Here is a 70,776-nt window from a genome sequence, read left to right as displayed (position 1 = left end):
TGATGTGCCTGCCATGCAGGGCTGCGCACATGTCACTTTGCTGTGATTTACGCTCTAGTATAGCCTGTGGTTATACCTGCAGAGACAGGTCGCCCTCCTCAGGGTAGGATCCTCTCTCTGCTCAGCTGCATGGGCCTGTAGGCTCCATTGAAATATCTGACCAAGATGGGCTCAGGTGCTCTAAATGCACATATGTGGTTCCATTTCAGGTGGCCAAGGGGCCTCCTTGCCTCTATGGCCACCAGCTGATGCTTGGGAAGGATGTGCATCTCTCGGTCTTGTTCCAAGAGAACTTGCAGACCCTTGCATGTGCCTTGGATCATCCCTGGCACCTCAGGCATCACAACGTGTCATTATCCGAGCAGCTGACTCCTACCTTCTATCTCTACTGATTAGGGACAAGGGTTTCATAAGGGACGTCCATGCAAATATCTCTTTCACACTCGCCTATACTTAGACAAAAGTAATCCCATGTCCTGTGGGTCTCTGGTGTGCATAGGAGGGACATGAATGCCCCTCTAGTCTGAAAGCTTCTGGAATGTCATGGCTCCTGTCTGCACCCTATCGTGGTCAGTCCTGCTCTGCAGGACTTGATTTGGCCTCAGAAGAGAGTGTGTGCAGACAGAAGATGAGCCATGGCAGAGCGTGTGGGCTCACACCAGGGTAGAAGCTAGGTCAGATGGAATGAGACGATAAGCTCAAGCTGCTCCTTTCCGCCTTCAGGCAGGAGGTGACACACCTAGGGGTGCTCCTGAGAGTGACACAAGAGAGGGAACACTGGGAGCTGCAGAGCTTGGCACCTACCATCTGCTTTGGGTCTGGGAGACCTGGCAGGTGGTGCCGCTGGCTGAGGCCCCTGAGAGACCCCCCAGCCCCACTAGCAGCCCTGAGTCCCCTTCCACAATGACAGGAGCTTCTGGAGCGTCCTGGCTCCCATCTGCATCACATTGCTGCCCTGGCCCAGCTCTGCTGCCCTGCACGTGGCCCCTGTGCAGGCACCGTCCAGCACCCGGTGTGAGCAGAGGCAGGGAAACATCTGCTCAGCAGGGTTCCCATGAGAGCCTTCAGTGCCCCTTCCCCTAGCACTGCCTGCCCAGCGGCCTCCCACCAGCCCCCAGCCCCTGTGCACTCCTGCTCCTGTCCCCCTGGGCTGGGCAGAAGGCCGTGCTGAGAGCTCTGCTGGGCTCTGGGCCCACAGAGAGTCCAGGCAGGGTGGCCATTCCCCCCACACAGGTGCTGGGCCCGGCAGGCACACGGAGCTGGGCACATCCAAACAGGAGCCCTCCCGGGACCATGGGGAATGGGCAGTGCTGGGAATGGCTGCTGCGAGGGGCTGGGGCAGGGGCTGGGAGTTGTTTCTCATGCCAGTTTCTCCTCTCTCTTCCCTCCCCAAAAAATAGTAGTGTGGGCTCGATGTTTGTTCCGACACACCCTGCTTGAAGGTCCCCATGGCAGGAGGATGGTCTACTGGCCCAGTAGACAGCTCCAGCATCATCTCTGAATTCTCCCTGCCAGCCCTGCAGAGGAGCCAGGGGAGGGCTCGTCCTCCCAGGGCTTACAGCTGCACACACAGTCCTCCACCTCGGCATGGACCTTCTTGGAATGTGACCTCTGGAGCAATGGGCAGCAGGCAGAGTGCGGGAGATTGTCTCAAGGACGTGTGCTGGGGGTAGGTCCTCAGAGACAGCAGCAAACTGATGTGTCTCCTGGGTCATGCTTCCTTCAGTACAGGTCTCTGAAAGGGGTCTTAGCCTTATATTTGGTGCCATCCTTCAGGAGGGTTGATGCCCCTATGAGCTAAGAGGATGGACAGCATTGATCCTTCTTCATCTGCTTCCCAGGCCATGGGGTGGGCCAGCACAGCAGGGTTGTCTGGCTCTCATACCCACACCCTGAGTATTGTCTTGGAGCTTGCTGTAGTGCACCAGTATTGTCTTGGAGTCCATGTCAGCATTTTTCTCTCTAAGACCCCTTCACATTCAGTTCCACTTCCTTGTCATTTCAGACAATCCCTCCTCTGATTCTGTTGCCTGTTCCCACCATTCCCTTCCCTGTTCTCCCAGCAAGACCCTGAGCTCACGGTGCTGCTTCCCGGAGCAAAGGGGCAGTTGAGCACACAGGGATCAGGAAGTGTCTCCATGGTTGCTGTTCTGCTCCTGGAGGGAAGCAGACTCAACCAAAGGGGGTTTGTGGCCACGATTCCCCCCAGGAGTCTGAGGATGTGTCAGGTGCTGGGAGGAACTACGGACATTTCTGAGGGTACTGGCTTGTGTCCAGGTGCACCTCTAGATCCTGAGGTCTGCCTTGCCCCCAAAAACCTGGGTTTAGTGTGTTACCTTTAGGTGCCTCCACCTTGGAGGACCTCTCCCCTTGTGAGGCTCCACTCACTGCTCTCCTGGCATCTCCAGCTTCCCTTCCAGAAACACAGGAATCTGACACTGTGCTTTAACATGTGGTGCAACTCTGGCCATGTAAATGCAGCACCACTCAACCTCTACACTATTCCTGGACACTGATAAGTGCTTCCCAAATCCACCCCTTGATCTCTGTAGAGATCATTACAAGATGATGAGTTTTTGATGCTGAACCCATGGAGCAAGCTGCTCAGCAGGCCCTTCTGGTATGCAGTTTCTTGGGCGTGTTATTGACACCAGCTTTGAAGAAAATCCAGCCTTCAGGAAGTGCACTGGACAGAACCTTTTCTATTATATAGGAGTCACTGAGGGAGCCTGTCCTGATACAGCATTCGACAGAATTTAATGGACTAGGTGAGCAGTCTCAGACTAAATATCACGAATCCAAGAACTTGTGTAGCAACATGATAACAATTATTACTACTAATGAAAGACACAATAAAAATAACACGACGAAACAGTACTCAATCTGGTTGGGATAGAGAAAGAGTCATTTGTGGAGAGATGTGGCAATTTTACCACTGCTGAAAAATGTCCATGAAATCACTTTCCTTAAGGCATCCTTGAGCTCCTTGTTCCTCATGCTGTAGATGAGGGGGTTCAGGGCTGGAGGCACCATCGAGTACAGAACAGCCAGCACCAGGTCTAGAGTTGGAGAGGAGATGGAGGGGGGCTTCAGGTAGGCAAAAAATGCAGTGCTAACAAACAAGGAGACCACGGCCAGGTGCGGGAGGCACATGGAAAAGGCTTTGTGCCGGCCCTGCTCAGAGGGGATCCTCAGCACAGCTCTGAAGATCTGCACGTAGGACACCACAATGAAAGTGAAACACCCGAAGCCTAAACAAACACTAACCACCAGAAGCCCAGCCTCTCTGAGGTAGGAGTGTGAGCAGGAGAGCTTGAGGATCTGGGGGATCTCACAGAAGAACTGCTCCACCACATTGCTTTTGCAGTAGGGTAGGGAAAATGTGTTCCCAGTTTGCAGGAGAGCATTGAGAAAGCCACTGGTCCAGGCAGCTGCTGTCATTCTGACACAAGCTCTGCTGTCCAGGAGGGTCCCGTAGTGCAAGGGTCTGCAGATGGCAACGTAGCGGTCATAGGCCATGACTGTGAGGAGACAATACTCCGCTGACATGAAAATAGTAAAACTTAAGACCTGGCCAACACATCCCCAGTAGGAAATGGCTACGGTGTCCATCAGGGAATTGTGCATGGATTTGGGGAGAGTGGTGGAGATGGATCCAAGGTCGAGGAGGGAGAGGTTGAGGAGGAAGAAGTACATGGGGGTGTGGAGATGGTGGTCGCAGGCTACGGCTGTGATGATGAGGCCGTTGGCCAGGAGGGCAGCCAGGTAGATGGCCAGGAAGAGCGAGAAGTGCAAGAGCTGCAGCTCCCGTGTGTCTGCGAATGGCAGGAGGAGGAACTCGTTGAGGGAGCTGCTGTTGGACATTTGTTCCTTTGCAGCATAGGGGCAATATCTGAGGAAGAAAAGACATGGACAATCAGGAGGACACTCTTAAAAGGAAAATAAACAAATTAATGAAGTTTTTTTATCTATCTATTTGTCTCATTCCCAGATCTCTGAAGCTCATGCCTCTTCTAGCTAGAGGATGTTATTACTCTAAAAAGAGAGCAGCCCCTGCTGAGAGCAGAGTCTGGTTTCAGAGTGCCCATCTCTGACCTTCTCACCCTTTCTACATGCCCCTGAGGGAGGTCTCCACACTCCCCTTCTAGCAAACAACACACAAGAGCCTTTTCTGCTGCCCATTTACAGCCTCCCACCATCACTTCCATACTGTCAGTATTTCTATGGGTTCCCCATGGGTCGCTGAGATACCACAGATATGCCATGAGACAGCAGAGGCTTTCTGGAGGGCAGGTGGCAGCCTGCAGGACACCACAGGGTAACAGCCAAATGATTGTCAGGATTTAAGATGGACTTTCCTTAAGGGACAGTCAACTCATTTCCCTGTACTGCATTTCCTGGAGCTCCACAGGACAGAATGGGGCTGTGGAGACCTCACTCCTTTGGAAATCCTTCTTTTCCACTACTTGTAGCTTTGGTGCCTGAACTGCAGCTGAATACTCCCAACCACAGAAAGCAGAGAGCAAGAACAGGAGCAGCATGGACAGGAAAAGAATTAAGGAACAACACCATGACCCTGTTGCCAAGGGAGGCAAGGAGAGGGACAGAGAAGCATTCTGGAAAACCTTCACTTTACCTGCAGGGTATGGCACCTTGCAGAGGAGGACACTGCAGCACTGCCCCTCTCAGCCCCTTGGTGGGGAGGCACCAAAGAGATGCCCCTCTCCTCTGCCACAGCTCTGGCTGCAGAGTTCAGCCCGAGTCCCATGCCCTGCAGTTCCTTCTCCTTCCCTGCCCATCTCTGCTGCCTGGAGCTGTCCCTGCTGGCAGCTCTTTCTCTGTCCCAGTGTCTTGTCCCTGTCACTGCTCAAAGATCCCATGTCACCCTCTGGGTGCTCAGTTCTGCCCTACAGAAACCTCTGGCAATGTCCAGGGCCAGCTCTGTGTTTGCAGGTTGGAATGGAGCAGGTCACACAAAGTCCTAGGATGCTGCAAAGAAGATGCTGATGCTGCCTTTAGGCTAAAGTGGGGATGAAGCAGCTCACTGATGTTTATCACAGACCTATTGATCTCTCAGAGTGAAGGTTTACAACTCCCAGCTCATTGCCAAAACAGAAAACTTGTTCCTTCATTCTCCCTGTCAAAATTAGGAAAGTGAAAATGCAGAGACCTGAAGGAAAGCTCCTTCTCCTTCAAGCAGCTCTTCTCTTGCTTTTCCTCTTGAAAGGACCCCTCAGACATGTCCTGCGCATGTGCTGGAGCTGTGAGCAGAACCTGACCCCTGCAGCACCTCTCAAAGGCAGAAAGAACCTGCCCTGCCAGGGATCTCTTCCCACCCAAAGCTTCTCCCCACAGCACCACAGGGAGCTCCCTGGAGAGGCTGTGTGCTGAACCTCACAGGTGGCAGAGTCACTGCCCTGGGCAAACAGCACCATGAGGTACAGGGACACTGCTCTGAATCACAGCCCCAGGCAGACCTTGGTGCACTCCCTGCCTTCACAGCCCTACAGCCCTGTGTTCAAGTGGCATAGCCAAGAGAAGCATACCCTGATCCTCTGACCATGTGTCAGGGAATCCCTGCTCTGAAGCATCTCCTCCTCCTGCTATGTCCTGCTTACTCCAGGAGAGAGACCATTAAAAATCCTCTGAGCAATGGTTTGGCTGGGATGCAGACACCCCCTCCAGGAACCTCAGCAGCATTGCCCTGCAGACAGAGACTCACTGTTTCAAGGGCTGTGAAGATTTCCCCCACAATGAACTCTGCTCCCACTTCACGCTGCTGTTCACCTCTCGCTGCCTTCTCTCCTCTGCTGTCCGCAGCAGCAGGCAGTGCCCGCAGCCCTGCTGCTCTTGGCACAGGAGCTGCTCCTGCACTCGGCTGTCTCTGGGCAGTGCTGCCAGGCTGCCACGAGCTGCCTCCGTCCCAGGAGCCTGGCCCCGCTCAGGAGCAGAGGAACAGCTGAACTCACCAATTTCTCTGTCCCTCGTGCCCCCTCCTCCTGGGAAAAGTGCACTGTAGTCAACTAAAATAATCACCTGTTGTCCTTTGCTAACAAGTGGAGAGAGAGAGATTCTAATATTGCAATTTATTTCATCAGAGAATGAAGATCTATCAAAATTGGAAATGTCTCACTTTGCAAGGCTCATTTCACATCCCTTAACTAGACAGGAGACTGAGGAGTGAACAAGTGGGGAGGTCATTGACACAGGGTGTAGGTGCTGATTCAGAAATATCAATATCTGGGCTGTACCTGCTTAGATGTAAGTCAGAAGTCGTATTCAGATCCCTCCTGTAAACTCCACAAATACAGAAATGGTGGGATTGCCCTTGCCAAAACTGAAGTGAGCAGAGCACAGAGATCTGCCCACGAGGTCCTTGTCAAAGCTCCACCACAATCACTGGAGATGCACGGTGAGGGTCAGCAGTTCCCACAGAAACCCCTGGTGACAGCAGAAGAGACTGAGGAGGTGCAAGGCATGTGTCAGTGCCTGCTTGCTCTGATGGAGCTACTAGGAGACCTGCATCACCCTAGAGCACGAGTTGGGGAATTGGCCGTCTTGGCCATCTGAAATGACCCCAGATGCCAACTACGACAGCAGCAACACTCCCCATGAAGCTGAGGTATGGGAAGATTGCAGGATTAACCAACAGCTCTTGTAATTCAATGCAGAGTCTTGATTTGACGTCACAGAAAAGCGCTGGCGGGGCCTTGTCTGATGCCTGGGGTGTCCAGCACAACCACACGTCTCTAGCAGATACAGCAGAGCACCCACATGAAAACCATGTCCCCTTGGAGTGATTGCTGGGCAAGTGCCCCAGGGCATCCTGCGTTTCTGTCCTGTACCCAAACACAGACATTCCAGCACTGGCTGTAGGGAAAGCCTATCCCGTCTACATCCAGGGTGCTGCATAAATGGGAGGCACCCTGGACCTGCCATGTCTCTGCTCCAGTCCCTGCACTCTCAAACCCTTCTAGCTCTCCTCCCCTGAACTCCTCTTCATCCCATCACATGACATGAACAGGCAATGGGCTAATAAGGACCTCCGGGTGGCTGCATCAAAGGCTGTCAAGGCCCATGGACATCTTCGGTGGCACCTTGTTCTTCCTGAACCAGTGTCAGGCACAGGAGAGAGTGCCCATTGGGCTGCTTTGTGTGAGAGGAAATGCCCATGGCCAGGAATACGTGTCCCCTCGCTGGAGAAGCTCCAGCCTGGCTATCTTGGCCCAGGTCTCCTTCCCTACCATTCTCGTGCTCTCTGTGCAGGTCCCATCCCTGCTGCCGCCCACCTCTCCCTCCAGCCCCACCGCTCACCTCCCTCGTGCGCTCCTGCGCTCCAGGGATCCCGTCCATGGATGAGGAACAGCCGTTCACCTGCTGCTCCTTCTCCAACTCCATCTCCAGGACTCGCTCTGGGGACAGCCCTGCACAGCCAGAGTGTTTCCAGCCTGTCCTCTACACAGACAGACACGTCCACACAGTCCATGTCACAGCCCTGTCCTCTGATCAGATGCTCACACTGAGGGGACCTCACAGGCCCTTGGCTGGGGCTGGTTCTGCTGCTGGACAATCCCGCATGGGGCAGCAGTGACCTCACAATGTGCCCTGGAACCTTCAGCTGGCTCTGGCCTATCAGCAGCAGGGACAGAGGGTGACGTCACAAGAAACCTCAGCAACCCAGAGCCTCTTGATGACGTCAAGTCTACAGAGAAGGATGTGACCTCGCAGTCACCCTCAGAGCCACATCCCTGCTTTTGGGCTATCAAGGACTGGCCCAGCAGTGACCTCACTACCAATATCCAGGCCATGGCCCTGCTGCTGGCCTATCAGGGACTGGTACAGCAGTGACCTCACTAACAAACATCCAGGCCATTTCCCTGCTGCTGGTCTACCAGGTCCTGAGGCAGAAAGGCCAACACAACCAACATCCAAACCATGGGCCTTTTCTGCCTTGTCACCACCGGACACTGAGGTAACATCACAACAGCCTGTGGGAGCTAAGAGCCCCCTCTGGACTATCCAGAGCAATAAGTGTCCTCAGAGTCAGAATTTGGGGCTATCAGGTGCTCAGGCAGAAAGGACCTCCGAGTACAAAGGGCAGCCATGGCCCTGCTGCTGGCATGTCATGTTCTCACACAGAAGGGACCCTGTCATTGGTCCCAGGGACATGGGCAAGGTTGTTCTCCAGGGTGTGCTTGCTCCTGCAGTGCTTCCCCAGGAGAGGGTCTAGGAAAGAGCAGTGCCCTGGTCCCAGACACAAGTCACCACCTGTGGAGGTCAGCCTAAGGTCAGTAGCAAAGAATGTCCCCTCAGCAGATGGGGGGCTGAGCAGGAGAGGCGGGAGCTGCAGCCACCTGGCCAGCACATGATCAAGGAACTCACTGGACAGCCTCACGTGTGATCAGCGTGTGATCATCTGGTTGGTGGGTCGGTTGGGTTTGGGGCTTAACGTGCTGCCAGGCAGGGCGGGGGCTGTCTCTGGGGTCAGAAGCTCTATAAATTGTGTTTAAATAAAGGTCTTTGGTTTCACAACACCAAAAACCATGGTTGCTTCAGACACTGCAAATGGCATCCGAAGCTGGGGCGAGAACACAGGGGAAGCTCACAAAGCCCGAACCAGGCAGTGTAACCCAGCTGAACCAGGAACGGAGCAGGAAGAACTCCAGTGTGCACCCATCGCCTAATTAGAGGACAGCAGCCTGGGAACCACGGGAGGCGGAATGTCTCAAGGGCAGAAACACAGCCTGGATGCACTGCAGCACATGGTGCACGAAGAGAACCGACAGGTTTCTGGGAAGGATTTAGTCACTCTACTAGAGTGGATTCGGGAGAAGGTACCTACTTTCCCGAAGGAAGGCACACTCCAGCGAGAGGTGTAGGAAGAACTCGGAAAGGGCCTTAAGGAGGCGATGGCGGATGGTGATACAGCCGTAGTAAAACATGTGAGCACCTGTGGCAGATCATGGTCGCCTTAAAAACGGCCTGGGATCTTCAGGGGGACAAAAGCAATCAGCCACGTGCAGCAGCACCATCAGCACCACCGTATAGGGGGGTGGCTGATCCTCCCTGCGACCATACGTTCGACCCAGGCCCCATGGACCCGGAGAAGGAACCTGATTTACACCCTTAGACCCACATAACGAGGTTACAAAAGGGGACCGAGGGTTGATTCGCTGGGAAATGTTTAGCAGAGAGGCAATTCAGCGGGGGAACTTAGAAATATTAACAGCTATGCCAGTCGTGTATGCGTTGGTGGTGCATTTGACTGAGAAAAATCAAATCCTACCTTAAAAGGGAGAAGCAGGGAAGTGTTTTCAATGTGGAGAGAATGGCCATCTCAAGAAAAACTGCCCCAAAGGCCGGGAGGCGGAGGCAAGCCAGCTCCAGCTCGCTTATTCACGTGCCGTATGGGTCATTGACAGATCCACTTCGAGTGCTGGAATGGATCATTTTACCTCATGGACAGTCAAAAAGAAATTATCACCGCAACAGAAGAATATGCACAGTTAATTCAGAAAGCAACAATGCGCTTAAGAATATTAAACAGCAGCGATCCAAGGTTCATTTATCTTCCTGCAACCAAGGAAAATTTGCAATGATTATTAGCAGAACATTTAATCATGCAGATGGCTTTAGCAGACTTTGCAGGACAGATGAACATTCACTATCCCCTGCACAGGTTGTGGTCAGAACTTCCTAACATTCCCTTATTAGCAAGGTCTCTTTGGCAGCAAACTCCCCTTTCAGGTATTACTGTCTTCACAGATGGATCAGGACAAACTAAAAAGGCTGCCATTGCCTGGAAAACGTCAGCGGACGCAGAGCGGCAAACTGAGGTTCAAGTACCAGGCTCCACACAGCTGGTGGAGCTGGTAGCTGCAACCATGGCTTTTTAAAAATTCACAACTCTAAATCTTAATGTTGGAACAGATTCCTTAAATGTCGAAGGCCTGGTGAAGCGCTTGGAGGGAGCTACGCTTTGAGAGGTTGCCAATCCTTTGCTGATGGCCCAATTGTGAAATTTATGGACTTTGTTAAATCGCTGAGCCAATCACTGCTTTATTACTCACGCATGGTCACATACTGGGGAGAAAAGTTGGGATGTGTGTAAGCACTGGTTAAGATGTTTTGCGGTCATGGATGTTCCAAAAATGATAAAAACAGACAACGGGCCTGTGTATGGTGCTATGCAAACCCAGGACTTCCTTAAACAATGGAGCGTTCAACATATCTTCAATATTCCTCATTCTCCTATTGGGCAGGCAGTTATTGAACACTCGCACCAGACCCTAAATAATATGTTCATTAAACAGAGAGGGGGAGCTCAGAGAGATGGCCGCCAAGAAAGATCGGATAAAGCTTTATATGTATTTAATTTTTTAAATCGTAATATAGCAGGTGAGAGCTGAGTTACTCAACACTTTGGCCAACGGTCAGAAAATTTACAGCCAAGATCCCAAGTTACCATAAAAGATCTAGTTACAGGGAAGTGGGAAGGTCCAAAAGACTTAGTAACTTGGGGAAGGGGTTATGCTTGTGTTTTGACACACGGGAAACTAAGATGTGTCCCTTCACGATGTGTATGGCCCTGGCTTTCCTCAGCAGCTGTGCAGCCTTTGTCCCAGACTGGGTCAAACAGCCAAGAAACATATGGGTAACGTTAGCCATGTCAACAACAGACAATCCCTTTCAAACATGTTTAATAGGAGTATTTTCTTGGTTAAGACAGTTTGGGCTTTGGAAGACGCAAATTTTAAAGTTTTTGATTATTAAGTTAATTGTATTTTGCTTGTTGTTAATTGTCTACCTTGTATGTTATCATGTGTGCAATGGTTAAGTGACTGATGAACCCATCAAGTGATGACCGCTCAAATAAAAACTAAATAAGGAAGGGGGAGATGTGGAGGTCAGCCTAAGGTCAGCAGCAAAGAATGTCTTGTGGGCAGGTGGGGGGTTGAGCAGGAAAGGCAGGAGCTGCAGCCCCATGGCCAGCGCGTGATCAAGAAGCTCCTTGGACGGCCTCGTGCATGACCAGTGCATGATCATCTGGTTCATTGGTTTGTCGGGTTTCTGGGCTCCACGTGCTGCCAGGCAGGATGGAGGCTGTCTCTGGGGTCAGGAGCGCTATAAGTTGCGTTTAACTTAAAGGTCTTTGGTTTCACAACACCGAAGTCTGTGAATCCTTCATACGCTGCAAATTTTCCATTGTCCATCTTTTCCCTGCTGTCTCCCATGCAATTAATGTGGCCTTCCAAGAAAATCCTGCTGCTCTGTGCCCTCCACAAAGTATTTGTGCACAGCATGAAGATCTCTCCTGGCCTTCTCTGGTCTAGGCTGAACAAACATCCCTCTTCCCAGCCTCTCCTTACCTGCCCCATGCTCCAGCCCCTGACCAACTTGTTGTCCCTGTGCTGAACTCCCTTCCATTTGTTTGTTTCCTTGCAGAACTGGAGAGCCCAAATGGGATCTGGTATAGAGGCACGGTGTCCACTGTGCCAAAAAGAGCGATAGAACACGCATGTGGCCCCACTGTCCGTGCTTTCCCAAATAAAAATCCGTGAGGGTGGCCAAACTATGGCACAGGGATCCAAAAGGCCTCCCCTTGCTGACCACTAAGGCACTGAGATGAGATGTGGGTGCCTTTGGCTACCACCAGGACATACCCCTGGGAGTCTCTATGGCAACGACCAGGGCTTTGTGATGGGGGTGGCATCATGTCCCCAAGGCCATTGTGATGGGGCAGTGCCCATGGCAACCAAGGCTGTGTTGGGCCAGAGCACCACCTTCAGGGTCGCACTCTGAGGAGAGCAGCTCCAGCAGAAGGGTCAAGGTTGGGTTCGGGATGGTTTTGGTTTAGTTTTATTTTATTAACCCTCTTGCTGGCTTCTTCCTTGCCTGCTCCACCTCTCCCTTTTCCTCTCCCCTTTATCCTTCTCTGTGCTTTTTCCTCGCCTGCTCCACCTCTTCCTTTAGCTATCCCCCATTGCCTCCTCCTTGCTTCTTCCTCTCCTGCTCCACCTCTTCCTTCAACTCTCACCCTAGCCCCTTTCTGTGCTTCTTCCTCACCTCCTCCACCTCTCCCCTTTCCTCCCAGTTTGGTATCATCTGCAAACTTGCTGAGGGAGCCCTCTGTCCCCTCGTCCAAGTCATTGATGAACAAGTTGAACAGCACTGGGCACAGTACGGACCCCTGGGGGACACCACTGGCCTCAGGCCTCCAACTAGACTTGACCCATTTATCACAACCCTCTGGGCTCTGCCATTCAGCCAGCCCTCAATTCACCCCATTGTCCACTCATCCAGCCTGCACTTCCTGAGCTGCCCTATGAGGATGTCACAGGAGATGGTGTCAATCTATGTGAGGAAAGGAGCTTCCTTCGCGAAAGGAAGAGGTGAAGTGGGTGAGGAAGAAGCACAGAGGAGGGAAAGGGGAAGAGCTAAAGGAAGAGGTGGAGGGGGAGAGGAAGAAGCACAAAAGCGAGAAAGGGTTCAAGGCAAAAGGAGATGGGAGGTGGGTGAGGTATATGCACAGAGGTGGGAAAGGCAGAGAGGAAAGGGGAGAGGTGAAGGGAGTGAGGAAGAAGCACAGAAAGGGGCTAGGGTGAGAGTTAAAGGAAGAGGTGGAGCAGGAGAGGAAGAAGCAAGGAGGAGGCAATGGGGGATAGCTAAAGGAAGAGGTGGAGCAGGAGAGGAAGAAGCACAGAGAAGGGTAAAGGGGAGAGGAAAAGGGAGAGGTGGAGCAGGCAAGGAAGAGAGTTAATTAAAAAAAAAAACTAAACTAAAACTATCCCCAAGCCAACCCTAATCCTAACCACAACCCTAAACCTAAACCCTGGTCTTAACCCAAACCCTAACCATAACCCTGACCCTAAATATTAATATAGTCCTAAACTTCTAAGCCTGACCCTAAAGTACAAATAAGCAGTACACACCAGCACAGAGCAGCAGAAGCCAGCTCACACCGATGCACAGCAGTACACACAGGCAAAGACCAGTGCACACCAGCACGCACAGCACACACCAGTAGCGACCAGCACACGCCTGTACAGACTGGTGTACATCAGCACACACCGGTACACATCACTGCAAACCCATGAACTCCAGCAGACACCAGTACAGACCAATGAACACCAGAGCACGCCAGCACACACCAGCACTGACTGGTGAACACCAGCACACCCCAGCACACACCAAGACACACCAGTGCACACCAGTACAGAGCAGTAGATGCCAGCACACCAGTGTGTATACTGGTGTGTGCTGATGTGCACCGGTCTGTATCTGTGTGCACTGCAGTGCACTGCTGTGTGCTGGTGTGTATTAGCAAGCACTGGTACTTCTGCTGTATGCTGGTGTGTACTGGTCTCTGCTGCTGTGTGCTGTTGTGTGCTGTAGTGCACGGGTGTGTAGCTGTCTGCACGGCTGTTTATTAGTGTGCACGCTGGAGTACACTGGTCTTTTCTGGTGTGTGCTGGTGCGTAATGGTGTCCACTGCTGTGTAATGATCTATACTGGTGTGTACTGGTGTGCACTGGTGTGCACTCCTCTATACTGGTGTGTAGGGCTATGTGCTGGCATCTGCTTATGTGTAGTGGTGTGTGGTGCTCTGTATAGGTGTGCACTGGTGTCTGCTGGCCTGTAGTGGTGTGTAATGGAGTGTGCTGATGTGCACTCGTGTGTACTGGTGAGCAAGGATGTGTACTGATATGCAGCGGTGTGTGCTGGTGTGTAATGGTGTGTGCTGGTGTGCACTGGAGTGTAATGGTGTGTGCTGGTGTGTAATTGTCCGCACTGGTGTGCGATGGTCTGTACTGATGTGCACTGCTTTGTGCTGGCCAGTATGGGGAGTGGGGTATTGAGCTGCCAGAGGGACCTGCTGCCCACGCAGTACGTGGGGAGCGCTGGTGTGTGCTGGTGTACACACGTGTGTGCTGCCGTGTATGGATGTGTACTCGTTTGCGCTGGTATGTGGTGGTGTACACACGTGTGTGCTGCTGTGTATGGATGTGTGCTGGTTTGCGCTGGTATGTAGTGGTGTGCAGTTTTGTGTGCTAGTGTGTACTGCTATGTATTGGTGTGAGCTAGTGTGAGCGGATGTTCACTGCTCTACTACTCTGTAATTGTCTGTCCTGGTGTGATGTGTTGTTCAGTGGTGTGTACTGCTTTGTACTGGTATGCATTGGTGCGTACTGGTGTGTGCTGGTGTCTACTGGTGTTCACTGGTGTGAACTCATGTGTAACGGCATGTACCGGTCTGTACTGTTGTGTAGTGGTGTACTCTGGTGTGCACTGCTGAGCACCGGTGTGTACTGGTGTCTAATGGTCTTTACCAGTATGCACTGGTGTTCACTGCTGTGCTCTGGTGTGTGCTGGTGTGTGCTGGTATGTATTAGTGTTCGCTGCTGTCTAACGGCCTTAACTGGTGTGTGCTGGTGTGTACTGGTGTGTTCTGGAGTGTTTTGGTGTGTGCTGGTCAGTATTGGTGTGTACTACACTGTACTCTTGTGCACTGGTGTCCGCTCGTGTTTGCTGGCATGCACAGGTGTGTGCAGGCGTCTCTACCGGTGTGCGCTGGTGTGTGCTTGTGTCCTGGGGTCTACAGCGTGTACACTGTTATGTGCTGGCGTGCGCTGCAGCACTGGTTTGTGCTGGTTTGTGCTGGTGTGTGGTGGTGTGTACTGCTGTGCACTGGTGTGTGTACTGGTTACACTAATGTTCAGCTTGTTCATCAATGACTTGGATGAGGGGACAGAGGGCAGCCCCAGAAAGTTTGCAGATGACACCAAACTTGGGTGGAGTGGCCAACTCTCCTGGGGGCTGTGCTGCCATTCAGAGGGACCTAGGGAGGTTGGAGAATGGGCAGAGAGGAACCTTAGGAGGTTAAACAAGGGCAAGGACTGGATCCAGCCGCACCCAGACTCCTCTCAGAAGGAGTTTGGAAAGCAAGGGGGTCCAATCTGAACCTCGCGACCCAACGGGAGGGTGTCCTTGATGTCCTGTGTGTGTCTTGAACCTCCATGCAGTAGCTAATAAGTGACCTTGCCATAGAATCTCATGAAACCATTGTCATTACCAATAAAACCAATTCCTATTTCTTTCTCATGAGTGAAATGTATTGTGTCACTCACCCACACCACCACTCATTCCGTGACAGCCTGGTAAAGGGGAATCCCACCTGCCATGTATTTGTGCAGTTCATGAGTTAGCTGAATCCTTCTCCAAACCTGGCACTTCTGAACAGACATGTGGAGCCCCAATAAGCCATCTGAATAAGTCATCTGAATCATATATGCACCATGTATCAACAAGCTCCCTTCTTATCCCTGTCTGGGTGTCCTGCCTAGTTAAGAGATGTGAATCAGGACTTCCCGTGGGACATTTCTAACTTTGGTAGATAATCATTATCTGATGAAATAAATTGCAACATTGGAATCTGTATCCTTGTAGTCTTTAGAGAAGGAAAACAGGTTACTCTATTTGACAGAACATATCCCAGAAGGAGGAATCCCAAGGGATAGAGTAATTCATGAATTCAGCTGGGCTGCAGCTCATGGCAACCTGTCAGCACTGCCCAGAGACAGCCGAGTGCAGGAGCAGCTCCTGTGCCAAGAGCAGCAGGGCTGCGGGCACTGCCTGCTGCTGCGGACAGCAGAGGAGAGAGGACAGAGAGGTGAAAGGCAGCATGGAGTGGGAGGACAGAGGAGAGCTCATGGTGGGAGCAATCTGTGACACGGTAAGTCTCTGTCTGCAGGGTAATGCTGCTGAGGTTTCTGGAGGGGTCTGCAGCACCCCTCCAGCTGATGACTTTCTTTTTTGAGGATTGTTCTCCCTGCTTCTACTTTGCATACGAGGAGATGCTTCAGAACAGAAATTCCCTGTCCCAGCATCACAAGGTCAGGGCATCATGGCTACTTCTTCTGGAGCTGGTTCAAGACAGTGAAGGCAATGTGGGCACACAGGTTCTTCAGAGCACTGTTCTTCAGAGCAGTGTCCATGCGCCCCAGGGTGCTGTGTGCCCGGGGCAGTGATTCTGTGAGGATCAGCACTCAGCCTGCCAGGGCGCTGCAGGGAGAAGCTCTGGGTGGGAGGAGAGATCCCCCCCGGGCAGGTTCATTCTCCTGCTGAGAGGCTGCTGTGTGGGGTCAGGGCTGCTCACAGCTCAGCCTCACCCACACAACATATCTGGAAGGGGCTTTTCAAGAGGACACTCTTGGGAAGCTTCTATGAAAGGGAAGGGAATATCCAGAGGCTAGGATTTTGTTTTGTATCCTTGACAAGGCAGCAAATGAATGGGACATTTTAGGTTTAGATGCCTGAAGGAGAGTTCTCCAGTGCTGCTCTGAGGGATCAATAGGTCTGCGAGGACCCCAGAATATTCCTTCAACTGCCTTTTCACCTGTGGGCAGCAGCAATATCCCCTTTGCAGCTCTCCTCATTCTCATTGTGCTTAGTCTCACTCTGCTCTCACGGGGAAGGGCTCCAGGGCATTTCTGACCTCCTCTGCAGTCAGATTTCCAGAACAGCAGAGCTGCCTCTCTCTTGCCATGTGCCCATTTCCCATTGCAAGGCACAGGGTCTGAGAACCACTGTCCTGGAAGTCCACACTGTCTGGGAGGTGCAACCTGGGGACGGTGCCGCTCTGTCTCTCTGTCCTCCCTTGGCAGCAGTCACAGTGTTTCTCCTCCTTTCCCTGCCTCTCCTTTCTGCTCTTGTCCTGGCAGTCAGCTGGGGCTTCAGCTACAAATTCAGATACTCACCCTGAGGTCTTGCCATGGAGGTGTCTGAAGAGGGGCAATGTGCCCAGGGTGCTGGGCAGTGTCATTGGAGGGGCTGCAAAGGGGTTGACTCTCCCTTTAGGAGACCCTGTGACTGTCAGGACACGTGACTGTCTCTGTTGTCCTGCTGGGGTTGTGAGGTGCCCTCCAGGGCAGGATTCAGTGCACAGAGTCCTTGCCATGTCAGTAGCAGTGTCCTGTTCTCTCTATCACATATCCATCTTGAACTTAGAGGGAGAACAGAGTTAAATGAGTGCGAAGAAGAAATTACTGAGAGTCGGGACAGAGTAGAGAAGGATTTCTATGAAAAATGGAAAGGTAATTTCAGAGAAAATTCTTCTAAGCTATTATTGTCTTTTCTTGCCTACACAGTTTTCCTGAGCCCAATAGAAGAAATGTCCAACAGCAGCTCATTCAACGAGTTCCTGCTCCTGCCATTCTCAGACACGTGGGAGCTGCAGCTCTTGCACTTCTCGCTCTTCCTGGCCATCTACCTGGCTGCCCTCCTGGCCAATGGCCTCATCATCACAGCCGTAGCCTGCGACCACCGCCTCCACACCCCCATGTACTTCTTCCTCCTCAACCTCTCCCTCCTCGACCTTGGATCCATCTCCACCATTCTCCCCAAATCCATGGCCAGTTCCCTATGGGGCACCAGGACCATTTCCCAATTGGGATGTGCTGCACAGACCTTATTTTTTTCGTTTTTCATATCAGCAGAGTGTTCCCTTCTCACAGTCATGGCCTATGACCGCTACTTTGCCATCTGCAGACCCCTGCACTACGGGACCCTCCTGGACAGCAGAGCTTGTGTCAGAATGGCAGCAGCTGCCTGGGCCAGTGGTTTCCTCAATGCTCTCCTGCACACTGCGAACACATTTTCCCTGCCCCGCTGCCAAGGCAATGTGGTGGAGCAGTTCTTCTGTGAGATCCCCCAGATCCTCAAGCTCTCCTGCTCAGACTCCTACCTCAGGGAAGTTGGTATTGTTGTGGTTAGTGTCTGTTTAGCCTTTGGGTGTTTCAATTTCATTGTGGTGTCCTACGTGCAGATCTTCACTGCTGTGTTGAGGATCCCATCAGAGCAGGGCCAGCACAAAGCCTTTTCCATGTGCCTCCCGCACGTGGTCGTGGTCTCCCTGTTTCTCGGCACATGTGCATTTGCCTACCTGAAGCCCCCCTCCATCTCCTCGCCATCTCTGGATCTGGTGCTGGCTGTTCTGTACTCGGTGGTGCCTCCAGCAGTGAACCCCCTCATCTACAGCATGAGGAACAAGGAGCTCAAGGATGCCATTAGGAAAGTGATTTCATGGACCTTTTCAAGCAGTGGTAATTTTTCCACATCTCTCCATAAATGACTCTTTCTGTATCCCGTAACTAGATTGAGCATTTTTTCTTCATGTTATTTTTATTATGACTTTTAGTAGTGATAATAATTGTTATTGTGTTACTGTACAACTACTTGTATTCATTCCCCTTTTTACGGTGCCTCCTCTGTCTCACCTGATACCCTAATTTGTGTTGAATGCTGGACAAGGACTGGCTCCCTAACAGTATCTCTGTAATAAAGTAATTTCTATCAGTACAGTGCGTGAAAGCTGGGCTTTTCCTCCAAAGCTGGTGTCAAGAATAGGCCCAAGGACTTGCACCCCTCAAGGGCCTGCTGCACAGGATTCTCCATGGGTTCAGCAACACAGAGCTCAGAATCATGTAATGATCTTTCAGAGACCAAGGGCTGGTTTGGGAATTCACCTATCAGAGTCCAAGGATAGTGGAGAGGCTGAATGGTCATGGATTTACACATGCACAGCTCTCCTACGTATTAAGGCACAGTGTCAGATGGCTGTTCTCATGGAGGGGAAGCTGGCAGTGTCAGGAGAGCACAGAGATCCTCCTGGGACAGCATATGCCTGGGATGGACTGTGAGTAGAGCCTCATAAAGGGAGAGGTCCTCAAAGATGGAGTTTCTTAGAGGTAAAGCACTGGGTATTCGCAGGCAAAAGAGGACTCTGCAGTCTCAGGAGAAGCAGTGAGGACTCAACTGCCAGGAAGAAGGGACAACGGAGAGCCCTCTGGGTCACCATCTATCAAATACCAGGGGCAGGATGTATAGGCACAACTGGACACAACGAGCACCCTTGGAAATGCTCTGCAGTCCAGGTGCCCTGGACTGTGCAGTCATCTGCCGTCCCCCGAAGGGATTAGAGGTCGTGATACCCATTTGGTTGGGTCTGACTCCTACCCCTGGTCACAGGGGCAGTGAAATGTTACCCTTAGCCACTTTCTCTCCCCTTTCCCCCCTCCACATCCTTCCCAGCTCTGGGCCTCCGGCACTGAACCCCCTTGTCTACAGCATGAGGAACAAGGAGCTCAAGGAGGCACTGAGGAAACTTCCTCAATGGGTGCAATGTCAGTGCCAAAAACTGTCCTGTGTGCAGTCACTTGTCATTCCCATGTACTTGACATGAAACATGTGCTCTTCATTTATTTCTTTCTCAATGTTTACTCTTACCTTCCTGATAAAATAATAAAAAATTATTATTTAAAATACAATACAGCACTACAGCAGGAACAAAAGGCGGACTAGGGAAAATATGAGCCTGCTGCTAAATGGGTCAAGAGCCCTGGTGAGAGAGGACACAGAAAAGGCCACCTTTGCCTCAGGCTTTAGTGCTAAGAGTGACCCTCAGGAATCCTAGGCCCTGGAGACCATGGAGAAATGGGGAAAGGAAGAGTTTCCCTTGCTGGAGGAGGATCTGAGTAGGGCTCACTTCAGCAAACTGGACACCCACAAAACCATGGGCTTTGAGGGCACTCTCTTGCACTGTTCAGTGCCCATGTCTGACAGAGCTCCATGAACTGGAAGAAATCGAGTCCCTCCAGTTACACTGCTTGTACCTCTGGTCCTTGGCAAGCAACCTTCACACATCAGAGACTCTCTGATAACCCTCTAATAGATGCAAAAACGGGCTCACATTGGAATACTGCATTTATGGCACTGCTTCTCACACTGCTTTCATGCCTCCTGATGGTTAGCTTGCTTCCCTTTACCCCTTCTCTGTTTGTCACACTGCACCATTGCATGTGTCACGATCACATCTCAAAGTGCACAAGTGGCAGTTTCTCCTCTGGTGTTAGTCCTGTGTTTCACACCTCACACAACTTCACCTGCCACCTGCATGGTCAAAGTGACAACTGGGAATAGAAGAAGCTGAGCGCAAGGAAGGACCTTGCTCTACCTTCCTTGGTCTTGTTACAGGCATTGCCTAGTTCAGGCTGGGCTGCTTTTTCTTGGAGAGCAGCAAGAGAAGAGGCATCTTTCCCTTCTTTCAAAAGTCATCAGGCAATAATTTGCATCCTGCTTGTAACACACACTTGCTGCTCAGGGCCATAAGGGTCAGGGGCTTGGGGCATGCAAAGGATCACGATGAGAAAGAAGAGCACCGGCACAGCTCTGGGGCAGATGGGGCAACGGGAAAAAACAGACGCCACTGGAAAGAATGGTCTTATTTCACTATTAATATTAAGTCAGTACAGAATGATACATTTAACAAAATAAGCTTACTACACACTGGTTTTAGCAACAGACAAAATAAGCAAGGTAATGCCCCTAACCATTACTATATGAGAAAGAGAATAGTGATTAAAAGATACATCACCAATTGCGTAAATATGTTACTGTCATCCAGATCCGCGCTCACTGTTGTGGCGAGGATTTGGAGAACCTTCCCGGCAACTGGGAGGTGTAACGTGGTGCATCCACGGCCTCGGATGGGAGGGTTCCCTTCAAGGTCAAAAGCAGCCACACGAGAGCTTAAAAAAGCTATGGTTTAATAAGCCTCCATGCAAGCTGGCATGAGCAATTCTACAGGTGAGTGTTGTGTACTGCAAAGGCTGTGCCGTGTTCATCTCTAAGTCAACCCCGACTCGGGCCTGTCATTCGGGCCCTGGCACTTCAGTTCCTCATGTTCCACTCTGTTGTGACACACCAGGTTATATTCGTCCCCACATTGTGGGGCTGCCAAGAGATTTCCTTGGTAGTGAGAAGCAGCATGAAAAGAGGAAACGGGACCAAAATACCGCTTGGGAAGCTCAGATTGGGCAATACGATGAAGAAATATCACTTGAAGGATAGTGCAGTGGTGCTACAGGGCACCCAGAGCGAGTCTGTCACCACCCATGGCTTTGTGTTTCAAGAAACAGCCACTGAGGATGGAAAAGCTCTCAATGAAGGGAAGGAGAACTTGCTGGGGAAGCAGATCGGGTGTCCATAGTCTGCAGGGACACAGGAGCAGGTCTAGGATGACCCATGGTAGAGATGGCCAAGGGCGCTGCCAAGGCCCCAACAGAATGGAGGTCTTTATCCTCTTGTCTATGGCTGTTGTGTCTGTCACCGAGGCCTACCAGGAATCATCAGGACTTCTTTACCCTCTTTATCCTTTTGGGGACCCTGGGAGGTGTCGTGTGTTTGTCCTGCACTCAGCATTGCAGACCCTCACCCAAACACTGATGCCAGGGAGGATGTGGGCAACACATGGAGGAAAGGATCTCCCTTCCCAGGGTTTCTCTGCCTGTGCTTGGCCAATGTGTGTTGACAAAATACATCAAGAGTGTACTCAGCATCAGAGCCACCTCATTTTTTCTATCTAACTCTTACCAATGATTATGTTTTTTAGCTTTAATCAGCCCCTGGTGAGTTGTTGCAGTTAATGGCCTCAGTGGGATTCATTAATGCTCTACAAAACTTCAGGGTTTCCTTCTGACTTTGACTTCTTCAGGGATTTCTTCAATCTCCTTTCAATAGCTGCAATTCATGGACTCAGCTCCAAGTACTGCATGGAGCTCATTAAAAAGCAAAAAGCCCTGATACACCAGAACTCTCCCTGCTATTTCCTTCAAATGTCCATGGCTAATTGGAGAGTTTTGGGGATGGTAGCTGAAAGCTGAAGACAACAATCATATACAAGTATTTCATCTTTTTAAAGTTTTCTGTTATTATTCTAAAGAATAGGTGACAGCACACCATCCCATTCATAGCCCTCCAGAGTGACTCCTAATGAAATCAGCAGTGTCCCAGAAATAAGGCACTGTATGCACAATCTTCCTCCCCACCTCCCCAGCCCTACCATTTCCCTCATCAACCTCTTGGGAATTTAAATCACTCCTGTTGAAAGCTAGCCTTAGTCTACCTACGTCTGTACTCGATGTTACAGCTCACCTGCCCCAATTCTCACCTGCTCTACTTAGACAACTGGCTGCCAACAGGCACAGGGGGATCTTCTTTTAATTACAAAGAAACAAAAAGATAAAGCAGAGTATAGTTTCATGGAAAATAATGACACTCTTTGAGTGTAGGCTAAGTCCATACAATCTGTACATATAGTAAGGACTTGGATAATAGGACAGACTATGGAAAGACAGAGCAAGCTTTAACCTCCCTAAAGGGCAAACCAGCTGCTGGGTCTCTGAACAAACAGAGTAACAGGAGGAGTCACAATGTGTCCAGATCGTGTCTTAAGGGGATGTTAGAAATTGCCAGTTTAAACAGGACTTGTGGAAATGGGAGAGTTCCGTAGATGCACAAGAGACAGGGAGAGAATGGGCCAAGACACCCAGACTGCAGAGCTGGGCTCACAGCATCACTGATGAGCTGCCACAGACTGAATAAGCAACCCAAAGAAGTCCTTCCTTTGGCAGTGACTTGGAAAGCCACATCTCTGGCAGGGTTGCAGGGAGATAGGGTTTCTCTTTTTCAAGATGGTCCCCAGGACTATGCAGAGATGAGGAAGAGCAGGAAGGGCGTTTGCAGCGATGTTCCTCAACTTCATCAGCTGCAGAGCAGGGAGCTGGTCATTTCACAAACTGCTCATGGAGTCAAATGAAATGGGGACTAATGAGTGAGAGGGGGACTGCTGGATCAACACCCACAGCCTGGACCTCAGTTCTTGTTCCCAGTGATCCTGCTGCTCTCCAACAAGGCTCCCAGCTTCAGGAGCTCCTTCCCGAGGTGTCACACCGAAACTGTCACTGCAAAGACCCCTGTGGATCCCAGGCTGTGGCAGTGGCTGCTCAGGGCTGGAGGTTGCTGCGAGAGTCCTGCCTGAGGGTCCCACCCTGGTTGGGGACAATGTGGCAGCCAGGACTCCTGGGGCTGGGGCTTCCCCGAGCCCCAAGGCTCCCGTGGGGCAGCTCCAACCCTTGTGTGGGTGCTGGGGGCAGAAGGAGAGAATCCAGGGCAGGTTTCCCTGGCACTGGCTGCCCCTCTTCTCCCCCACGCCGGGGTGGGCAGTGCTGGCTGAGCCCAACACAGCAGCTCACACAGCCCCCCAGGCCCCCACACCAGCACCCCCAGCACCCGCAGCCCTGAGCTGGGCTCCCCTCCCTGCCCCGGCCCCGCACAGCCCCCAGCACAGCCAGGAGCCCCGCGGGGCCTCACAGCCAATGGCTGCGCTGGGCACGAGGAGGTCACTGCTGCCGCAGCCCCTGATAGGCCAGCTGCAGGGAGAGGGCGTGGCTGCTGCTTGGGAGGTCCCCGCTGCGGGCAGAGCTGATTGGGCAGCAGCAGGGCTGGCTCTGCCTGGTGACTGTGAGGTCACCGCTCCCGCAGCGCCTCATTGGGCAGCAGCCGGGCCCTGCGGGGCTCTGCGCTGCTGAGATCATCTCCGCGGAGCAGCTGCTGAGCCCGGGCTGGGCTCCTGGCGGGGAAGGGCTGGGGAGGCCATTGCTGCCCTGGAGGGCAGGGCCAGAGAGCTGGGCGGGACGGCGCTGTGACGTCATGTCTTTGTGAGTGCCTGATTGGCCGGCAGCAGGCAGGCAGGCGTGGGCGGTGGGTGGGGGGTCTCTGTGGTGAGAGGAGCTGAGAGGGCAGCAGTGGTTCCTGTGTGGGGAAGGGGGTTGAGGAAGCTGCTGTCTCTGCAGCCCATAGAGCATCAGCAGGGATGTGGGGGGTTTGCACCTGTGAGGTCGCCTCTGTGTGAGCAGCTGATGGGTCAGGAGAAGTCCCATGTGCCTGTTGAAAGGTGCTGGTGGTCTAGAAGTGCATGGAATGGATGGAGACTTGGGCTTCCTGCATCTTGGGGCACTTTGTGGTGTCCTGTCTGATGCCATGTGTGGTGCTTAGCCCTGTGTGTCCTTCATGCAGATGCAGGTGTAGGCTGTCCACCCTCTGTTTAGGTACGGAGGTCGTGGAGAGCTGCAGTGCTGGATGGCCCCAGGGTGTCCCCAGGGTCTAGGTGCTCAGAAGGGAGGAGGTGTCTGGAGAGAGCGGTGCTCTGCTCCCAGAGCCCAGCCTGCCATCGCAGGGGCCTTCTGGGAGACCAGTGATGCAGAAACATTCTCTGATCTCCATCTTCAGGGATAATCCAGACCTCTGCTGGGACCTGCCTTCAACAGGGTGTTGGATCCCCCAATGCAGGTGCAAGGAATCTGCTCTTCTGAGACAGGCTGCACTGGCTCTCTGCTTTTAAAAGTCTTCAGCAAGGTTTCTTGGTCTGTGGTACTTGAGATGGAAATGATACATGAGAAAAGAATCAATGTGCCCTTAACATGTCTTCCTTCCAGAGGGCTTTAGCTGGGACACTGGTTCCTGCCAGACTCAAAACCATGGGTCAAATCCAGGTAGCAAACGTGGGGAGGTTTTTCCAGATTCTGTGAATTTTGCCAAGCTTTCCTTTGTCTGACCCAGAGGAAATCCATTTCTTATCTTGGACCTTAGTTGGTCCTTGGGCTTTTCTGTGACACCTCCAAGTAGTGTTTCTCTCCTGGGTGTAGTTCCTGGCACTCGCTCTGTCTTTTGGGTCCGTAGAGCACCTTGGATCTCCCACACATTTTTGCCTCTGGGCGCCTCAGGATGTGCCCACACACTGCAATGCTACCATGCAGACTCCTGTCTGGAGCCCGTAAAGCACTGCTGGGCTCAGGAGCTGCATTTTCCAATATGCTGTATTTTACCATGTTTTCTGTTTGTCATGAAATCTTGAACTTGTCTGAGGTGAGGTCTGCTAGTAAACATACATGCTGAATATTAATGGATTAAAACCTGTTTAAATATGGGACAGGTTGCCAAGAGACGTTGTGGAGTCTTCTTCTCTGGAGATCTTCAAAATCTGCTTGGGCACAGTTCTGTGCCACGTGCTGTAGGTGACCCTGCGTGTGCAGGGGGTGGGACTAGATGACCTCTAGAGGTCCTTTCCAACCTTAAGCTTTCTATGATTCTATGATTTTGACTTGTTCACAAGGTGGTGAGATGCCCATCTCCCAGCTCCCCAGCTGCTGAAGCTTGCGGTCATCCCTACAACCAACGTTCCTCTCCTCCTAGTCTTTGCACAGTCCTGTGGCCAGTCTTGCAGAAGGGAGACTCCATCCCCCTTGGAGCCTGTCAGAGATGGGACTTTCCAAGCCACTGCAAAGGGAAGTACGACCTTTACTCCTTTATTTGGTACTTATTCAGCCTCTATTATCCTGTCTATGGCATATTGAGCACGCCTTTGGAGTTTCTGCCCTTTCTTCCTCTCCTCTCTCTGCTGTCTCCTCCATGTCTACTGAGTCACCAGGGTCATGGGAAGTGCTGGTTTAGGGAGCTCCCTTGAAGCTCTAAGTTGTGCATCTGAAGGCCTGATGGAGGCCTTCCTTTGACATCCTCATGTTGTGCTTGGGTCGCTCTGAGCAGCCAATAAAATCCCTTTTCTCTAGGGACTTGCATCAGAGCTTTTTGCCTTCTTTTGTACAGAAGCTCAGAGAGGTCTACGATTGCCAAGAGCGGCACGGCCCACATCATGGCCCAGGACACCTAGGAGTTGTGTGGCTCTCCTATTCCCACATGTCCTGCTTGAACTGACAAGTTCTAAACTCACCTTCACAGCACACGAGGCGGACATTGTAAAGCTGCAGCACTGGGAATCCTCCCGTTACTCTTTATTCACTCAGCAACCCAGCTGCTGGTTTGCACTTCAGGGAGTTTAAAGCTTGCTCTGCTTTCTAGGAGCCTGTCCCCCACGTTCTGCTTATATCCAGCCTTTCCCATCTCTCCAAAAGATATCGAGTAAGGCTCTCCCTTGTAGCAAAGGGACCTCATTGTTGGCATCTTGGACTTAGCCTACAACCAAAGAGAATAATTACACTTTATGAAATTATTCCTGCTCTGTTTCTCTTTCTATGCAATTAAGAAAAATCCTGTGCCTGTTTGCAGCTAGTTCTCTAAGGAAAGCAAGTGCGAACTGGGGCAGATGAACTGCAACCTTCAGTTGCAGACTTCAGTGGAATAGGAAAGCTTCTAACACTCTAACAAGAGTGAGGAAGTCCCATGTGGCTGATGGGAGAAATGGCAGGGTTGGGGAGGGGGAAGGAAGTGTCCATACAGTGCCTGAGCTCCAGGACACGCTTTTCCTCTCTGTCCAGACTTCATTAGGAGTCACTCTACACTGACACCAGTTGGAGAATGTTGCTCTTAAATTATAATAATGATAAAAGCCTTTAAAGGCAGAAATACTTGTAGTTATTTATGTCTCCACCTTTCAGCTACATTCCTGAAATGTCTCCAATTAGCCATGCAAGACTTGGAGAAAATTACAGGGAGAGACATAGTTGGTCAGAGCTTTTTGCTTTTTAATGAGTCCCCTTGTGTGTTTGGTGAGGAGCCTATGAACCTCAGTTACTGAGAGGAGACTGAACAAAATGTTCAAGAACTCAAAGTCAGAAGCAACCTCCAAAGTTCTGTAGAGCATTAATGGGTCCCACTGAGAGTTGTTAGCTGCAAAGATTCCCTAGGGGCTGATTAGAGGAGATCACTGGAATCACTGATAACAGGTAGGCAGAGGAAATGTGCAGGTGGCTCTCATGCCACTTTAACCCTTGATGTGTTTGATCAGGCAGAATGTCCAAGCTCGATCACTGAGCTTCTGCAAAGGGAGCTCCTTTCCCCTACATGTTTTCCAGGTCCTCCTGGGGACCTTACGTGGGTGGGGGTGTGCAGTGCTCAGTGCAGGGCAATGACATGACACCTTTCAGGGTGTTGGCAAGGGGGACAGTGAGGCCCAGTGTCTCCTTGGTGGCAGAGACAACAGCCATAGCCAATAGGATGCCAACCTTATTTGGGTTGTTTGAGCTTTGGCAGTGCCTTTGTCATTCTCACCCAGGCTGGGAGGAGGGGAGGCCTTGGGAGAAACAGAGCTGGGCTGTGCAGAAAGAATGGCAGGAGCGGGCTTTACCTTGGGACGTGGGACAGAAGTGAACCAATCTCCGGGAAGGACAAGATGCCAGCAAAGAAGTCCCTTGGCCTGAGTTAACAGCCTGAGATAATCATTGGCCCAAGTCCCGTTCATGCCATCTAGGGGTGTGAAGAGTTTCAAGAGAGGGAGAGCTAGAAGGTTTTAAGGGTGCAGAGACGTTGGTGTGATGTGCCTCTCTCACTGATGAAGTAAGCTTGGCCGTAGACTGTTAGGACTTGGCTGAAGGACAGTGGTGGGATCCAGACATGTGGGCACTGTTGAGAAACCTGAGTGCCCAAAACCACTTGAAAGGGACATGTTTACCCTGTAGGTCACAGGGTGTATCTGTTAGAGACACGTGGCTGTGCTGGATGCCCCAGGCATCCAGCATGGCCTATTTCTGTGTCAGTGAATCAAGTGCCTGAACAGAATGAGATGAATTGTTTCAATGTCAGCATCTGCTCGTGTCTCAGCTTCCTAGTGAGTAGAGCTCTGGTAGCAGTGGGCATCTGATAACATTTTGGGGGACCAAAGCAATTCCCTACCCAGTCCCAAGACATGCTCTAGAAGAAAGCAGATATGGTGATCACAGCAATCAGACCCTGGCACATGCCTTCAACCACCTCTGACCCTTCCGTGTCACCAAGGGTTTGTGTGTGTGCAGCTGACACCCACCCTGAACGACCAGTGATTGGGAGCATAGAGCAAGACCTCCCATCCAGGCATCCCTGCTGTGCTCACTTCAGCTTGGGCAAGGGGAATCCCACCTGCTGTGTGTTTCTGTGGAGCTCACCACAGAATACCATGGCAGCCCAGGGTCTTCTAAACCAGCCTGAGAATCCCAAACTGGGTGACATCAACCAAAACCTGAACACTGGGAAAGTGAGCTCTATTCTTGTATTCATTTATCTTGCCCAGCTAAGAGTTGGGAAGAGGGGCTTCCTGAGTGGGACATTTTCAGCTCTTCCAAGTAACCATGCTCTGATGAAACAAACTACAGTGCTGACACCAGTCTTTCCTAGTGTTTAGAGAGGGACAATCAGGGATTATTTTAGTTGACTACAGTGCACATTTCCCAGGAGGAGGGAGCACGAGGGACAGAGAAATTGTTGAGTTCAGCTGGGCCTCTGCTCCTGAGCAGGGCCAGGCTCCTGGGACGGAGGCAGCTCGTGGCAGCCTGTCAGCACTGCCCAGAGACAGCCGAGTGCAGGAGCAGCTCCTGTGCCAAGAGCAGCAGGGCTGCGGGCACTGCCTGCTGCTGCGGACAGCAGAGGAGAGAAGGCAGCGAGAGGGGAACGGCAGTGTGGAGCGGGAGCAGAGCTCATTGTGGGGGAAATCTTCACAACCCCTTGCGTGGTAAGTCTCTGTCTGCAGGGCAATGCTGCTGAGGTTCCTGGAGGAATCTTCTGAACCCATCCCACCCCATGACTGATAGGACTTGTCTCTCCTGGAGTATCCAGGGCATGGCAGGAGAAGGAGCTGATTCAGCTCTGGGATTCCTTGATGCATCTCCACAGGGGAGGGCATGCTGCTCCTTTCTTCCAGGTATCGCTGCAGGGGTGTCAAGTGCTGGGTGTGCACATAGGTTTCTGAATCCAGGTCTCTCCAGGTTTCTGAATCAGAGCAGCATCCCTGCACCCAAGGGAGCACCCTGGACAGTGACTCTGCTGCCTGCAAGGTCAGTGCTGCACAGAGAAGCTGTGACAGGGCTGGCTCCCAATTTGCAAGGATCATCTTCCTGTTGACACTGTGCTGCCTCGGTCAAGTCTGCTCACCTTCTTCCTGTACAGGACATGTCCCAAGAGTCTTTACAACAGGAAGATCGAGAGAAGGGCTACTTCCAAGGGCAGGAGTTTCCTCTTCCTGTCTGCACTTTCAGTTATCTCCCTAACTGCTGCAGGGAGAAAAGAGGAGTGTATTCTGTTCTGCCAAAGAAGTGGGACTCAAGCCTTCCCTCTCAGAGATCAATAGGTCTGTGAGAAACTTTATATCACCTCTTCAACCCGCCTTAGTCTGCAGACAGCATCAGCATCGCCTTTGTGCAATTTATTCTAGTTGCTCTGTAAAGTCCCTGCACAGCGATGCCCCTGGACAGTGCCCTGTCCCCAGAGGCTTGTGTAGGGCAGAACTGAGCACACAAAGGTGATGTCTCTGTGAGCACAGACTGACAAAAATTTCGGGGACAGACTAAGGTGCCATCAGGGACTGCTGTGGGCAGCAGAGATGTCAGGGAAGGAGAGGGAAGTGCCCACCATGATGGGAGGGTGGATTTGGGGAAGTCATGCTCAGTCCTTCCAATGCAGACACCTTCCTCTGAGCAAGCCCTGCCGCGTCTCCTCTGCCACCCAGCAGCCTCTCTGCCCTGACAGCCTTGGGGTCCAGGGTATCAGCCCACTCCACTGCAGCCAGATCCCTGGCAAAGGACAGGGGCATCCCTCCTGCTATGGGCACATTTCCTGCTGCCCAATATAGGGGCTTCCGATGCATGGCCTGCAGTGTCACCATCTGTGAGGTAGCATGCCCACATAGGTGAGGTAAGGGTGTTCCTGAGCACCCCTCTGCCTGTCTTCCCTTTCTCCCCTTGGCAGAAGGATCTCAGGATTGCTCCTTGTTTCCCCTCCTGTTCTTCTCTTGGGCTCCCTGGGGTTGCAGAGTCACCAGATGCAGTTCAGACACCTACCCTGCAAGCTGTGGAAGAGAGGAATATGTATGAAAGTGAGGCGTCTCCAGTCCCCTATAACTTGTGCAACTCCAGGAAATGCAGCCCAGGGGTTTAGGAACTGAGTTAAGTTGGAGATCGGAGGTTTTGAAACTGGACTTGTCTGCTCTTAGGAGGGGCTGGGTTCTTTCTAGGGCAACTGGTTAGGGTGATCATCATGCACCTCAAAGAGGTTTGGGCACACAACTGCTGCAATCAAGGCTAATAGGCAGAGGAGCTCTCCTCACTCTGCATAACGTGACTATAAATCCATTTTCTCACGATTCCCAGTAGAAACGCTGAATAATTCTGCCTCTGATGTGAGAGGGGCATCCCAAAGAAAATACATGTCAAAATAAATGTTAAAAATCTCCAAATTGTGCTCTCAATACACGTTCATTAGAAGTGGTGCTGTAGATACTGAAAAGCCCTTTTACAAACCAGGGGGATTTCACCTAAAAAATTGTGAATCTCAGAGCTCATCACCCCTCTTGTCTCCTTCCCACTACTGTAGAGCTGGACAGACTTCTCTGGAGCCCATGGGGAGATGCCCCTGCTCCTCACAGCACATTCAGCGACCCCACACTGAGGCTCAAGGAAGGGAGTTGCAAAAAGATCTCCATGAAGAGAGACAATATGGGCAGTGTATTAGAACTGGAACAAGTTGGGAGATATTTAACTTTAAAAATCTGTGATAACTGCTCAATATCTTTTCTTTTCTGAACAATCCACAAAACCTGGAGAGAGTGAAATGTCCAACAGCAGCTCCCTGAACGAGTTCCTCCTCCTGCCATTCGCAGACACACGGGAGCTGCAGCTCTTGCACTTCTCGCTCTTCCTGGCCATCTACCTGACTGCCCTCCTGGCCAACGGCCTCATCATCACAGCCGTAGCCTGCGACAACCGCCTCCACATCCCCATGTACTTCTTCCTCCTCAACCTCTCCTTCCTCGACCTGGGCTCCATCTCCATGAATGTTCCCAAAGCCATGCACAATTCCCTGTGGAACACCAGGGCCATTTCCTATTCAGGATGCACTGCCCAGATATTTTTGTTCTTCTTCTTGTTTGCAGGAGAGTTTTTTCTCCTCACAGTCATGGCCTACGACCGCTACGTTGCCATCTGCAGACCCCTGCACTATGGAACCCTCATGGACAGCAGAGCTTGTGTCAAAATGGCAGCAGCTGCCTGGGCCAGTGGTTTCCTCAATGCTCTCCTGCACACTGGGAACACATTTTCCCTACCCCTCTGCCAAGGCAATGTGGTGGAGCAGTTCTTCTGTGAGATCCCACAGATCCTCAAGCTCTCCTGCTCACACTCCCACCTCAGGGAAGTTGGGCTTCTTGGGGTTAGTGCCTGTTTATTCCTTGGTTGTTTTATTTTCATTGTGGTGTCCTACGTGCAGATCTTCAGAGCTGTGCTGAGGATCCCCTCTGAGCAGGGCCGGCACAAAGCCTTTTCCACGTGCCTCCCGCACCTGGCTGTGGTCTCCTTGTTTGTCATTACTGTATTGTTTGCCTACCTGAAGCCTCCCTCCATCTCCTCCCCACTTCCAGATATGGTTGTGTCCATTCTGTACTCGGTGGTGCCTCCAGCCCTGAATCCCCTCATCTACAGCATGAGGAACAAGGAGCTCACGGAGGCACTGAGGAAACTCATCCAGTGGGTACAAGGTCAATGATAACAACTGTTTCATTCGCTCACCAGGATATCTGTCATCAAGGCTGTATTTTATGCATTTCTTTTTTACTTCTCTTTTATATCCATCTTAAAATACTAAATAATAAAATAAAGATACCTAGTTTTTGTCACGCCTGCACAGGAATCTCTCATTTAGCACTTAAACATAGACCATGATAAAGCAGGAAGCCAGGCTGTCCCCTTCACTAGCAGAGAGGGGGGATTCTCTGAGCCGCTTCTTTGAGCTCCCTTGGATGTGCCCAGTGCAGGGAGGAGAGTTTCCCTCTGCAGCGTCTTTTCCAGCACTGACACCAAGGGACCTCTGGGGTACAGAGTCACGGCAGGACAAGGGCAGGTGGGGTGAGACCCGGGGGCCAGTGTTGTTTAGGAGATCTCAGCCCTCTATGACTATGTTTAGAGTGTGATCTCAAAACTCTCTAATATCAGAGAAATGGCAACCAAGCGTCACCACAGGTTTCCATGGTTCCATGCAAAGCTCCAACACACAAAACTGACCATCAGTGAATTGAAGGAAAGTCTAGAGGCAGCCTTCCCATGGCAGTTCATCTTTCCTGAAGACACATTCCAGGACGGGAGCAGGACTTTCTCTATTTAGAGCTGTCCATTTCTGTTCTGTCCTTCCACACTTTATTCTGCAGATATGGCCCAGGTACTCTCATAACCAGGTAGAGAGGGGCTTGTTTTTCCTTGTACCCTGGAAGAACAGGCAGGACCAGTCCTTGGGCTCCCTTAAGCCACAGCTGGATTCCAGAATCACATTTCCGTAATAAAAGGGGATCTCCCCTACGATGGTCCTGAATCTGGCCTCTCTTTAGAAACTGGAAACAAAAAATACGCCCAAGGGTGTGCAACCACAAATGGGCCTGCTCTTCTCCTTGTGAACTCCATGAGATCCAGGGGATAACCTCAGCATTCCAGGGTCATCTGTTAGCCTCAATCTAGGGTTCACCTCCCAGTGACCACTGCAGACAGGCAATGGTCTCTGCATTGCCTGTGCCAGGCTGCCCCACACATGACTGTGCTGATGAGAGAACCCCCAGGGATCTCCAGGCACAGGGTTTGCTTGGGAGTGGGCACTGAGTGCAGCTTTAACGAAACAGGGATGACTCACAGTGCAGGGACCAGAAGGTAGAGCACTAAACCCAGGTGCACATGGGGAAAGGAGGGCTCTGCAATCCCCAGGGAGGCAGTGAGGACCCAGGAGGCCCAGGGAAGGGGCAGTGGAGGGCGATTCCTGCACCCACAGTGAAACACCACAGCCTGGAGCTAGTGGCCACCCAAAGACATCTCCTGCCATTGCAATATTGTGGGGGCACTCTGAATACCGTCAGACCTCAGCCACCAGTATCAGTGGCCACAAGGGCACACTGATGGCTCATGCTCAATTTGTTGCCAACCACGATTCCCAGGTCACTTTTTGCGGAGCTGCTCTCCAACAAGTCAATCCCCAGCCTGTCCTGGTGCATGGAGTTATTCCTCCCTAGCTGCAAGACCCTGCACTTGCCCATGTTGAACTTCATGAGGTTCCTCTACCCCCAGCTCTCCAGGCTGTGCAGGTCCCTCTTAAAGCCTGCACAGACGTCTGGGCTATCAGTCATTCCTCTCACCTTTCTATCCTCAGCAAACTCGCTGAGGGTGCACTCTGTCCATTCAGGTCACTGATTAATAAACTGAACAGGTTTTGACTGACTCCTGATACCAATAGCTGCAGGTCTCCAACTAGGCTCTGCGCCACTGATCACAACCCTAAAGCCTAAACCCCAAACCCAGCTGCTCACATGGAGGTGACCTCACAGGTGCAAACCCACCACATCCCTGCTGCTGCCTGTGGCCTTCAGAGACAGCAGCTTCCTCAAAGCCCTTCCCCACACAGGAACCACTGCTGCCCTCTCAGCTCCTCTCACCACAGAGGCCCCCGACCATCATCAGTCTCCATCTCATTTGACTCTATCAGCAGTTTGTGAGATGACCAGCTCCCTGCTTTGCAGATGATGAAGTCGGGGAACATCCCTGCAACCTCCTTTCATGTTCTTCCTCATCTCTGCAGAGTCCTGGGGACCATCTGACAGAAGAGAATCCCATCTCCCTGGAACCCTGTCACAGATGTGGCTTTCCAAGTCACTGCCAAAGGAAGGACTTCTTTGGGTTGCTTATTCAGTCTGTGGCAGCTCATCAGTGATGGTGTGAGCCCAGCTCTTCATGCCAGGGGTCTGGGCCCATTCTCTCCCTGTCTCCTGTGCATCTACCTAAGTCTCCCATTTCTACATGTCCTGTTTGAAGTGACATTTTCTAACATCCCCTTTAGGGCACCATCTGTACACATTGTGACTCCTCCTGGTACTCTGTTCACTCAGACCTAACAGTTGGTTTGCCCTTTAGGGAGGTTAAAGCTTGCTCTGTCTTTCTGCAGTCTGCCCCATTAGCCAAGTCCTTACTATGTGTACAGATTGTATGGACTTAGCATACATTCAAAGAGTGTCATTATTTTCCATGAAACTATACTCTGCTTTATGTTTTTGTTTCCTTGTAACTAAAAGAAGATCCCCCTGTGCCTGCTGGCAGCCAGTTGTCTAAGTAAAGCAGGTGAGAATTGGGGCAGGTGAGGTATAACATTGAGTGCAGACTTAGGTGGACTAAGGCTAGCTTTCAACACGAGTGATTTAAATTCCCAAGAGGCTGATGAGGGAAATACTGGGGCTGGGGAGGTGGGGAGGAAGATTGTGCATACAGTGCCTGATCTCTGGAACACTGCTTTTCCTACATGTGCTGCCTTCATTAGGAGTCACTCTGGAGGGCTATGAATTGGATGGTGTGCTGTCACCTATTCTTTAGAATAATAATAGAAAACTTTAAAAAGATGAAATACTTGTATAAAATTGTTGTCTTCAGCTTTCAGCTGCACTTCCCAAACCTCTCCAATTAGCCATGGACACTTGAAGGAAATAGCAGGGCGAGTCCTGGTTTATCAGGGCTTTTTGCTTTTTAATGAGCTCCATGCAGTACTTGGAGGTGACGCACGACTTGGTGCTGAGTCCATGAATTGCAGCTATTGAAAGGAGATTGAAGAAATCAGTGAAGAAGTCAAAGTCAGAAGGAAACCCTAAAGTTTTGTAGAGCATTAATGGATCCCACTGAGGCCATTAACTACAACAACTCACCAGGGCCTGATTAAAACTAAAAAATATAATCATTGGTAATAGGTAGAGAAAATACTCAGGTGGCTCTGATGCTGAATACACCCTTGATGTGTTTTATCAAGGAAGATGGCAGAGCACAGGCAGAGAAACCCTGGGAAGGGAGATCCTTTCCTCCATGTGTTGCCCACATCCTCCCTGGCATCACTGTTTGGGTGAGGGTCTGCAATGCTGAGTGCAGGACAAACATATGACACCTCCCAGGGTCCCCAGAAGGATAAAGGGGTCAAAGAAGGATAAAGACCTCCATTTTGCTGGGGCCTTGGCAGCGCCCTTGGCCATGTCTGCCACAGGTCATCCTAGACCTGCTCCTGTGTCCCTGCAGACTATGGACACCCAATCTGCTTCCCCAGCAAGTTCTCACAAGAGGTTCTCCTTCCCTTCATGGAGAGCTTTTCCATCCTCAGAAGACATTGAGAGCTTTTCCATCCTCCACGACAGAGTGGAACGTGAGGAACTGAAGTGCCAGGGCCTGAACGACAGGCCTGAGTCGGCGTTGACTAGATGAATACGGCACTGCCTTTGCAGTACACAACACTCACCTGTAGAATTGCTCATGGCAGCTTGGGCTTATTTAACTGTAGCTTTTTTAAGCTCTCGTGCGGCTGTTTTTGACCTTGAAGGGAGCCCTCCCATCCGAGGCCTGGGCTCTGAGCAGATCCCCATCCACATGATAGGGAAAGTATGCCACATCAGATGTTACCGCTCACAAACAAAATGCAAGTTATCATGATTTGCTGATTTGGCTCTATAAAAGATGGACACTCTTGCCATGATTTTGGAGAGCTCATGGGTGGATGCACCACGTAAGACCTCCCATTTGCCGGGAAGGTTCTCCAAATCCTCGCCACAACAGGGACTCCCCAGTGACTGCGGATCTGGATGACAGTAACATATTTAGGCAATTGGTGATGTATCTTTTAATCACTATTCCCTTTCTCATATATTAATGGTTAAGTGCATTATCTTGCTTATTTTGTCTGTTGCTAAAACTGAGTGTGTAATAAACTTATTTTATTAAATGTATCATTCTGTACTGCCTTAATATTAATAGTGAAATAAGACCATTCTTTGCAGTGGTGGCTGGTTCTTTCTGTCGCCCCGTCTGCCTCAGTCAATTGGCAAAACACCCTGTTCTTTGCAGATGCCCATTGCAGCTCTCAGGATGCAGGGTTGGCCTCTGATTTTCAGCCTTGCAGGCAACAGTATTTCTGAAGGCAGCTGTACTTCTGGTCTGGTGCTGCTTCCTGCAGTTGGTCACCTTCAAATCAAGAGCAGTTGGAGGGGGCCACAAGTGTTTCCAGCCAGCTCTGAAGAGGTACCAAGGACACAAGTTGCACCTGGAGTTCTCTCAGGGAGCAGTTGCCTGCTCCAGGGTAGTGACCAGGCAAGTGTTGCTGTGCTCTTCATTTGCTAAATGGGTGTCCTGGTTTTCATGTGATTTCTTAGTTGGGTCACCAATTCCTCCTCCCTACATCCTGTGGTGTAAAGAATGAAGGAGGAAAACTCTCCAGAGCTCCATGCCTTCTGTCCTTTCTTCTGTCCAAACCTGATTTCTGGGCTCTGCATAGCAGTCAGCAGATGGCCTGGAGGTGTGGATCTTGTCACCTCGGGTCCTGCCTTAGAGCCTATTCACTTAAAATGCAGTGGGCATTGGTGGCAAGTAAAACTGTCTTTCCTTTTGCCAGGGCTCAAGGAGGACAAAGAGCAGGAGCAGTCCTTGTGGTTTTGTTCTGATTGCAGGTCAAGGTTGTTCAGTGTCTCGTGGCTCAGCTGTGCTTTAGTAACATCCACGAGCTGCTGTAGGTTCAGACGAGCCCTGGAAGCAGCAGTCCTCCTCCCCTGTGACCCTCTTCATCCCGCTGGGGCTGATTTTCAGCCAGAAATCCCTCTCAGCACACACCTCCCCATCCTGTGAAAGGCAGGAGTGCAGGACTGCAGAGGAAGGGCCACATGCCGTGTGTGACAGCATGGCTTTCCATCCCGTGGGTGACTGTGACACCACCCGATAATCCCCCCTTCTGACCACCCTCCAACGGGAAAAAGAGCTCAGTTCCAGTGCTGAGCTGTGCCGGTGCTCTTCTTTCTCATCGTGCTCCTTTGCATGCCCCAAGCCCCTGCCCTTATGGCCCTGAGTAGCAAGTGTGTGTTACAAGCAGGATGCAAATTATTGCCTGATGACTTTTACAAGAAGGGAAAGATGCCTCTTCTCTTGCTGCTCTCCAAGAAAAAGCAGCCCAGCCTGAACCAGGCAATGACCGTAACAAGACCAAGCAAGGTAGAGCAAGGTCCTTCCTTGCGCTCAGCTTCTATTCCCAGTTGTCACTTTGACCATGCAGGTGGCAGGTGAAGTTGTCTGAGGTGTGAAGCACAGGAATAACACCAGAGGAGAAACTGCCACTTGTGCACTTTGAGATGTGATTGTGACACATGCAATGGTGCAGTGTGACAAACAGAGAAGGGGTAAAGGGAAGCAAGCTAACCATCAGGAGGCATGAAAGCAGTGCGAGATGCAGTGCCATAAATGCAGCATTCCAATGTGAGCCCCTTTTTGCATCTATCAGGCAGTGCTCAGAGAGTCTCTGATGTGTGAAGGTTGCTTGCCAAGGGCCAGAGGTACAAGCAGTGTAACTGGAGGGACTCGATTTCTTTCAGCTCATGGAGCTCTGTCAGACATGGGGACTGAACAGGGCAAGAGAGTCCCCTCAGAGCCCATGGTTTTGTGGGTGTCTGGTTTGCTGAAGTGAGCCCTACTCAGATCCTCCTCCAGCAAGGGAAAGTCTTCCTTTCTCCATTTCTCCATGGACTCCAGGGCCTAGGATTCCTGAGGGTCACTCTTAGCACTAAAGCCAGAGGTGGCCTTTTCTGTGTCCTTTCTCTCCAGGCCTCTTGGCCCATTTAGCAGCAGGCCCGTATTTTCCCTAGTCAGCCTTTTGTTCCTGATGTATTGTTGTATTGTATTTTAAATAATTATTTATTATTATTTTTTTCAGGAAGGTAAGAGTAAAAATTCAGAAAGAAATAAATGAAAAGCACATGTTTCATGCCAAGTACATGGGAATGACAAGTGACTGCACACAGAGCAGGTTTTGGCACTGACATTGTACCCATTGAGGAAGTTTCCTCAGTGCCTCCTTGAGCTCCTTGTTCCTCATGCTGTAGACAAGGGGGTTCAGTGCTGGAGGCACCACTGAGTACCGAATGGCCAGTACAGAGGGATCCAGAGCTGGGAAGGATATGGAGGGGGGAAAGGGGAGAGAAAGTGGCTAAGGGTCACATTTCACTACCTGTGTGACCAGCGGTAGGAGTCAGACCCAACCAAATGGGTATCATGACGTCTAATCCCTCCAGGGGACTGCAGATGATTGCACAGTCCAGGGCACCTGGACTGCAGAGCATTTCCAAGGGTGCTCGTTGTGTCCAGCTGTGCCTATAAATCCTGCCCCTGGTATCTGATAGATGGTGACCCAGAGGGCTCTCCGTTCTCCCTTCTTCCTGACAGTTGAGTCCTCCTGAGACTGCAGAGTCCTCTTTTGCCTGCGAATACCCAGTGCTTTACCTCTAAGAAACTCCATCTTTGAGGACCTCTCCCTTTATGAGGCTCTACTCACAGGCCATCCCAGGCATATGCTGTCCCAGGAGGATCTCTGTGCTCTCCTGACACCGCCAGCTTCCCCTCCATGACAACAGCCGTCTGACACTGTGCCTTAATACGTAGGAGAGCTGTGCATGTGTAAATCCATGACCATTCAGTGTCTCCACTATCCTTGGACTCTGATAGGTGAATTCCCAAACCAGCCCTTGGTCTCTGAAAGGTCATTACATGATTCTGAGCTCTGTGTTGCTGAACCCCTGGAGAATCCTGTGCAGCAGGGCCTTGGGGGGTGCAAGTCCTTGGGCCTATTCTTGACACCAGCTTTGGAGGAAAAGCCCAGCTTTCACACACTGTACTGATAGAAATTACTTTATTACAGAGACACTGTTAGGGAGCCAGTCCTTGTCCAGCATTCCACACAATTTAGGGTATTAGGTGAGACAGAGCAGACACCGTAAAAAGGGGAATGAATACAAGTAGTTGTGTAGGAACACGATAACAATTATTATCACTAGTAAAAGTCATAATACAAATAACATGAAGAAACAGTGCTCAGTCCAGTTATGGGATACAGAAAGAGTCATTTGTGGAGAGATGTGGAAAAATTAGCACTGCTTAAAAAGGTCCATGAAATCACTTTCCTAATGGCATCCTTGAGCTCCTTGTTCCTCATGCTGTAGATGAGGGGGTTCACTGCTGGAGGTACCACCGAGTACAGAACAGCCAGCACCAGATCCAGAGATGGGGAGGAAATGGAGGTGGGCTTCAGGTAGGCAAATGCACCTGTGCTGAGAAACAGGGAGACCACGGCCAGGTGCGGGAGGCACGTGGAAAAGGCTTTGTGCCGGCCCTGTTTTGACGGTATCCTCAGCACAGCAGCCAAGATCTGCGCGTAGGACACCACAATGAAAATAAAACACCCAAAGATTATACAGATACTAACCACAATAATCCCAGCTTCCCTGAGGTAGAAATCTGAGCAGGAGAGCTTGAGGATCTGGGGGATCTCACAGAAGAACTGCTCCACCACATTGCCTTGGCAGAGGGGTAGGGAAAATGTGTTCCCGGTGTGCAAGAAAGCATAGAGAAAGCCACTGGCCCAGGCAGCTGCTGCCATTCTGACACAAGCTCTGCTGCCCAGCAGGGTCCCGTAGTGCAGGGGTCTGCAGATGGCAACGTAGCGGTCGTAGGCCATGACTGTGAGGAGAGAATACTCCATTGATAGGAAGAAAAGGAAGAAAAAGACCTGCCCAGCACATTCAAAGTATGAAATGGCCCTCATGTTCCACAGAGAATTGTGCACGGATTTGGGAACAGTCGTGGAGATGCAGCCAAGGTCGATGAGGGAGAGGTTGAGGAGGAAGAAGTACATGGGGGTGTGGAGGCGGTGGTCGCAGGCTACGGCTGTGATGATGAGGCCGTTGGCCAGGAGGGCAGCCAGGTAGATGGCCAGGAAGAGTGAGAAGTGCAAGAGCTGCAGCTCCCGCGTGTCTGAGAACAGCAGGAGAAGGAACTCATTGAGGGAGCTGCTGTTGGACATCTGTTCTATTGGGCTCAGGAAAACTGTGTAGGGAAGAAAAGGCAATAATACCTTAGAAGAATTTTCTCTGAAATAAACTTTCCATTTTTCATAGAAATCCTTCTCAACCCCGTCTGAACTCTCAGTAATTTCTTCTTCGCACGCATTTAACTCTGCTCTCCCTCTAAGTTCAAGGTGGATATGTGATGGAGAGAACAGGACACTGCTACTGACATGGCAAAGACTCTGTGCACTGAATCCTGCCCTGGAGGGCACCTCACAACCCCAACAGGACAACAGAGACAGTCACATGCCCTGACAGCCACAGAGTCTCCTAAAGGAAGAGTCAACCCCTTTGCAGCCCCTCCAATGACGCTGCCCAGCACCCTGGGCACATTGTCCCTATTCAGACACCTCCATGGCAGGACCTCAGGGTGAGTATCTGAATTTGTAGCTGAAGCCCCAGCTGACTGCCAGGACAAGAGCAGAAAGGAGAGGCAGGGAAACGAGGAGAAACACTGTGACTGCTGCCAAGGGAGGACAGAGAGACAGAGCAGCACCGTCCCCAGGTTGCACCTCCTAGACAGTGTGGACTCCCAGGGCAGTGGTTCTCAGCCCCTGTGCCTTGCAATGGGAAATGGGCACATGGCAGGAGAGAGGCAGCTCTGCTGTTCTGGAAATCTGACTGCAGAGGAGGTCAGAAATGCCCTGGAGCCCTTACCCTTTAGAGCAGAGTGAGACTAAGCACAATGAGAATGAGGAGAGCTGCAAAGGGGATATTGCTGCTGCCCACAGGTGAAAAGGCAGTTGAAGGAATATTGTGGGGTCTTCGCAGACCTATTGATCCCTCAGAGCAGCACTGCAGAACTCTCCTTCAGGCATTTAAAGCTAAAATGTCCCATTCATTTGCTGCCTTGTCAAAGATACAAAACAAAATCCTATCCTCTGGATATTCCTGTCCCTTTCACAGAAGCTTCCCAAGAGTGTCCTCTTGAAAAGCCCCTTCCAGATATGTGGTGTGGGTGAGGCTGAGCTGTGAGCAGCCCTGACCCCACACAGCAGCCTCTCAGCAGGAGAATGAACCTGCCCGGGGGGGATCTCTCCTCCCACCCAGAGCTTCTCCCTGCAGTGCCCTGGCAGGCTGAGTGCTGATCCTCACAGAATCACTGCCCCGGGCACACAGCACCCTGGGGTGCATGGACACTGCTCTGAAGAACAGTGCTCTGAAGAACCTATGTGCCCACATTGCCTTCACTGTCTTGCACCAGCTCCAGAAGAAGCAGCCATGATGCCCTGACCTTGTGATGCTGGGTATAGGGAATTTCTGTTCTGAAGGATCTCCTCATATGCAAAGTAGAAGCAGGGAGAACAGTCCTCAAAAAAAGAAAAGTCATCAGCTGGAGGGATGCTGCAGACCCCTCCAGAAACCTCCGTAGCATTACCCTGCAGCCAGCGACTTACCGTGTCACAGATTGCTCCCACCATGAGCTCTCCTCTGTCCTCCCACTCCACGCTGCCTTTCACCTCTCTGTCCTCTCTCCTCTGCTGTCCGCAGCAGCAGGCAGTGCCCGCAGCCCTGCTGCTCTTGGCACAGGAGCTGCTCCTGCACTCGGCTGTCTCTGGGCAGTGCTGCCAGGCTGCCACGAGCTGCGGCCAAGCTCAATTCAGGAATTACTCTGTCCCTTGGGATTCCTCCCTCTGGGATATGTTTCCTCAGGTAGAGTAACCTGTTTTCCTTCTCTAAAGAGTACAGGGATACAGATTGCAACACTGCAATTTATTTCATCAGATAATGGTTACCTACCAAAGTTAGAAATGTCCCACGGGAAGTCCTGATTCACATCTCTTAACTAGGCAGGACACCCAGACAGAGATAAGAAGGGAGCTTGTTGATACATGGTGCATATGTGTGATTCAGATGATTTATTCAGATGGCTTATTGGGGCTCCACATGTCTGTTCAGAAGCGCCAGGTTTGGAGAAGGATTCAGCTAACTCATGAACTCCACAAATACATGGCAGGTGGGATTCCCCTTACCAGGCTAAGCATGCACATGGTCTGCTTGCAAGGTCCTGGCCTAAAGGTCCTAATGGAATTACTGGAGATAGAGCTTCAGTGGGAGGCCAGGTCAGGAATTTCCTTGGTCATCTCTAATGACCCTGGATGCCTTCTATCCTACTAGAGTAGCACTCACAATAAAGCTGAGGGACAGGCAGATCCCTACATCTCAAAAAGCTGATATATTCCAGTGGAGACCATTTATAGAATCACAGAATGGTTGAGGTTGGAAGGAGCTTTGGGGATGATCTAGTTCAAACCCCTTGATCAAGCAGTGTCACCTACAGCACGATGCACAGGATCCTGTCCAGGCAGTCTGGAATATCTCCACAGAAGGAGTCGCCATAACCTTTCTGGGCAACCCATGCCAGTGCTCTGTCACCTTCATAGTCAAGATGCTTTTCCTCAAATTCAGGCAGAACTTCCTGTGCTTCAATTTGTGTCTGTTGTCTCTTGTGCCATCACTAGTCACCACTGAAAAGAGTCTGGGCCATCCTCTTCTGCTCTTGGCATCCTCCCTTCAGGTATTTGCACACCCTGATAAGATCCCCTCTCAGCCTTCTCTTCTCCAGGCTAAAACAGGCCCAGTTCTCTCACCTTCTTCTCGTAGGAGAGATGCTCCAGCTCCCTGATCAACTTTAGACATAGATAGGCATATGCTGGGCTCTCTCCAGTAGCTTCATGTCCCTCTTGTATTGTGGAGCCCAGCACTGGACACAGGACTCAAGGGGTGGCCTCCCCAGGACTTAGTAGAGAGGCAGGATGACCTCCCTTGTCCTCCTGACAACAGTCTTCCTACTACACCCCAGAAGACCACTGGCCTTCTTGGCAGCAAGGGCACATTGCTGAGTAATAAGCAAGCTTCAAGGGGGCTTGAGTGAGAGAAGGCACCTTTCTCTGGTTGCAAGGGACATTTGGAGATCATCTAGTCAGATGTTGGTCAAGTCAATGTTTGCAAGCACCTGGGAGGCCAGCAGCAGGCACATGGCACTGCTACTGCTTGGGAGGGGGGTCACATTGTCTGTGCTCCTGGCTGGACAGCACCAGGCATTAGCAGGTCCATCCATGTCTGTGAGGGTGACCGTGAGCTCTGCTCTTTGCTGAGTCCCGGGCAGGCCAGCAAGAGGCGCCTGGCTGGGCAGTTCCTTGGGAGGTCCCTGCTGGCAGAGCAGCTGCGAGGCCAGCGCTGGCCCATGGCTGGGGACGGGCTCTGAGGCCGCTCCTGTCCCAGCAGCAGCGCGGCCGGCAGCGGGGTCTGGTGCAGACACGGGGGAGGTCCCTTGTGTGCGCGGAGCTGCCGGGGCAGCAGCAGGCGCTGCCTGTGAGGCCAGGGGTGTCTCAGCAGCGGGCAGGGACACGGAGGCCATTGCGGGGACGCTGCCGGGAGGCCCCTGCTCTCTGCAGGGCTGGCTCTGTGCTGACGCGTGGGCGTCGGCTGGTGACGTCACTGCTGCTGCAGCCCCTGATAGGCCAGGCCGCGCAGCTGGTTGTGACGTCAGCAGCCCCTTCCTGGCCGGGGCGGCTCTGCCGAGGAACCTGGTGTCCCTGCAGCCCGCGGCGGCAGCAGCCCACGCTGGGCTGTGCGCGAGCGAGGTCCCCCTGCCCGAGGAGCTGCTGGGCCAGCAGGAGGCTCACGGCGGGTGCTGGCGCTGAGGTCGCTGCTGCCAGAGCAGTGAGGGGCCAGCAGCAGCAGCGGGGACGAGAGGGTTTGCTGAGGGTGCCCCGTGGAGGGGCTGACACCTGCGGAGCTCTGCAGCCCTGGAGAAAGGCAGCTCCTTAATCAAGACACGTTCAATCTAGGAGGTTTGTGAAATGTGTGTAAGGTAACTTCCTATCACAGCTTGTAAGTGAGCCTACCAGGGGAGGTAGGGTACCACTGGGCTTGCTCTTTGGGAACAGAGGAGATGGTAGTGAACGATGCAGTGTTTAGAGGCCATCTTGGGCATAGTGTGAAATGGTGAAATCAGGACAGGCATCAGCAAAACTTCCACAATAGACTTTCAGAGGGCAAACTTTGTACTGGTTAGGCCATTGGTTGAGAGAGTTCCTTTGGAGACAGTCCTGAAGACAAAAGTGATCCAGGTGGGCTGGACTTTTCTCAAGAAGGAAAACTTAAAGATGAAGGAGCAGGCTATGTCTGTATGCCAAAAAATATGATTCGGAGGGGAAGAAGCAAGGTCTGGCTGAAGAGGGAACTGTCGTGGAGACTTGGGAAAGAAAAGCAGTGTTTATCACTTTTGAAAGAGGGGGCAGGCAACTTGGGAAGAGTACAGGAACATCACTAGGGTATGTAGAGAGGAAATTGGAAAGCTGAAAGCTCGGACAGAACTCAATCTGGCCATAGTAGCAAAAGACAACAAAGAATGTTTCTACAAATACATTAACAAGAAGAGGAGGGTCAAGGAGAATCTCCATCCTTTATTTGAGGTGGCAAGGAACATTGTCACCAAGGATAAGGATAAGGCTGAGGTACTCAATGCCTTCTTTGGCTCAGTCTTTAACAAGAAGATCAATTTTCCCCAAAGTATTTGCCCCGTGAGCTGGAAGACACCTATGGAGAGCAAAAGAAAACCCCTGGTTCTGCCTGACACACTTGATCTCCTTCTATGATGAGCTGACCCGCCTAGTGCATGAGGGAAAGGCTAGTGGGCATGGTCTACTTAGACTTTAGCAAGGCCTTTGACACAGTCTCCCACTGCGTTCTCCTAGAGAAGCTGGCTGATCATGACTTAGACAGGGGTATCCTTCATTGGGTGAAAAATTGTCTGGATAGCCAGGCCCAGAGAGTGATGGTGAATGAAGTTAAATACAGCTGGTGACCAGTCACGAGCAGTTTTTACAAACATGATGCTGCATGCAAAAATTGTGTGAAAGTTTAGAAATGAGGATTTTGTTTTTCAATTATTGCACTGGTGATACTTTCGAGACATCTTTAAAACTTACTTCAACAGGGATATGTTTAGTTTGTGCAAAGTTGGCCCTGCCAAAATAGAGCATTCCCTTGAAGCTGCTCCCCAACTTTCTGCACCAGTCGAGAGAGGACAGCACCTCTGAGTGTGACGGGCTCTGTGCAGAGAGTGAGGGGTGGCAGGGACAGCTAAGGGGAGGGGGCTTTTCTGAGCGCTGGGCTCTGGGTGGGACAAGGAAACCTCCTGCTTAGTGGTATAGGCGTGAATATAACAGAAATGTTTAAAAGTGTCTTTAAAAACAAATCTAGAAAGAAATTAAAAGAAAGAATTAAAGCAAAAAAAATCATTTGTTATACTTTCGGCCTTTATTCGTTGTTGTGTTTTAGTACACTAGACTTGGGCATGATCATCTGTTCTTGAAAAGGGAAGTGATTTTCAGAAGTGGGTGGGATGCAGTCCCAGAGTCCTGCACAGCTGGTGCCATTCCAGGTGCCGTGGTCCCCTGTGCCCAGCCTCCCTCTGCCGCTCTGAGGGGCTCTGCTCTCCCGCAGGTCCCTGCGAGAGCTCTCAGGCCCACGCAGGTCACTCAGAGACACTGGGACATCTCCAAGTCCCGCTGGGTGCTGCTGCTCAGGCACTTGAGCTCTGCCTGCAAAGATGAAGGACTGTTTTGAATGTTTTCCAGTGATGAAAGAGTGGAAATCTTCAGGAACTTGCTGAATCTGCTGTGAAGAACTGTTTATCTGCCCTTGCCTTTAGTGTCCCCTGCTCTCTCCATTGGACTGTATCTCTGTGATCGCCCCCATATTTTCTATGTATGAATACATTAATCATTTCTGCAGCCCCTCTGGGCAGCCCCTCTCCCAGCACAGCACTCACCCCCACTCCAGGCATGTTCTGCCCCTGGAGGTCTCCTGTGCTCCATGGTGGCTCCATAGCCCCTTCCAGCAGGATGGGCATCTGTCCCATCTCTGTAATGAGTGGGACTGTCCTCAGCAGATTCCTCCTGAGCACTCGCCCTCTCCAGGGCACTGGGCACCCACAAGTGGCAACTGAATCCAGTCCTCTTTCCCTAACACATCACTCTAGGAGCTGTTGGCCTTTGCCCATGCAAAACCCAGAGGTTTCCAGGGGATATTTTTGAGGGCTATTCCCTGTTTCCATTCTTACTTCCAACTTTGGAAGAGGAGCCCAGTCTTCAAGTACAGACAAGAGAAAATCCTCTTTTACTACTAGAGAGGCCAGTTCTGACCCAATGTGGGGCAGATTGACAGAAGGGCGCTGAGTCAGACCAAGTGGGTTTGTGCCTATCGAGGAGAAAGATGAATTTAGATATTCACGTAGAAATATGCTTATCAAACACAGAACAGCCAAAACACCGCTGTTACCTAAAACAACTATGAAATCACTTTCAAAGAGTGATGTGCAACAGGTGTGCCCCATAATTAGAATAAGAGAGATATGGTGAGATCATCTGAATGGCTACATTCCTTCAATGACAGCATGAAATTCTGGAGGAAATGCTATGTTGAGTGGATAGCTTGGATACATGGAGCTCTTCAATAGGATGAACCAAAGAAAGCAGCTCTGAAGGGTGGAGGACCTCAGGAAAGGCAGCCATCAAGTAAGCATCTGTTCAGAAGAAGAATGCTCCATACAAACAGTTGGTAAAATCAGGAAACATCTCTGGAGCCCAGCTTGACTAAACAGGGAACTGGCGTGTGGTCTTCCAGTCAATAAGGCAGCATGTGGAAAGGGGAGGAAGAGAGAGGCTGCAAAGGAGGAAGCCAGAAATATTGTCCAGCAAAGTAAGGATGGTTAGAGGAAAGCCAAATCTCCCTGCTCCTGCTTCAGTGGGAGTAAAAGAATGAAGAAGGAAAATGTGGGCTAACGGCTGAATGGGACTGGGATTCTAGCAAGTGCAGCCCTGCTTGGCTTCAGTCAACCTTCACCAACAAAGTGAAGCCTGAGAAATGTCTGAAAGGGGCAACTGGAGAGGTCACTTCTCTGTCCCTGCCCTGGCAAGTACGTGCCCCGGGCAGACCTGTGGGATTGCCTGGGGTTGGGGCTTGGTTTGAGGGTTTGGCATTTGGCAAGACAGGATCAAAGTCCTGTGGGATGAAAGAGCACAAAGTCTGAGCACAGGCTGAGATGAGGGTGAGCCTCAGCTCCATGATAACTGCTGTGGGCTGCTCTTTGGGTAGAAGTGGGATGGAGGACAGTCTGTGACAGAAGACAGTCTTCCTCCTGGAGGCACCAAAGCAGGTTCGCTGTTCTTCACTTCCTCAGCAGGGTTTCATGCACTGTGCTACTTAAGATAGAAGTGATAGTCCAGAAAAGAGCAAAGTTGTCCTTAGCACAGATCCTCCTGAGAACTTTATCTAGGAATCTGCTTCCTGCCTTACTTCATTGCCATGGTCAATGTTGTGCACCAACATAGTGCTGCCAAATAAGAAGAATTAAAATGTATTTCATTAAAAATGGCCAGAAGTTTTAGAAGGGATAATTATTGTTATTCTATGAGAATGATCTGGCTTATGACTAAAATCTGCTGTAGGGGTTGGATTCAATTTGATCACATAGAGAGGCTGGTGCTGCTGGAGATTCCCGGGGGCAGTTGTGTTCCCCTGTGGTACTGAAATCAAATGTCTGTTAAGACCACTTATTCCCCTGCATTGACTAGAAAGGGAATTCCAGACAACTGCATTTGACAGAGGCAACTGCATGGATGGGGTCTGACACTTATCACTTTGAAAGTCAGCTTTGATTCAGATGATCTGCACATCTGCACTTGTCATGGTTTGAGTATTCCTTCTCCCCTTGCTGTTTATCGTTCAGACACCTCTCAACTCTTCCCTTGCTGCTTTGAGCTTCACGGAGTCTTTCAGGAGACTCTTGTTGTCTCTTAACCAGGTCATTCACTCTATCCAGCCTTTACTATCTGTTTGTGAAAAGCAGTTCAAGGAAGGTTATTCATTGTAAGCTGTAACATTCAGCTACTGGAGTGAGAAAAACAGTTTGATTTTAGCCAGAGTGATCAAAGTCCCCAGTGGCTGATCAGAGAAGTGGCAGGGCTGGGGAGCTGAGCAAGAAGGTTCTGCATACAGGTCTCCCCTCAAAACCATTACTTTTCACACACGTCCATACTTCATTAGGAGACACTCTAGGAAGTGGAGAAAGTGCATATGGCTGATTCAGAAAATGGAAGAATAAAGAAAGCTCAAAAAAAAAAAAAAAAAAAAAACAGCCATCTTTCTTTTCCAGGTGCTCACTGTAATCAGTCTAATGTTAATACACTCCTTTCCAATTAGCTATAGAAGATTTGAAAATTGAAGAAAATTATGGCAAGAATCATGGCTCCTGAGGGGTTTTGCATTTGACTGACCCCTTGGGAGTAATTGGTGCTGAGTCCATGAACCACCAAAGCTGAGAGGAGACTGAAGAAACTTCTCAAGAAGTTCAAGTCAGAAGCACATCCCCAAGTTTCTTGGAGGGTTAATGGGTCCCTCTGCAGTTCATTACCAAGCAAAGCCTCCCCAGGGGCTGATTAGAGCAGAGAGTTGGAAGCCATGATTAAACATAGGAAAATGCAAAGTGCAGGCGCCTCTGATGCCAAGTCAACCCTGCATGTGTGTTTTCAAGCAGATTGACCAAACAGAGGCCCAGTCCCTGAGTACAGACATCCTTTCCATCATGCTTTGCCCAAGGCTTTTGGTTGGAGCAGTGTGTAGGTGGGGGTGTTCAAGGCCTAGGGCAGGACACTGATACAGGACACCTTGTGTGCCTGGGGGAAAGCAGGCAAGGAGGCCCTGTTGCCAGAAGGAAGAAGTTTCTTCTCTTAAGCCTCAATGGTAGAGATACCAGCCATGGCCAAGAGGACATAGACCTAGTTCTTGAGGAGGTTTTTGGCACTGCCCTCGGCTGTCTCCTCCTTGGGCTGTCCCACACTTTCCCATGCCTGTGCTGGTTTCCCTGCAGCCTGTAGACACCCAGGCTGCTTCCCCACCTTGTTCTCACCCCAGCATCTCTCTATCTTTTCCCATGCCTCTCTGTCCTTGGTGACTGTTCTTTGAAGGCATGGCTTGATCTCAGGTGACCTGTTGCACCACAGTACTGCTCTTAAGTGACATTTCTCTTTTCTTCAGGTCAAGTCTGTACCTCAAGCTGCAGTTGGTGGTTCTTTCCCCTTCTCAAACTCTTTCCCACTACCAGAACAACTTCCATCATCCCCGAAGCCACCCTGCAGGCAGTCACAGGCTCCTGCTCTGTTCCCATTAGCTGTGGCACTTGAGCAGGGTAAAGAAGCTCATGGCCCTCAGCTTCTCTATGCAGGCCATGTGCTTACCAGGCCTGAAAAGCAACCTCACAACAATAGAAGGGCCTGACTCTGGGGATGCCATGTCAGGTGCTGACCCACAGACAAAAAGAAAAAAAAAAAAAGATTTTTTTCAGCAGAACCGTTAACTTCTTTGCACTGAATAAACCCAAATCCTCTCCTCACAGGCTGGGCAAGTGATGCTCCAGCCCCCAACCTTCTTGGAGGCCTGAGACTGAACTCACTTCATGTAATGAGCAGAGAGCCCCAGTTGAATGCAGTATCTAGATGTACTCTAATGAGTACAGAGTAGGGGGACTCCTGTTCATGCAGTCCAGGACACTGTGGCCTCCAAAGCATGTTGCTGGCTCACTGCCCACAAAGGTCCTCCAAAGAGCTGCTGCCCAGCTAGACATTCCCCAGCCCATATCACTGGGAGGGTCCATCTGTCCTAAGACAGGACCTGTTTTTTGTCCTTATTGTAATACCATCCCTTCGAAGTAGACAATACTATCCTGTGTAGCCAAGCTGATTTCCCAAGGTGTCTTCTAGTTTTAATGAGCATCGGGATGGACCATCCTTGTGCTGGGTGGCTGTGGTCCTTAAATACCTTCTAGTTTTCCTAAGCTCCATTGCCCTTCAGATTGTCAGATTCCCTCACCCAGAGGGAGCCTACACAAGCTCTCACCCAGACCGTGATCCACGCCATGCAACAGCTCCTTCCATCTGAGCTGTCCCATCCCATCAAGGACATCCACCCCATCCTGCTCTTCCCTCCTAACCTTCCTGCCTGCAGAGCTTGTTCTCTGCCATCACAGCCCTCTAGTCGTGTGAGTGGTCTGAAAGCATCTCCATTATTCCAACCGTGTTTCAGTGCAGTGACAGCTTGTGCCTCTCCATCTGCCCTCCTCTGTGCCCCAGGCTGCATGCACTTGTGGACAATATTGGGGTGGGGAGCCTCAGCTGTGGCACAAAGAAGAGGTCTGCAATGGAGAAACCTGTTACCAAGAGCCAAGGACACCGTGTGTGCAATGACTTGACAGCGGGGACATGCTCGTGTAGAGAGCACTTGTCAGGGTTATGCTGAAAGGAGGTTCCCACAAAGAGAGCAAAGTCTGGAATGCCCAAGGCCAGGGAGAAACAGGAGAGGGATTTGCCTTCTATGGGTAATTAGAGGCAACTTGGGCCTGTGACAGAAGTGAACCCCTCTCCAGGAAGGACAAGGTGCCACTGAAGAAGCCCCTGGACCTGGACACGCTGTGATTTACCACATGGAGGTCATCGTTAGCCCATTTCCCTCATGTAAGGGTGTGAAGAGTTTCCGGAGAAGGAGAGCTACAAGATTTTAAGGGTGAGGCTACTAGAGAAGAGACCCCTTTTCACCACTGGATGACAAGAGCAAGGGCAGTGTTAGTGATGTTCATTGGGTGACTGAGTAGCGGTCCAAGCCAGGACCTTCTTCACTGGTGCATTGTCCTTCAGGGAGGTCAATTCAGCTCTGTCCCAGGCCCCAGGGTGCTGCAGAGGGAGCTCAGGCAGCAAAACCCTCTCCTGCCAAGGCTGGGCAACCCAGCTCTGTTTCCCCCTGGCCCTGGGCTCTGCAGGCTTTGCTCTCTTAGTGGGACCCTTCTGTCACCATCACATTGGCACCTGCTCTCCATGACAGCATGCCTGTGCTCTGAAGTGCAGCCACCAGAAACGCTGTGTCCTTGGCCCTTGGTAGAACAAGTTTCACCATCACCAACCTGTTCTCTGCACCACAGCTGAGGCTTTGCTATGAAAACATGCACAAGTGCATAAAGCTTGGGGCAGAGAGAGGAGCAGATGGAGGTGCCCATCTGACTGAGAAATATTGCTGAGGTGTGCTGGAATCTCACACATGATTCTACATCTCATGCAGTAGCAGGGTAGGAGATCTTCAGGAGTGAGCGGAGGAAGATGAGTAAAGGGGCTGCCCTTAGTGTGAAGGGGCAGCTCAGCTGTGTGGAGCTCTTTGAACATGAGGGCTAGGGCCTGAGTTCAAGTTTGTAGGTGACAAGGGTGAGACCACAATGGGAGTGACCAAGCACCCAGGCAGGGTGAGGAGGTGGGTACAGTCTCCTTTAAGCAATGTGAGCAAGTGTGCGGCTCAAAGGGCACCCCATGTGCACACAGCCTGCCAACACTGGCTGCAAAGCTGTGGGAATAGTTGTTCTTGAGGACTGGCTGGCTCCTGCAATGACCTCCCAGGAGCTGGGAGAGGGCCGAGGAGGCAGCAGTGCCCTGGTCTCTGCCACATGTCAGCATCTTCACCTCGCAAACCACAGGAGGACTCACGTCCTTCCTCCCTGCACTCCTCCCAGCGGACAACTCCTCCCCAACAGGCTGAGGGAGCCTGAGGCCTCCTTGTCCACCCAGAGGACGTGTCCCGGATGGACTCCCATCAACACTGCCAGCTGCTTGTTCCCAAGTGCCTGTCCCAGGAATCGTTCTCTGGAGGGGACTGCTCACTTGTCACAGTCACAGGCAGTGCAGGGCCAAGAGGATGGTGCCAGGCCTGTTCTTCCAGCATTGCCTTGGACAAGCGTCTTGTGAGGAGCAGGAATGGCCAGACCCCATGGGTGTCCCTGCAGCCAACTGTAGGGAGCAGCCTGGGGATGTGGTTGTGTTCAGCACCAAGAAAGTGTGGGTGCAGCAGCAGGGCTGGTCATCACTGGTGCTGGTGGGGCAGAGGTGGAGAGCTCCTGGCAGGTTCCCTTCTCCCAAGCGGAACACGTGGGCTTCCATGTGTGCCCATCCCTGCACCCGCACACGGCTCCCTGGCTCCGCTGTGCAGACAGCACCCAGGGCAGGGTGCTCAGCCCTGGGGAAATGTCCCTCTGACATGGTCCCCATGACAGCCCGCACTGCCCTGTCCCCCCACAAACCCTGCTGGCCCCAGCCTTGTACCACGTTGGGGTTGGTGCAGAGCCGTCCTTGGCCTCTGAGCTGGGAGGGAGGCTGGGCAGGGCCGGCTGGTCCTCTGGCTACAGGCACCGAGGCCGGCAGGAAGGAGCTGTCCAGGCAGCCAAACACTGACACTGAAGGTGACCTCAGTGATTCTCCAGGCTCCCTTCCCTGGGCCTCCTGGGTCCCCACTGCCTCTTGCAGCACTGCAGAGCTCTCCCTAGCGTAGACATTCGTTGTTTTTGCCCTTTCCATTTGGGTGGCTCCCCTTGGGTTTCTGAAGCTCCATTCACTGCTAGGAACATGGTGCCCTTGGAGATGCCCTATGCTCTCCTGGAGGCTCCAAATCCATCTTCAGCCCTGTCACATGGAAGATACGGCTTGACCATTCACCACCTGCAGGAGCTCTGAGCACCCACAGGTGAGAACTGAATCCAACCCTCTTTCCCTAACACATCATCTATGAGATCATTGCTGGAGGCCCTGGAGAGCCCTGAGAAAGAAACAGATACTTTGATGGTGAAAGTCCCTGAGCACATTTTAGAATCTGACTTTGGAAGGAGCGGCAAACCTTCAAGTACTGCAGTGAGGAAATCCACTTCTATTTGAGTGAAGCCAGGACTGACACAGAGACACAAGGATAGACATATTTACAGCAGGTATGGCAATTACACAAAGTGGGTTCATTCTCCTGGCAAAGGAGGATGCATTCAAAAACTTATGTAAAAAAATCATTATAAACACAGAGAGAATGCTCAAAGCACAGAACTATCTAAGTTGCATTAGGAACTACTTGTTAGAAAGGACAGGGAGCTTATTTCCAGCACCAACTGAGCCAGTTTCATTAGGGCGTTCTTCAGATCCTTGTTCCTCATGCTGTAGATGAGGGGGTTGACTGTTGGAGGCACCACTGCATACAGAACAGCCAGCACCAGATCCAGAGCTGGGGAGGAGATGGAGGGGGGCTTCAGGTAGGCAAATGCACATGTGCTGAGAAACAGGGAGACCACGGCCAGGTGCGGGAGGCACATGGAAAAGGCTTTGTGCCGGCCCTGCTCTGACGGGATCCTCAGCACAGCTCTGAAGATCTGCACGTAGGACACCACAATGAAAACAAAACATGCAAAGATTAAACAAACACTAATCACAAGAAGCCCAGCTTCCTTGAGGTAGGAATTTGAGCAGGAGAGCTTGAGGATCTGGGGAATCTCACAGAAGAACTGCTCCACCACATTGCCTTGGCAGAGTGGCAGGGAAAATGTGTTCCCAGTGTGCAGGAGAGCATTGAGGAAACCACTGGCCCAGGAAGCTGCTGCCATTTTGACACAAGCTCTGCTGTCCAGGAGGGTCCCATAGTGCAGGGGTCTGCAGATGGCAACGCAGCGGTCATAGGCCATGACTGTGAGGAGAGAAAACTCTGTTGAAAGTAAGAAAAATACGAAAAAAACCTGTGAAGTACATCCCCAGTAGGAAATGTCCCTGATGTTCCACAGAGAATTGTGCATGGATTTGGGGATAGTTGTGGAGATGGAGACCAGGTCGAGGAGGGAGAGGTTGAGGAGGAAGAAGTACATGGGGGTGTGGAGGCGGTGGTCGCAGGCTACGGCTGTGATGATGAGGCCGTTGGCCAGGAGGGCAGCCAGGTAGATGGCCAGGAAGAGCGAGAAGTGCAAGAGCTGCAGCTCCCGCGTGTCTGCAAATGGCAGGAGGAGGAACTCATTGAGGGAGCTGCTGTTGGACATTTCCTCCCCATACATATGGGGAACTCACCAAGGGAAAAACAGACAGAGACAAGTTAGGAGACACCCTTAAAAGGAAAATAAATTAATGTCTTTTTCTTATCTATTTGTCTCATTCCCAGATCTCTTAGGCTCATGCCTCTTCTAACTACAAAATGATGTTAGTCTAAAAAGAGAGAGCAGAGTCTGGTTTCAGAGTGCCCATCTCTGACCTTCTCACCCTTTCTACATGCCCCTGAGGGAGGTCTCCACACTCCCGTTCTAGCAAACAACACACAAGACCCTTTTCTGCTGCCCATTTACAGCCTCCCACCATCACTTCCATACTATCAGTATTTCCATAAGTTCCGCATGGGTTGCTGGGATACCACAAATATGCCATGAGACAGCAGAAGCTTTCTGGAGGGCAGGTGGCAGCCTGCAGGGCATCACGGGGTAACAGCCAAATGACTGTGAGGATTTAAGATGGACTTTCCTTAAGGGACAGTCAACTCATTTCTCTGTACTGCATTTCCTGGAGCTCCACAGGACAGAATGGGGCTGTGGAGAGCTCACTCCCCTGGAAATCCTTCTTTTCCACTACTTGTAGCTTTGGTGCCTGAACTGCAGCTGAATGCTCCCAAGCACAGGAAGCAGAGAGCAAGAACAGGAGCAGCATGGACAGGAGAAGGATTAAGGAGCAACACCATGACCCTGTTGCCAAGGGAGGCAAGGAGAGGGACAGAGAGGCATTCTTGAAAACCTTCTCTTTACCTGCAGGGTATGGCAGCTTGCAGAGGGGGACATTGCAGCACTGCCCCTCTCAGCCCCTTGGTGGGGAGGCACCAAAGAGATGCCCCTCTCCTCTGCCACAGCTCTGGCTGCAGAGTTCAGCCAGAGTTCCATGCCCTGTAGTTCCTTCTCCTTCCCTGCCCATCGTTGCTGCCTGGAGCTGTCCCTGCTGGCAGCTCTTTCTCTGTCCCAGTGTCTTGTCCCTGTCACTGCTCAAAGATCCCATGTCACCCTCTGGGTGCTCAGTTCTGCCCTACAGAAACCTCTGGCAATGTCCAGGGCCAGCTCTGTGGTTGCAGGTTGGAATGGAGCAGCTCACATAAAGTCCTGGGATGCTGCAAAGAAGATGCTGATGCTGCCTTTAGGCTAAAGTGGGGATGAAGCAGCTCACTGACATTTCTCACAGACCTTTTAATCTCTCAGAGTGAAGGTTTACGACTCCCAGCTCATTGCCAAAACAGAAAACTTGTTCCTTCATTCTCCCTGTCAAAATGAGGCAAGTGAAAGTGCAGAGACCTGAAGGAAAGCTCCTTCTCCTTCAAGCAGCTCTTCTCTTGGTTTTCCTCTTGAAAGGACCCCTCAGACATGTCCTGCGCATGTGCTGGAGCTGTGAGCAGAACCTGACCCCTGCAGCACCTCTCAAAGGCAGAAAGAACCTGCCCTGTCAGGGATCTCTCTTCCCACCCAAAGCTTCTCCCCACAGCAGCACAGGGAGCTCCCTGGAGAGGCTGTGTGCTGACCCTCACAGGTGGCAGAGTCACTGCCCTGGGCAAACAGCACCATGAGGTACAGGGACACTGCTCTGAATCACAGCCCCAGGCAGACCTTGGTGCACTCCCTGCCTTCACAGCCCTACAGCCCTGTGCTCAAGTGACATACCCAAGAGAAGCATACTCTGATCCTCTGACCATGTGTCAGGGAATTCCTGCCCTGAAGCATCTCCTCCTCCTGCTATGTTCTGCTTACTCCAGGAGAGAGACCATTAAAAATCCTATGAGCCATGTTTTGGTTGGGATGCAGACACCCCCTCCAGGAACCTCAGCAGTATTGCCCTGCAGACAGAGACTCACTGTTTCAAGGGCTGTGAAGATTTCCCCACAATGAGCTCTGCTCCCGCTCCACACTGCCGTTCCCCTCTCGCTGCCTTCTCTCCTCTGCTGTCCGCAGCAGCAGGCAGTGCCCGCAGCCCTGCTGCTCTTGGCACAGGAGCTGCTCCTGCACTCGGCTGTCTCTGGGCAGTGCTGCCAGGCTGCCACGAGCTGCCTCCGTCCCAGGAGCCTGGCCCTGCTCAGGAGCAGAGGAACAGCTGAACTCACCAATTTCTCTGTCCCTTGTGCTCCCTCCTCCTGGGAAATGTGCACGAAGCAACCTAAAAGAATCACACTTGTTGTCCTTTCCTAATGAATGGATAAAAAGGGATTCCAAAGTTGCCATCTGTTTCATCATAGGATGACTATCTATGAAAGTTAGAAGTGTCCCACTCCGGAAGGCCCTAGTTATGAAGCCCCGAATAGGCAGGACACCCAGAAAGGGGCAAGAAGGGGGCACTACACGAGCACCATAATACAGTGCAGTATAATGTAGAGACCCTGGTGGATCATTACAGTGCAAAAAGTTCATACAATTCAGTGCAGACATTTAATTCAGTGACATAGAAATAGGCTGCAGGGCCAAGACAGATGTCTGGCTTGTCCAGCATAACCAGATGTCTCCTCTAGGAGGCACAGCCTGGGATCTATGCTAACCATGTCCAATCCCTCCTACAGGTGAGCGTGCTTCATAACTGGGAGAGGCACCTCACACCAAGGGGTCAGCTCTGGTTTCTGCTCTCCTAAAACTTCTCGCTTTGTTCCCACACAACCTCTTTGCACCCTGGAAAACAGGATGGGGCTAATGATGACCCCAGGATTGGTAGATCACAGTTGGCTCAAGCCCAAGGACATCTTCAGGGGCACCTTCTCCTGCCTGGACATGGGCTCACCTCTGTCCCAGGCCCCAAGGTGCTACAAATTAGCTCCGGCAACAAACCCCTCTCCTGTCGTTCCCTCACAGCCCAGCTCTGTTTCTCCCCGGTCTTGGGCACTGCAGCCTTGGCTCTCTTAGTGGGAACCTCCTCTCACCATTGCATTGACCCCTGCTCTCCATGCCAGCATGGCTCTGCTCTCAAGTGGGGCCATTGCACACAGCGTTTTTGGCTCTTGGTAACAGGTTTCACCAGGACCAATCTGTCTTCTGTGCCACATCCTGATGTTTTGCAGTCCAAATATATGCAAATGCCTGTAGTCTGGCATGGAGACAGAAGCACAAGCTGTCACAGGACCTCAACACCATTGCAATAACTGCGATGCATTATCATCACTCACACAACTGGAGGCCTGCACTGCTGGGGTAAAAGCTCTTCAGGGGAGGCTGTGAGGGAAGAGGAGGAGGGGGCAGGTCCTTTGTGTGGAGGGCAGCTCGGATGTACAAAGTGCTTCCATGGCATGGACAAGGTTTGGGTATGTGCTTGTGGGTGAGCATCAGATGAAGGGTGACATCATCCCGGGAGCTACAGACCATGCAGTCAGGCTGATGAAGTGGATGACATCTTTAAGCAACATGACAAAGTCTGTGGATCATAGGCCCTGGTTCTTACTGGCAGAACAGGTTGGAAGGCTCTTGAATCCCCCTAACATTCCCTGGAAAGGCAAAGACCAGGATGTAAACAGGCCATGAGGTTTCTAGAGTGCGGACACCAGACGCAACAGAGAAGTCTCAGTTAAGGTGGAAGATATGCAACAGTTTGGGTAGCAACAGGATATAAAATACTACTACTGTTAATAAAAATGAAGTGAAAAAATATTAAAAATATAAATATTAAAAAAATAGTGAAGAAACAATGTTCAGCATTGGTACGGGATACTGAGGGAGTCATTTTTTAGAGAGCAATGACAATTTCCCAAGGCTGAAAAATATCTGTGAAATTATTTTCCTCAGCCTCCTTGAGTGCCTTGTTCCTCGTGCTGTAGATGAGGGGGATTCAGTGCAGGCACCACTGTGTACAGAACAGCCACTACCAGATCCAGAGCAGGAGAGGGGACATAGGGGACCTCAGGTAGGCAAACATGCCAGTACTAAGAGAAAAACAGACAATGGACAGGTGCGGGAGGCACATGGAAAAGGCTTTGTGCTGGCCCTGCTCTCAGCACAACAGCAAAGATCTGCTCGTAGGATAAGACTGTGAAAATGAAACAATCAAACATTAAACTGGCACTAATAATAAGATGCCTAACATGGCTGAGGTAGGAGCGTGAGCAGGAGAGCTTGAGGGTCTGAAGGATTTCACACAAGAACTGTCCACAGAGTTCTCTCTACAGAAAGAAAACAGGAAAGTGTTAGCAGTGGGGACAGGAGCAGGTACAGGAGGGCACCTGTAGGAAAACATGTCCCACTGCAGTGCTTGCTGGGCAAGTGCCCCAGGTTATACTGGGTTTCCTACCTCTACACTAATAAATGAATTCCAACACTGACTGTAGGGAAAATCCATCCCGCCTGCACACAGCACGCTGCAAAAAAAGGAGACACATCACAGTAAACTCTAAACTCTGTGCTCTGGTCTCTGAACTCTCACACCCTTCTAGCTCTCCTCCCTTGAATTTCTGCTCACTCTGCCAGATGATATGAACAGGGACTGGTCTAATGAGGTCCTCAGTGTGGATGGACTGCTGGCTACCCAGGCCTAGGGACTTCTGCAGTAGCACCTTTGCTTTCCCAGAGATTGCTTCAAGAAATCTGCCATCCTGCCCTGTCCCGCAGGCTAGGCAGCTGTGATAGTCACAAGCGGCCCCTGTGCCCACCTACAACCCCTGCACATGCACACCCATGGTCCCTACAGCACTGGCATGGCTCTTGGGTGCCTTGTATCCCTTCATTATCTCCTTAACCCTGCTTCGTGGACTCAGGGGGCCAGCAAAGGGGCTGCTGGTGCTGTCCATGGGTCAGAGTGGGCAAAGGCACTTCTGGAGCTTAGAATCATAGAATCATAGAATCATAGAATGCTTAAGGTTGGAAGGGACTTCTAGAGGTCATCTAGTCCAACACCCCTGCAAACGCAGGGTCACCTAGAGCATGTGGCACAGGACTGCATCCAAGTGGATTTTGAAGATGTCCAGAGAAGGAGCCTCCACAACCTCTCTGGGCAGCCTGTTCCAGGGCTCTGTCACCCTCACTGTTAAGAAATTTTTTCTTAAGTTCATGTGGAACTTTTGGTGCTTCATTTTGTGGCCATTACCTCCAGTTCTGACGGTGGCCACCACTGAAAAGAGGCTAGCACCATCCTCCTCACTGCTTGCCTTGAGGTACTTATATACACTGATTAGATCCCCTCTCAGCCTTCTCCAGGCTGAACAGGTCCAGCTCTCTCAGCCTCTCCTCATAGGGCAGATGTTCCAGGCCCCTGGTCATCCTCGTAGCCCTGTGCTGGACTCTCTCCAGCAGCTCCACACCCCTCTTGTACTGTGGAGCCCAGAACTGGACACAATACTCCAGATGCGGCCTCACCAGGGCTGAGTAGAGGGGCAGGATCCCCTCCCTCGACCTGCTGGAGATGCTCTTCTTAATGCAACTCAGGATCCCATGGACCTTCTTGGCCACGAGGGCACACTGCTGCCTCATGGTCAACTTGTCATCCACCATGACACCCAGGTCTTTCTCCGCAGAGGTGCTCTCCAGAAGATCGGTCCCCAGCCTGTACTGGTGTCTGCGATTATTCCTCCCCAGGTGCAGGACCTTGAACTTGGCCTTGTTGAATTTCATGAGGTTTTTCACCACCCAGCTGTCCAGTCTGTCTAGGTCTGTCCACATCTGGGCATGTACTGATGCTAGAAGGAGAAACATGTCCTAAAGATTCATGGTTTAATTCTGCATTTCAGATACCCTAATTCATATTGCTTTATTGTACCCTCATACCCTCATACCAACTTATTACAAGCTGAAAATGGAGAGGATGAAGAGCGAAGGACTTTTTTCCCCACCCCACTCCTTCTCTCCCCCTCCAGCTTTTTTTTTTTTTTTTTTTCAGGAGCTGGAGGAGGACCTGGAGCTTAGGCCACAGCAAGGCAGTAAGGCTGCAGGTTATCACATTTCATTTGGAAGGAGACTGTTCCCATCTGCCGAACTGATGGGCACCAACCAGCTGGCTAAGCTGCTGAGGACAGCCTTAAATAGGGAGCGAGTCTGGGCAGAAGAAGACTCCAGCAAGAGTGAGGAATTGATGGCCTGGGATGGCAGGGAAATGTGCAGGAGATGGAGACAAAGGAAACCCTGGAGAGAGCAGCAGGATACAGGGAGCTCTGCTTAGGGATGGACAGAGATTCAGTCAGGATTGTAGGGATGAGGATTGGCAGGCAGAGCAAGAGCAGTGGCCTTATGTAGATCTCTGCTACGGATCTCCACCAAAGCACTATGATGAGATTGCCATGCTCTTCCTCAAAACACTGTGATGGGGTCTCTCTCCATGGTCTCCACCAGGGCATCATGAGGGATCCATAGCTCCCACAAAGGCATTATGATAGGGTCTCCATGGTCTCTACCAAGATGAGGTATCCACCAGGGCATTGTGACGTGGTCCTCATTGTCTCCACCAAGACATCGTTATGGGGTCTGCATGGTCTCCCCCAGGGCTTTGTAATGGGGTCTCCATGGTCTCCACCAGGACATTGTAGTGGGATCCCTGTAATCTTCAGAAAGACATGATGGGGTCTCCATGAAGACATGGTGATAGATCTCTATGGTCTGCACTAGGACGTGATGATAGGCTCCCCATAGAAACCATAAGGGCTTTGTGATGGCAGTGGCTTCATGCCCATAAGGCCATTGTGAGGGGGTGGTCCCCATGGTGACCATGTCCTTCTTGGGGGCAAATATCCCAGGATCCCCACTCTGAGGAGAGCAGCTCCATCGGGAGGGAGCAGCTCTCCTTGGTGCCACTGTCAGGTCCCCATGAGAGGATCCTGAACATGGACAAGGAGCCGCAGGCGAATGCCTCCTCCCAGCCCACAGATGGGCTCTCAGGTTTGCAGGAGAGCGGGAGCGAGGTGAGCAGTGGGGCTGAAGGGAGAGGCAGGCAGAGGGGATGGCACCAACACGGAGAGCACAAGGATGGTGTCGAAGGGGAGCTGGGATGAGGGAAGAGCTAGGAGCTCTTCTGGGGAGGACTCATTTCTTCCTGGCCATGGCCTTTGCTTTAACTGGGGTAGATTTCTTTTGGGCAAAGTCAGCCACGTGAAAAGAGTGCATTTCCTTGAAGCTGGTCCCCCGACTTTCCACATCGGTCAGGAGAGGACAATACCTCTGAGTGTGACGTGCCCTGTGCAGGGACAGCTGTGGGCAGGGAGGCTTTTCTGAGTGCTGGGCTCTGAGTGGGACAAGGAAACCTTCTATTTAATGCTATAAGCCTTATTGTAACAGAAATTTTAGAAAATGTCTTAAAAAAAAAAGCTGTAAAGAAATTAAGAGAAAGAATTAAAGCAAGTAAATGCTTTGTTTTACTTCCCACTGTTATTCATTGATCTGTTTTAGCATCCTAGAGTTCAGCATGATCTTTTTTTCATGAAAAAGCTCATGAAAGGCAGAGTCTTGAACATCTGGTGCCATTCCAGGTGCCGTAGTCCCCTGTCCCCAGCCTCCCTCTGCAGCTCTGAGGGGCTCTGCTCTCCCACAGATCCCTGCGAGAGCTCTCAGGCCCACGCAGGTCACTCAGAGACACTGGGACATCTCCAAGTCCCACTGGGTGCTGGTGCTCGGACACTTGAGCTCTGCCTGCAAACATGAAGGGCTGTTTTCAATGTCCTCCAGTGATGAAAGAGTGGAAATCTTCTGGAAGTTTCTGAATCTGCTGTGAAAAAATATTTATCTGCCCTTGCCTTTTAGTGTCCACTGCTCTCTCTATTGGACCGTAGAGGAAATCTCTGTGATTGCACCCATATTTTCTATGTCTTGAATACATTAATCATTTCTGCAGCCCCTCTGGGCAGCCCCTCTCCCAGCACAGCACTCACCCCCACTCCAGGCATGTTCTGCCCCTGGATGTCTCCTGTGCTCCATGGTGGCTACATAGCCCCTTCCAGCAGGACGGGCATCTGTCCCATCTCTGTAATGAGTGGGACTGTCCTCAGCAGATCCCTCCTGAGCACTCACCATCTCCAGGGGCCTGGGCACCCACAAGTGACACCTAAATCCAGTCCTCTTTCTGACGAATTTAGATATTTGTGTACAAATAGGCTTATCCAAAATAGAACAGCCAAACCACCTCAAACAGCTATGAAATCACTTTCGAAGAGTGGTGTGCTGCTTATCGCTGTTGGAATATCCCCAAGTAAACCCATTTCCTCTGTGCATCCTTAAGCTCCTTGTTCCTCACGCTGTAGATGCAGGCACCACCAAGCACAAAGCGGCCAGGGCCAGATCTAGAGCTGGGGAGGAGATGGAGGGGACTTCAGGTAAGCAAAGGTGCCAGTGCTGACCAAGAGGGAGACCATGGCTAGGTGTGGGAGGCACATGGAAAAGCCTCCCATGTAGCCTGGGATGCAGCCAGGTGCAAAGGGAGATGCACAAGTTGCCACAGGAGTGCCATGTAGTTAGAAGAAGGGAGATGTGGTGAGATCATTTGAATGGCTACATTCCTTCAAGGGCAGCATGATATTCTAGATGAGAGACCACCAGGGAAGATGAGCAAGGGGAAATCATAGAATCATAGAACGCTTAAGGTTGGAAGGGACCTCTGGAGGTCGTCTAGTCCAACCCCCCTGCGCACATAAGGTCACCTAGAGCACATGGGACAGGACGTGGGTCACGTGGGAGTAGAGGGGCAGGATCACCTCCCTCCACCTTCTGGAGACGCTCTTCTTAACGCACCCCAGGATCCCATTGGCCTTCTTGGCCAAGAGGGCACACTGCTGCCTCACAATCAACTTATTGTCCACCTTGACACCCAGGTCCTTCTCTGCAGAGCTGCTCTCCAGAAGGTCAGTCCCCAGCCTGTACTGGTGTCTGCAGGTTATTTCTCCCCAGGTGCAGGACCTTGCACTTGGCCTTGTTGAATTTCATGAGGTTTTTCACCACCCAGTTGTTCAGTCTGTCCAGGTCCCTCTGGATGGCAGTGCAGCCCTCTGGGGTATCAGCTACTCCTCCAGTTTCGTATCATCAGCAGACTTGCTGAGGATGCCAAGCAGAATGGACAGCCTGGATACAGGGAGCTCTTCCATAGGATGGACAAAGGCAAGAAGCTATGGAAGGTGGAGGACCTCAGGAAAGGCAGCCATTAATTAAGCATTTATCAAGAATGCTCTATACAAACAGTTGGTAAAATTAGGAAACATCTCTGGAGCTCAGCTTGACTACACAGGGAACTAGCATGTGGTCTTCAAGTCAATAAGGCAGCATGTGGAAAGGGGAAGAGGCTGCAAAGGAGGAAGCCACAAAAATTGTCCAGCACAGTAAGGATGGTTTGATGAAAGCCAAATCTCCCTGCTCCTGCTTCAGTAAGAGTAAATAATGAAGACTCACTCTTCTTCACTTCCTCAACAGGGTTTCATGCACTGTGCTACTTAAGATAGAGGTGATAGGCCAGAAAAGAGCAGAGGTGCCCTTAGCACAGATCCTCCTGAGAACTTTATCTAGGAGTCTGCTTCCTGCCTTACTTCATGGCCATGGTGAAAGTAGTGCACGAACATGGTGCTGCCAAATTAGAAGAATGAAAATGTATTTCATAAGGTTAAAAACTGCCTGAAGTTTTGGAAAAGGCAATCTTTGTTATTCTTCGGGAATGTTCTCACTTATGGCTATAATCTGCTTTAGGGGATGTATTCAATTTGATTACATAGAGAGGCCGGTGCTGCTGGAGATGTTCTATGTTCATTGTATTCCCCTGCAGTGCTGAAAATTTTGGAGGCAGTTCCCGCAGGCTCTTAGCTTGTCATTAGGAAATATATCTGAAATAAAAAGTCTGTTAAGAGCACTTATTTCCCTCCTTTGACTAGAAAGGAAAGTCCAGATAACTGGATTTGACAGAGACATCTGTCCGGATGGGGTCTGACATTGGGCGGAATCTCCCTCCTCATATACACCCTTTCACCAATCCCTCACATTTCTCTACAAGGCTGATTAAGCTGAACTTTTTGAAAGACAGCTTTGATTCAGATGATCTGCACATCTGCACTTTCCATTTTTTTTTTTAAGTCTTCCTCCTCCCCTTGCTCTTTATCGTTCAGACACCTCTCAACTCTTCCCTTGCTGCTTTGAGCTTCAGGGAGTCTTTCAGGAGTCTCTTGTTGTCTCCTAACCAGCTCCTTCACCATGTGTCTATCCAGCCTTTTTTTATCTAGTTGTGAAAAACACTTCAAGGAAGGTTATTCCTTGTAGGCTGTGGAGCTCCTTGGAAGCAATCAGTACACAACTAGCAGTTGAGAAGTGTGTTTTGTTTCCTGTTGACACAGGATCCAGGTTATTTTGTTTCATCACACTTAACATTTCTGCCTGTTTGCCACTAGTTCAGGTGGGAATTTGGTGCACATGATCTATAACATTCAGTTCCTGGAATGGAAAAACAGTTTGATTTTAAGCAGAGTGATCCAAGTCCCCAGTGGCTGATGAGGGAACTGGCAGGGCTGGGAAGCTGGGCAGGAATCTTCTGCATACAGGTCTCCCCTCAGAAATACTGCTTTTCACATGTGTCCAGACTTCACTGGGAGGCACTCTAGGAAGTGGAGAAAGTGCCTGATTCAGAACATGGGAAAAAATAAGAAAGCTGAAAAAAAACAGCTATCTTTCTTTTTTCAGGTGCTCAGTGAGATCTGCCTATTTTTAATACACTCCATTCCAATTAGCTACAGCAGACTTGAAGATTGAAGAAAATTATGGCAAGAATCATGGCTCCTGAGGGGTTTTGCATTTCACTGATCACTTGGGAGTAGTTGGAGCTGAGTCCATGAACCTCTGATGGTGGGAGGAGTCTGAAGAAACTTCTCAAAAAGTTCAAGTCAGGAGCACATCCTTAAGTTTCTTGGAGGGTTAATGGGTCTCACTGTGGTTCATTACCAAGGAAAGCCTCCCCAGGGACTGATTAGAGCAGAGAGTTGGAAGCCATGATTACAGATAGGAAAAGGCAACGTGCAGGTTCCTCTGATACCAAGTCAACCCTTCATGTGTGTTTTCAAGCAGAATGACCAAATAGAGGTGCCCAGTCCCTGAGTACAGACATCCTTTCCATCATGCTTTGCCCAAGGCTTTTGGTTGGAGCAGTGTCTGGGTGGGGGTATTCAAGGCCTCGGGCAGGACACTGATACAGGACACCTTGTATGCCTGGGGAAAAGCAGGCACAGAGGCCCTGTTGCCAGAAGGAAGAAGTTTCTTCTCCTAGGCCTCAATGGCAGACACACCAGCCATGGCCAAGAGGACATAGACCTAGTTCTTGAGGAGGTTTTCGGCACTGACCTCGGCTGTCTCCTCCTTGGGCTCTCCTACACTTTCCCATGCCTGTGTCTGTTTCCCTGCAGCCTGTAGACACCCAGGCTGCTTCCCCACCTTGTTCTCATCCCAGCATCTCTCTGTCTTTTCCCATGTCTCGCTGTCCTTAGTGACTGTTCTTTGAAGGCATGGCTTGATCTCAGGTCCAAACCAGGTGACCTGTTGCACCACAGTACTGCTCTTAAGTGACATTTCTCTTTTATTCAAGTCAAGTCGGTACCTCAAGCTGCAGTTGGTGGTTCTTTCCCCTTCTCAAACTCTTTCCCACTACCAGAACAACTTCCATCATCCCCGAAACCACCCTGCAGGCAGTCACAGGCTCCTGCTCTGTTCCCATTAGCTGTGGCACTTGAGCAGGGTAAAGAACCTCATGGCCCTCAGCTTCTCTATGCAGGCCATGTGTTTACCAGGCCTGAAAAGCAACCTCACAACAATAGAAGGGCCTGACTCTGGGGATGCCATGTCAGGTGCTGACCCACAGACAAAAAGAAAAAAAAAAAGATTTTTTTCAGCAGAACCCTTAACTTCTTTGCACTGAATAAACCCAAATCCTCTCCTCACAGGATGGCCAAGTGATGCTTCAGCCCCCAACCTTCTTGGAGGCCTGAGACTGAACTCACTTCACGTGATGAGCAGAGAGCCCCAGTTGGATGCAGTATCTAGAGGTACTCTAATGAGTACAGAGTAGGGGGACTCCTGTTCATGCAGTCCAGGACACTGTGGCCTCCAAAGCATGTTGCTGGCTCACTGCCCACAAAGGTCCTCCAAAGAGCTGCTGCCCAGCTACACATTCCCCAGCCCATATCACTGGGAGGGTTGATCTATCCTAAGACAGGACCTGGTTTTTGTCCTTATTGTAACACCATCCCTTCAAAGTAGACAATACTATCCTGTGTAGCCAAGCTGATTTCCCATGGTGTCTTCTAGTTTTAATGAGCATCGGAATGGACCATCCTTGTGCTGGGTGGCTGTGGTCCTTAAATACCTTCTAGGTATTTAGGCTCCATTGCCCTTCAGATTGTCAAATTCCCTCACCCGGAGGGAGCCTACACAAGCTCTCACCCAGACCTTGATCCACGCCATGCAAGAGCTCCTTCCATCTGAGCTGTCCCTTCACATCAAGGACATCCACCCCATCCTGCTCTTCCCCCCTAACCTTCCTGCCTGCGGAGCTTGTCCTGTGCCATCACAGTCCTCTAGTCATGTGAGTGGTCTCAAAGCATCTCCATTATTCCAACTGCCTTTCAATGCAGTGACAGTTCGTGCCTCTCCATCTGCTCCCCCCTGTGACCCAGCCTGCATGCACTTGTGTGGGATATTGGGGTTGGAAAGCCTCAGCTGTGGCACAGAGAAGAGATCTGCAATGGTGCAACCTGTTACGAAGAGTCAAGGACACTCGGTGTGCAACTGCCCAACTTGGCAGCAGGGACATGCTTGTGTAGAGAGTGCTTGTCAAGGTTATGCTGAAAGGAGGTTCCCACAAAGAGAGCAAAATCTGTAATGCCCAAGGTCAGGGAGAAACAGGAGAGGGATTTGCTTCCTAGGGGTAATTAATGGCACCTTGGGCCTGTGACAGAGGTGAACCCCCCTCCAGAAGGACAAGGTGCCACTGAAGAAGTACCTGGATCTGGGTAGCCTGTGATTTGCCACACTGAGATCATCATTAGCCCATTTCCCTCATGTAAGTGTGGGATGAGTTTCCACTGAGGGAGAGCTATAAGGGTGTGGCAACTAGAGTAGAGACCTTGATGTGATGTGGCTCTCCCGTTTATGAAGCATGCTTGGCTGGAGATAAGGAGGACTTGGCCTTAGGCAATGGTGGCATCCTGTTGATTGGATACCGGTAAGAAACATGAGTCACTGTAGGCCTCTTGCCAGCCACCACTCCAAAAGGACATGGCTTTCGTAAAGGTCCCATGCTGTATCTGCTAAAACCAGGTGATTGTGCAGGACATCCCACACACCCCACATGTCCCTGCAGGTCTCTTTCTGTGTCACTGAATCAAGTGCCTGCTCTGAATAACATTAACTGTTTGCAGGGTGTGCATGAGTGTCAGCTGCCTGGTGAGAGGAACTCTGGCGGCAGTCAGCATCTGTCTCATTTCAGGGAATCCCTGGAAACGAAGGATGGGAATGAGGTGGCCACAGGAACACATGGTGACATTGGATGAGACGGAGGTGGTGCTAGTGTCTGCTGGCTCTGATGGAGCAGCTGGGAGACCCGTATCTTTCTAGATCATGAGTTGGGGGCCAAGTGGGGAATTTCCATGGCCATCAGAAATAACCCCAGATGACCAATACTCCTAGAGCAGCACCCACTATGAAGCTGGGACACAAATAGGTCCTTATGATGCAAGACCATAATGTCATCTGTCAGACTCTTCATCCAATGACATAAAAATAGACCTGAAGGGCCATGTCAGATGCCTGGGACATCCTGCACAACTGCATGTTTCTGGCAGATAGAGCCTGGTACTCCCAGGAAAGTCATGTCCTTTTGCAGTGGTGCTGGGCAAGTGCCCTAGGGTGTCCTCCTTGACCCACCTGTGCCCAAACAAATGAGTCCCACCTCTGCCTTTAGGCACAGTCTGCACTGTCCACATGCAAGCATGATGCTCTAATGGGATGCATATCACACAAAGGTCTTCTCTCGTGTCCCTGGGCTCTTGAAACCTTCTAATTCTCTTCTCTGTCACCCTCTTTTCGGAACAAGGACAGTGTTAATGATGTCCACATGGTCACTGCAATACAGCCCAAGCCAGGACCTTCTTCACTGGTGCATTGTCCTTCCTGGACATCAAATCAGCTCTGTCCCAGGCCCCAACGGGCTGCAGAGGGAGCTCAGGGAGCAAAACCCTCTCTTGCCAGGCCTGGGCGATCCAACTCTGTTTCCCCCTACCCTGGACTCTGCAGGCTTTGCTATCTTAGTGGGAATCTCCTCTCACCATCACATTGACACCTGCTCTGCATGACAGCATGCCCGTGCTCTGAAGTGCAGCCACTGCAAACGCTGTGTCCTTGGCCCTTGGTAGAACAAGTTTCACCATCACCAACCTGTTCTCTGTGCCATAGCGAAGGCTCTGCAACTGAAACCTGCACAAGTGCATAAAGCCTGGGACTGAGAAAGGAGCAAATGGAGGTGCTCATCCGACTGAGACATTGTTGCTGGAATAGCTGGGATGTGGTGGAATCTCACACATGATTATAGAGCCTGTACAGTGGCAGGGTACGAGATCTTCAGGATGGACCGCAGGAAGATGAGCAAGGGGGCTGCCCTTGGTGTGAATGAGCAGCTCAAATGTGTGGAGCTCTTTGAACACAAGGGCTAGGGCTTGGGTGTGAGCTTGTAGGTGACAAGGGCGAGACCACAGTGGGAGTGACCAACCACCCAGGCAGGGTGAGGAGATGGGTACAGTCTCTTTTAAGCAATGTGAACAAGTGTGTGGCTGAAAGGGCACCTGAAGTACACACAGCCTCCCTGCACTGGCTCCCAGGCTGTGGAGATAGTTGTTCTCCAGGGCTGGCTGGCTCATGCAATGACCTCCCAGGAGCTGGAAGAGGACCTAGAAGGCAGCAGTGCCCTGGTCCCCAGCACATGTCAGAACCTTCACCTCACAAACCACAGAGGACTCATGTCCCTCCTCCCTGCAGTCCTCCCAGTGACCAACCCCTCCCCAAAAGGCTGAGGGGAGCCTGAGGCCTCCTTGTCCACCCAGCAGGCATGTCCCAGGTGGACTCCCATCAACACTGCCAGCTGCTTGTTCCCAAGTGCCTGTCCCAGGAATCGTTCTCCGGGGGGGACTGCTCACTTGTCCCAGCCACAGGCATGGCAGGGCCAAGAGGATGTTCTTCCAGCATTGCCTTGAACAAGCGGCTTGTGAGGACCAGGAATGGCTAGGCCCCATGCATGTCCCTACAGCCAGCTGTAGGGAGCAGCTTGGGGACGTGGTTTAGTTCAGCACCGAGAAAGTGTGGGTGCAGCAGCAGGGCTGGCCATCACTGGTGCTGGTGGGGCAGGGCTGGGAGAGCTCTTGGCAGGTTCCCTTCTCCCAGGGGAACATGGGGGCTTCCATGTGTGCCCATCCCCACACCCGCACATGGCTCCCTGGCTCCACTGTGCAGACAGCACCCAGGGCAGGGTGCTCAGCCCTGGAGAAATGTCCCTCTGACATGGTCCCCATGACAGCCTGCACTGCCCTGTCCCCCCACAAACCCTGCTGGGCCCCAGCCTTGTACCACGTTGGGGCTGGTGCAGAGCCGTCCTTGGCCTCTGAGCTGGGAGGGAGGCTGGGCAGGGCCGGCTGGTCCTCTGGCTACAGGCACCGAGGCCGGCAGGAAGGAGCTGCCCAGGCAGCCAAACACTGACACTGAAGGCGACCTCAGTGACTCTCCAGGCTCCCTTCCCTGGACCTCCTGGGACTGCAGAGCTCTCCCTAACCTGGACATTCATTGCTTTAGCCCTTTCCATTTGGGTGGCTCCCCTTGAGTTCCTGAAGCTTCATTCACTGTTAGGAACACGGTGCCCTTGGAGATGCCCTGTGCTCTCCTGGAGGCTCCATATCCATCTTCAGCCCTGTGACATGGAACATAGTGCTTGACCATTCACCACCTGCAGGAGCTCTGAGCGCCCACAGGTGAGAATTGAATCCATCCCTTCTTCCCTAACACATCATCCATGAGACCATTGCTGAAGGCCCTGAAGAGCCCTGAGAAAGAAACAGATAGTTTGATGGTGAAAGTCCCTGAGCACATTTTAGAATCTGACTTTGGAAGGAGAGGCCAACCATTAAGTACTGCAGTGAGGAAATCCACTTTTATTTGGGCAAAGCCAGGACTGACACAGAGACACAGGCACAGACATATTTACAGCAGGTATGGCAATTACACAGAGTGGGTTCATGCTTCTGGCAAAGCAGGACGCATTCAAAAAATTAAGTAAAAAATCATTATAAACACAGAGAGAATGCTCAAAGCACAGAACTATCTGAGATGCATTAGGAACCACTTGTTAGAAAGGAGGGGGAGCTTATTTCTAGCACCGACTGAGCCAGTTTCATTAGGGCATTCTTCAGATCCTTGTTCCTCATGCTGTAGATGAGGGGGTTGACTGCTGGAGGCAACACTGCATACAGAACAGCCACCACCAGACCCAGAGCTGGCGAGGAGATGGAGGGGGGCTTCAGGTAGGCAAACGTGCCACCGCTGAGAAACAGGGAGACCACGACCATGTGCGGGATACACATGGAAAAGGCTTTGTGCCGGCCCTGCTCTGAGGGGATCCCCAGCACAGCTGTGAAAATCTGCATGTAGGACACCACAATGAAAATGAAACACCCAAAGAATAAACAGACACTAATCACAATAATCCCAGCTTCCCTGAGGTAGGAGTGTGAGCAGGAGAGCTTGAGGATCTGGGGGATCTCACAGAAGAACTGCTCTACCACATTGCCATGGCAGAGGGGTAGGGAAAATGTGTTCCCAGTGTGCAGGAGAGCATTGACGAAACCAGTGGCCCAGGCAGCTGCTGCCATTTTGACACAAGCTCTGTTGTCCAGGAGGGTCCTGTAGTGCAGGGGTCTGCAAATGGCAACGTAGCGGTCATAGGCCATGACTGTGAGGAGAGAAAATTCTGCTGAAAACAAAAATGCTACCAGAAAGACCTGGGTAGCACATCCTGAGTAGGAAATGATCCTGTTGTTCCTCAGGGAATTGGCCATGGATGTGGGCATGGTTATGGAGATAGAGCCTAGGTCAAGGACAGACAGGTTGAGGAGGAAGAAGTACATGGGGGTGTGGAGGTGGTGGTCATGGGCTATGGCTGTGATGATGAGGCCGTTGGCCAGGAGGGCAGCCAGGTAGATGGCCAGGAAGA

The 70,776-nt window shown here is 51.2% G+C and overlaps 3 protein-coding genes across 3 annotated transcripts in view; all 3 read right to left on the bottom strand.

The window, feature by feature from the left end:
- Positions 1–2,904: 2,904 nt before the first annotated feature.
- On the bottom strand, positions 2,905–3,864 carry LOC148592955 (olfactory receptor 14A16-like). Its single transcript, XM_088533016.1, has one exon. It carries the CDS (start codon positions 3,862–3,864, stop codon positions 2,905–2,907), a length of 960 nt encoding a protein of 319 aa, XP_088389142.1.
- Positions 3,865–38,745: 34,881 nt separating this feature from the next.
- On the bottom strand, positions 38,746–68,732 carry LOC148592954 (olfactory receptor 14C36-like). The gene is made up of 2 exons (XM_088533005.1): positions 68,714–68,732; positions 38,746–39,656 (listed from the first exon to the last, which is right to left on the bottom strand). Exons 1-2 carry the CDS (start codon positions 68,730–68,732, stop codon positions 38,746–38,748), a joined length of 930 nt encoding a protein of 309 aa, XP_088389131.1.
- Positions 68,733–69,898: 1,166 nt separating this feature from the next.
- LOC148592953 (olfactory receptor 14A16-like) overlaps positions 69,899–70,776 on the bottom strand; it is a 960-nt gene continuing 82 nt past the window's right edge. The window contains exon 1 of the mRNA XM_088533004.1: positions 69,899–70,776. This exon is cut by the window's right edge and continues 82 nt beyond it. Within this exon, the coding sequence (XP_088389130.1) occupies positions 69,899–70,776 (878 nt within the window).

This window comes from Tinamus guttatus, unplaced genomic scaffold (genome assembly GCF_059628265.1).
Source record: "Tinamus guttatus ecotype Peru unplaced genomic scaffold, ASM5962826v1 Tinamus_guttatus_pri_ptg000474l, whole genome shotgun sequence".
NCBI classification, from domain to species: domain Eukaryota; kingdom Metazoa; phylum Chordata; class Aves; order Tinamiformes; family Tinamidae; genus Tinamus; species Tinamus guttatus.
This window is presented reverse-complemented; position numbering and strand designations above follow the sequence as displayed.

Excerpts from the sequence above, each read along its gene's own strand:
- LOC148592955 (XM_088533016.1), bottom strand. The coding sequence starts at position 3,864 with ATGTCCAACAGCAGCTCCCTCAACGAGTTCCTCCTCCTGCCATTCGCA.